Source organism: Peromyscus eremicus, chromosome 15 (assembly GCF_949786415.1).
Source record: "Peromyscus eremicus chromosome 15, PerEre_H2_v1, whole genome shotgun sequence".
Taxonomy (NCBI): domain Eukaryota; kingdom Metazoa; phylum Chordata; class Mammalia; order Rodentia; family Cricetidae; genus Peromyscus; species Peromyscus eremicus.
In genome coordinates this window covers 79,443,234-79,515,322 of record NC_081431.1, presented here as the reverse complement: position 1 = coordinate 79,515,322, position 72,089 = coordinate 79,443,234, and the positions used below count along the sequence as shown (strand labels likewise).

The 72,089-nt window shown below is 40.3% G+C and overlaps 2 long non-coding RNA genes across 3 annotated transcripts; one reads left to right on the top strand and one right to left on the bottom strand.

Annotated features, from left to right (window-relative positions):
* Positions 1 to 30,728: 30,728 nt before the first annotated feature.
* On the bottom strand, positions 30,729 to 52,319 carry LOC131925225 (uncharacterized). 2 transcript variants are annotated; one of them, XR_009383185.1, is made up of 3 exons: positions 52,190 to 52,319; positions 33,740 to 33,872; positions 30,729 to 31,773 (listed from the first exon to the last, which is right to left on the bottom strand). It is a non-coding gene; the product is annotated as an uncharacterized LOC131925225 (long non-coding RNA). The 2 variants fall into 2 exon arrangements; XR_009383186.1 differs by lacking the exon at positions 30,729 to 31,773 and adding an exon at positions 32,936 to 33,069.
* A 518-nt stretch (positions 52,320 to 52,837) lies between these two features.
* LOC131925224 (uncharacterized) lies at positions 52,838 to 53,434 on the top strand. The gene is made up of 2 exons (XR_009383184.1): positions 52,838 to 53,208; positions 53,330 to 53,434. It is a non-coding gene; the product is annotated as an uncharacterized LOC131925224 (long non-coding RNA).
* The last annotated feature ends 18,655 nt before the right edge of the window (positions 53,435 to 72,089 follow it).

Here is a 72,089-nt window from a genome sequence, read left to right as displayed (position 1 = left end):
GACAGAGACACAGAGAGAGAGACAGACAGAGAGAGAGAGAGAGAACATGAATACATAAGGCTCCCATCTCAGCACCAAGGCTCCCTTGTTTGAAATTCACAAAGTTTTACCTGCAGTTAGCTCTTCTCCATGTCAGAGCTTACATTATTTTTGTATAAATCTAACCATCCTAAAATTACTTTAAGTAAAAATTATAAGGTTGGTCTTTCCTTAAGAGAAGACAATTTCAGAGTCTCTACTTCCGCAGAGCAATAGGACTTAGTAATAGACTAACCTGCCTAAATACCAGTAACTACCAGAAAGCTATTCGTTTTACTCCATCACATTCCCCCCCTCAATTACTCTATGCAAAATTGTTGCATGTGAATATGACTCAAACAGCAGCGCAGATCACCTCAAAATATTGCTTAGACTTAAATTTTGGTAAAAATTATGATACTGATAATATCTGTGTTAGTTAGGGTTTTATTGGTGTGATGAGACACCATGACCATGGTAATTCTTATAAAGGAAAGTTTTTAATTGAGGCTTGCTTACAGTTCAGAAGTTTAGCTCATAAAGCATGGTGGTACATAGGCAGAGATGGTGCTGGAGGAGGAGCTAAGAGTTCTACATCCTGAACCATAGGAAGCAAGCAGAGAGAATAAGCCTCTGGGCCTGGCTTGAGCTTCTGAAACCTCAAAGTCCAACCCCAATGACACACTTCCTTCAATAAGGCCACACCTCCTCCACAAAGTCCACACCTGCTAATGGTGCTACTCCCTTATGAGCCTTTGGGGTCATTTTTATTCAAACTATCACAATATCTAAATTAACATGTAATGAATGCTTGCTAAATGAGAATCAACTCTGGGGTGAACATACTTATACTGGGAGATTCTATGACTATGGGTGGTGATGTGTGACATTGTTCCCTGTGAAGCTGAGACCAATAATGAGTAATTTTACCAAATGCAGTGTTTTGTTTTGGTAAATGGAAGCTGAATATAAACTTCAGTGTGTATTAGTTACTTTTCTCATTGCTATGATAAAATACCTGAAAAAAGCAATTTGAGAAGAAAGTGTGTAAGGGCACAGTGCATCATGGTGGGGTAGGCACAGTGGCAGGAGTGTGAGGCAGCGGGTCACATTGTGTCCACAATCGAGAAGCAAGGAGAGATGATTGCCAGGGTTCAGCTTACTTTCTCCTTTTTAATAAGTCCAGACAGCAGACAATGAGCTGATGCTCCCACAATTAAGATAAGTCTTCCCATCTTAATTAACCAAATCTCTAAACTTTCTTACCATTGTGCTTGGTTTTAGTGTCAACTTGCCATACATTTGAATCACCTAAGTAGGGAGCCTCAGCTGAGGAACAGTCCAGACTGCCCTCATGGATGAGGGCAGCCCCCCTCCCAGCCATGGGTGACACCCTCTGGAAGCAGTCTAGAACAAGGGACATGGTAGAAGGAAGACCATGCCTCCTGTTGCTAACTGTGTCTTCCTCTTGCTGCATAGGTGTTTTACTCTGTTGCTCTTACTGCTTTTTCCTTCACTAGTGTCAAACCCAGAATTTCCAAGCTTCCATCATGGACTAAGGACCCATAGGAACCTTCCAGGTCACTGGTGCCAGATTGGGACTACTGAGGCACCCAAACTATGGACCAAGCAACCAACAGGTTCAAGGTTCTCAGGTGTGATTTAGCTGTTGCTGGTATTTTAAGATAAACTGCCTATAAATCAAAGTATATATATATATATATGTATATATATATGTATGTGTGTGTGTGTGTGTGTATTATATATGTTTATCCCATTTGTTCTGCTCCTCTAGAGCACTCTGACTAATATACTCACACCCATGCCTAGAGACTTGTCTCTTCACTGATTCTGTCATTTTGGCAATCAATAATACACAGGGTATTCATGAATTAACCTCCAACATCCTTCACCTATCTCTTGAGTCAACCATAAATTTTTCTTTCCACAAAGATTTGCAAGCACATGATTGACCTTATCAACCAAGAGTGTGGTTTAGGAATCTTGGGCTACCTCCTATCTCTAGTGCTCAGACTGCTGAACTATGTAAATCACTCTGTTCTTAGGTGACATCATTCTTCAGAGCAACAGAGACACCTCCTGTCCTAACTTCATCAGGACCATTCTGAAGTTCAACTGGAATGAAAATGATTTTATAATTTCAAGGAGTTACACTGACCCGAGGTGTTCTTCTTAAATAAAATAAATGAGCAAAGATAAAAGACTTGGTAATTTATTTCTGACCTCTGCTTTCCAGCTATGTGTAATGATTATTAAGGATCCACCCATCTCCAAGTTGCTACATTCTTTACTGTAGTTATAAAAGAGTATAGGTTAAGAATAAAGTCACAATTCATTTGCTGTAAAGAAATGAATTTCATTATTCTAGTCAATTATTCCAGATGAGTGTTCTACTAAATGTCCACAGTTGTGCTGGGGAGATGCTCAGTAAGTAAAGTACTTGTCATGTAACTATGAAAATCTGAGTTCCAATCTCCAGAACCAACATAAAACTGGACACAATAGCAGGACCTATGCTTCTAGGAGGAGGTAGAGACAGGAAAATCCCTAGAAGATACATACATATATATATATTCATTCTGTAAATTCTGTTCCTCTAGAGAACCTTGACTAATACAGATTTTGGTACAAGAAGTAATTCTAAAGCAACAAAGTATAAGGATAATTTTTTTAAGTATCTGGAATAGGATTTCAAATTTACCAACATCTACAGTTACTGAAGCCTCTTCTGGAAGCTAGGAGAGCACTGGAAGCCCATGGTGTGAACTATATTACAAACTTAAGAAGACAAATACAGCCGGGCGGTGGTGGCGCACGCCTTTAATCCCAGCACTCGGGAGGCAGAGCCAGGCGGATCTCTGTGAGTTCGAGGCCAGCCTGGGCTACCAAGTGAGTTCCAGGAGAGGCGCAAAGCTACACAGAGAAACCCTGTCTCGAAAAACCAAAAAAAAAAAAAAAAAAAAAGAAGACAAATACATTTGATTATCTTCATTTATCAGTTGTTGGAGTCAACAGATTTGGTGACACTGTATGTAAAACATTTGATTGTTTGTGAAAAATAAGGAAAATGATACTGGTTGATTGTTTCTAGTATCTCTGGATAAATTGACAAAGGAAAAGAATGAGCTTCATGATACAATTAATAACTTCTAGCATCTCAGCACATGGTGAAGAGCAGCAATGAACTCAGTGATAAAACTGACCAGCTCCAGACGTACACAAACAGTCTAAGGACCTCTAAGTATGCTTCCAAAACAATCTTCTCTCCACCAGCCACAGAGCTCAAGTTGCAGGAAATCAAACTGAAGCCTTCATTACAATGTTTGGCTGAATTATAACAAAAATTCAAGTTCTAGCCTCAGAGGGTGTAGGCAGTAAAATAAGGGCATTAATTGTTTTTAAAGTGTGGGGGGAGATTCTATGACTATGGGTGGTGATGTGTGGGAGGACATTGTTCCCTATGGAGCTGAGAATTTTGAACCCTGAGATTCTCAAGTTTTTATCTCACTGGAGGAAGTAGTCTCTCAACCTTCAGCAGAAGGTGTGCTCCCTGCTCCACATCTGGAAATATTACCCTTTCTGTCTTTGAGGAAATTAACACTTCATTGTCTGCTAAAACATCAGTGATTTTCTTTGATGTAGATGCCAGGCAAAACAATACTGATGTCCCTCAGGGTCCACCAGTAGTTACCTCTACACCTATAACCAGACTTAAGGCTAAACAGGCTTCCTACAGGGAAAGACAGAGCATGTGCATAGTTTAGGGAACTAGTAAGGTGAGGGGACTGAAGTTCCCAGGAACTAGAAATTCAGTATATGTGGAATCAAAAAACAGAGGCTAATTTGTAAAATGGTTCTAGAAGCAAAGCAGAGGACCAGATAGAGTAGGGTTATTGTTATGCTAGCAATTTAGTCTGAATCCTGAACTCAGCTATAAGTTACTGAGGTAAGTGAGCTGCTATTAACTAAAGAATGGAGTGATCCAATTTGCATTGTGGTGTGTGTGTGTGTGTGTGTGTGTGTGTGTGTGTGTGTGTGTGTGTGTGTTTGTGTGTATGTGTGTGTACATGTACATGTACATGCACACCTATGTGTACATGTGAATGCTGATGTGTGTGTCACAGAGCTTGTGTGGATGTCATCAGACAACCTTGGGAATTGGTCCTAGCCTTCCCCCTTGTTTGAGACAGGTTATTTTTATTGCTGTTAATCGCAGCCCTCAAAGCCTCTGGGAATTTCCTTGCCTCTACCTCTCATCTCTGGAAGCATTAGCATTACAGATGTATATGCCCATGGCTGTCCTTACTGGAGCTTTGGAGATTTAAGCTCAAGTCCCCATGCTTGCACAGCAATCAATTTACACACAGAGCCATCTCCCTATCCCTGAATATCTATGCACTGAGGGAGAATATGCATCCTGGAAGACCAATTGGAGACTGCTACAGCAGTCTAAACCATTGACTTTATTAATTTTGGAGGTGGCTGTCCCTTTCTAGTAAGACTGAGTTTTGATAAACTAATAAAAAATTCCTAAATTTGAACAACATCCAACAATGACAAAAATTATGCAAATCTGTCATGTGTCAGTGTGTACTAAGCACCCAGGTAGCTGTCCTCCTGTCACAGGATCTCCTTCACTTGGAGTTCATGTCCACTCTGTATCAACATGTGCATATAAACTCTAGGCAGCACAGAGAACCCGAAGAATTTTCAGTGGCCTTTCATCATTAATCTAAGTTCATGGGATTGAGAATTACCAAAGAGACTAGCAGATCTGTGAGGGATTATTTACATTAGGCTAATTGAGGTAGAAAGAGCCACCCTAGCTATGGGCAACACCATGCCATGAGATCCTGCCCTGGACTGACTACAAAGAGGGAAGTGATCTGAGCACCAGAACTCATCTCTATCTGCTTCCTGACTGCAAATGTCAGCAACCTGACCAGCTGCCTCACATTCCTGCAGCCATGCCATTCCTACCAGAAGGACTGAATCCCCCGGAACTCTGAATCGAAGCAGACCCTTCTTTAAGTTGTGGGGCATACATAAGCTACAAAGATGATGCCAAGAGGAAGTTAGCTTAGGTTATTTACACTGAGAGTAGATACAAGGATGGCGTGGAGAAGAAGTTAGCTTGGGTTGTTTGTATGGAGATTAGAGACAAATGGTGTCTAAGGAAGTGGCTCACGTTGTTTATGCTGAGATAAGATACTAAGATCAGGAGGTGATGTCAGTGCATAAACAACTCGTAAACAAAACAATGAATATAGGGTGACCTTTAAAATAATTGGTCAGTTCTTTCACCCCCTCCTAGAGTTCTGAGGTTTTTGCTATAAAAGAGGCTTACTGCCTAACAGTAAATGAGTTCTTGCTTGACTTGATTTCCCACTGTGCTGTATCTGATTGTCTTGATTGTCTCCAGGTAAGAGGAAGGCTGGGAAACAGACCAGTGGCACACTTACCTTTCCTCAGTTCCAGGTCACCTCTTCACAGGTGACCTAAGTTCCCAATGGGGCAGGACCCCACATTACATTACATTTGTCAAGTGTTTATTCACAGCAAGACAAGTGACTAATACACTGGCTTTAAGTCTTCCTCAAGGAAGTCACCTAACAACTTTGTTCATATTTCACTGAAACAAAACAAACAAAAACTCCCTTGTGCCATGCCTTACTCAAGGGATCAGGACTGTAACCGTGCTCTAAGGAAAAAGCTTGTAGATGAGCACTGTGCACACTATTGTTCTTTTCCAGTATCTGGTTTGCATCATTTTCTTCACCAACGAAGACAAGTTTGTTCAGATACCTCACCACATCTGTGCTTCAGGATAAGCTGTTTCCGGTTCATTTGGTTCTGGCACAGGCATGCCAGACACTGAAGGCAAATGACAAGCCAGCAAAGGCCACTGGGAGGCTTCCAGGCAAGTGATTCTGCATTCTTTAACCAAGGCTTAGGGAGAGATGCATTTTTATGCCCTACTGGGCATTGCTGAATTTGTATGTAAAACTGTGATGCTTTGCAGCAATCTTGCAGCTCTAATAGAAAAAGTCTGAGAGAAAGTAGCTCCGTTAGTGACAGCACAGAGAAACTCCAGGAGAGATATTAGTTAACTGAGTTAACTAACCCTGGGTATTTCATATGGAAGGGTTTTTACTATCTGACAGTAAAAATTAGTTTTGTTTTTTTTTTTTATTTAGTTTTTCGAGATAGGGTTTCTCTGTGTAGCTTTGCGCCTTTCCTGGAACTCACTTGGTAGCCCAGGCTGGTCTCGAACTCACAGAGATCCGCCTGGCTCTGCCTCCCGAGTGCTGGGATTAAAGGCATGTGCCACCACCACCCGGCAGTAAAAATTAGTTTAAGGGTTGTGAAGATGACTCAGCAGGTCCCAGCACTTGTTATGTAAGCATGAGGACCTGAGTTCAGATCCCAGCACCCAATTTATTTTCACTTCCCTGGGATTCTTCCAGAGAACAAGAGCCTACATTTCTCTGGAGAAAAATTCCACATCCCATGATGTTCTACTATCTCAATGTGCATTTCTTTCAGAAAGGCTGACCCATACGGAGGTACAGGAATTCATCAGAAAATGAATCTCTAAGGTTATCATAAGGAGTTGGTATAAATTTGGTGAGATTGGCAGCCACAATGTTTCTGTTGCATTTGCATTTTACGTGCATCTTCTTAAGGATTTAGCACATTGGACTCCAGTAGTTTATTTTCTTAGCCATCTCCTAACGAGATGATAAACTGTATGGGATCCCAGACCAGGGATTGAGTCTTAGAATTGTCAGTATCTAGCAGAGCACTCAGAAGCTGACAAACATCTTATAAATTATTGTCTAATATACAAATTGAAATATTTCACATTTTATTATATGCTTTTATTATTACCTCTTGACGCAGATAACGTAAAAGGGTAAAATGCAATAATTTACCTGTCATTTGTTGTCTTTCAACATCCTTTTTTGTCTTTTTTTTGTTGCGCTAATTCAAATATCCGGGGATTTTTCACTCTTCACATCTCTTCTCAATTTATTTCCCTTCCCACTTTGGCTCCACTCCCCCGTCCTCTCTTCATTCTTCTTTAATCTCCTGGACCAAATAGTCCATTAGTAGGACAAATGTTCCAGGTGCTTAAAATTAAGTGAGTGATTTTTCTTTTTTTTTTTTTTATTGGAGGAAAGGGTGTTTCTCAAAATCCAATTAACCTGCTCATTTAAAAGGCTCCTGCATCAGAAGAGATATATTTCAATTTCAATTTTTTTAAATTAATCTTTTAGTTCAACTCTATCATGCCTAAATAACTCCTGAGACAATCTTTCTCTTATCCTCGCATTGGTTGTATCTGAAGTACCCATGAGTTATACTCTTAATTAATACTTTAATATATACGGATATGACTATCACTTTCTTCTCTGTGCGTGTGTACATAATATATGTACATATGTATTATATGTGTGTATAAATGTTTGTATGTGTGCTTTGAGTGTGCAGTTCATGCATGTATGTATCAAGTGTGTTTAAAATAGGTTCTGGAGTTCCCAGATTCAGCTAGCCTGGATGACTTGCAAGATACAGGGATATGCCTATCTCTGCTCCCCTGCACCCCCAGTGCTGAGGTCACAGGCATTCACAGCTATGTCTCAGTTTTCATAGATGTTGGGGATCAAAATCAGGTCCTCGAGTTTGCACTCTGCCTGCTGAACCATCTGCTCATCCAGGGCTACCACTTTCTCATAGCATGAATAACGGTTGAACACAGCTCTTTAGGATATATCATTAACTCATTTCCAAAAGCCAGACTACTTCTAGATACTATGGAACCTGCCAAGGGAGAAAATCAACCAATATCCTTACTGAGCTATAACATCTATGAATTGAACCAATGGCCAGAATAGCAAGGTATCTTCAAGGGCCCAATAGTGACATTTATATCCTGGGGACAATAACAACCATCTAATTGTTCTTAAGGTCCACCCCAGTAATTCCTACCTGATACTATAAATCTAGCCAATGAATTGTGGCTAGTAAGGTCATGGACACTATAGGAGAGCCCACTACTGCCATATTCTTAAACCAGTATAATGTCCAACTGTATTCTAAATATAAATCCTTATTCCCACAGATAAGTGTAGCTCTAAACTCTCAGCAAAGAAGTTTATTTTTGCAGCAGATGGAGAACATTACAGAAATCCACAAGAGATCAAAATGAAGAGAACAACTGACATTGGAGTTCCCAGTCACAACGGATATATCTGCAACACACATTCTACTCCTCAGGCTCAGGAATATCAAGGGAGGAGGGTGGATTCTAAGATCCAAAGGACCAGGAGATCCATGGTGAGATAGTCTCTGCTGTGTGTGACAGGGAGCTGCACCGTGAAACTTTAACAATATGATCACCTGATTGGACCCATACAATGACAATGCCTGCGGATCCCAATAGGACAGGGACAACCTCACAAGACCCTACTGTTGTGTCTTCTGTACAGTGGCTGCACCTCAATCTACTGCTATTTCAGCCAGCAATTGTGACTCCACAATTACCAGCCTGCTTCTCTGGCAGCAGCACAGCTGCTCAGGCCACAGCCTGACAGGAATTCTGTTCCCTCAAGCAGAGGCTCTGCTGTTGCTGCTAAAGGTAACTTTAACTCAATCTATCATTCTATTTATAAATAATAGTAAATAAGACTTGAGATTCAAAGGCTGGAGTGGAAACCTGCTAGCTCAGAGAGGCTGAGTGGCTGAGTGGCAACTAGCAAACCTCTCCTTGCTGGCATCTCCCAAAGAAAGCAAGACCTTCTGCTCTGCCAAGCAAAAAAAAAAAAAAAAAAAAGAAAGAAAAAAGAAAAAAGCCAAAGCCATGCCACTCCAAATCCCTCCCCACTACTTTTGGTGCATCACTCTATCTCTTTCCAATGCCCTCTGATGTTCTATGATTATTTTCTGACAACAACTAGTTGCTAACTCATCCTCCTGACCCAAGATTAATTTTATTTAATTAACACAAATGCAAACTCAGGGCTCACAGTGTGATTTAATATCCCCCAACACCCTACCCACAGATAAATAGCTACAGGCAATTAGAGACACCAAGAGAGGGAGAATAAGTTTTCTCCAGGAAAGATACATTTTCTAATCCCAAGTGATTAACCGTAAACACATATACACACAAGCAACATTGAAGGTACTCAGCAAGTTGTATGTATCTGTGAGTGTGTGTATAACAACAATAATTGAAAAAGAAGTCATAAATTTGAGATGAAGGGGGCATAAGAACTGTTGAAGGGGAAAGAAAGTTATAGTTACTGGTTTAGTGGTTTTTGTTTTTCAAACAGAATATCATGCATCCAAGGATGGCCTTGGACTCACAGTGTAGCTGAGGATGACCATGAATTTCCGATCTTCCTGCCTGAACCCAAGTGTTGGAATTATAGGTATGGACCACCACTCCCGATTTATGTGGTCTGGGGTGAAATACATGTGTTTGTGCATGGGAAACAAGCACTCAACTGAGTTACATTTCCAGACTTATTCTCTTATGTTGACTGAAGGTATTATGTGAGTTCATATATAAGACACATTGTTATTCCTTGCCTATAACTGAAGGATGAATAGTGAACTTAATCTTCTGTAAATATCATTTAAGTAGGATCCTTCCATAGTAGCAACTGAGTGACTGATTTTACTAAATGTTTTCACTCTTCACTTAGAACTGTGGGTGTTTGTTGGATAGTTAAAACAGAACAAAAGTTTGGAATTTTTGTCTTCATTTTGAATCTGTCTCCTTTGCCATCTCATATTTTGAGTGAGAGTCCTGTTCAACTACCTGTGCAGACATGTTAACTATTTAAAGAGTTGTATTAGTCACCTTTTTGTTGTTGTGATAAAATACCATAATCAAAGCAACTCAGAAGATATAGTCGATTTGGGCTCACAGTTCCAGAGGGATAGGGGGGCCATCATGACAGTAAGAAGCAGGCATGGTGGCAGTATCAGGAAGCGGAGAGCTCACATCTTCAAATGCAAGCATGAAACATAGAAATCAAACTGGAAGTAGGTGAGTTTTTTAATATCAAACACACTCTCAGTGATATACTTCCTCCAGCAAAGTTATACTGCCTAAACCTCCCACCAAAAGCAACACTGGAGACCAAGTATTTAATTGACAGGAACTATGGGGGGCATGTCTCATTCAAATCACTAAAGAAGTGTCCTTATAAAACCGGCAAACCACCCCCTTTAAGGCCAAAGATACTAATAATTAATTAAGTAAGTAAGTAAGTAAGTAAGATTTTTTAAAATTTACACAGAGATCATAGTCAACAAATTATCAACTGCTAACTTTTACAACATCATGTTCCAGACCCCATGAGTGGCACATAGATGTCTCTAGTCATTTCCTTCAACTTGACGGAAGACCCAGATGTTGACCTAATTACCTCTTCACAAATCCTTCTTTCCCTGAGTCATTTTATCATGTGGTCACCTTGGATTCCCTGAGTAGTAGGCCTGACCAGAAAACATTCTGGGACAAGAACAGAAATTAATCCGAGAAAGTGGCAATTTTTCCCACATGTTTTTTATAAATTTTTTATTAAATTTGTCTGTATGTGCGAGCATATTTGTGAAGGTGTGCACACATTGTGCTGGTGCCTGTGCCTATTCATGCATACAGAGACCACAGAGGGTGGCAGGTATCTTCCTCTCCAACTATTTATTCCCTTGAGGCAGACTGTTTCCCTGAACCTGGAACTAGAGTTTCTTCAGCTGAGCTGGAAACCAGTGAGCTCTAGAAATATTGCCTCTGTTTTTCCTAGAAACAAGTTACAAGTATATGCTGGACACCTGGCTTTTTACATGAGCCCTGGAATCCAACTCCCAGTACTCAAGATTGTGTAACACATCCTTTTAGTTGCTGAGCCATCTCTCCAGAACCTCAAGAAGGTTTTGCAAAATGTGTTATAAGATTTGCAAAAATCATTACGAGGTAATGATGAGCCAGGCCACATGAGCAGCAGGGTCTGTTATACAAGTCCAGGCCCTGGCTTTCCTTTCTACCCGGTATAACCTGGAACTACTAGGAGTGTCAGGAGCGATGCAACCTAGTCTTGGATCAGCATATGAATACCTGTCCAACAGGTGTCTGTGACCCAAAGAACGTGGAGATGATCTCTCACTTGGCAAGGACCATGGACCACTGGGCAGTGCAGGACTTTCCTGAATTCATGCAGTTTACAGGCTCCTTTCTCTCTCATTTTATTGTTGATTCCTTTGGTGGTTTTTAGTTTCACTTTGTCAATCACTCATGCAACAGCTGTAATTTTACCTGGAAATTCTGTTCTTTCTCGAATATTTTCCCCTAGAATCAGCAGGGGGCTAACACTTCTCAAATTTCTTATCTGGAATTACTAACTAAAACTACTAATCCTTGGAACTTTTCTGACTCACTAGAGGCTGTTAAAATTAATGAGTCTTGCTTTCATAATTGTCCTAAGGAAAAGGTAGATAGAACTACCTTGTAGAGAAAGAGACTCATAGAATGGTAGTGGCACAACGTAATAGGTACATATGAGAAAGCAACACTTGGAGCATTAACCATGTTCTAGAAAGGAAAGTAAGAAATGCATAGACAGAATAGGCAAAAAGCCTCAGGAATATGCATAGTGCTCACTGTTGAGATTAAGTTCCCTGGACACCATGCATGTAGAATCAATGGTAAGATCTGGTATGATCCAATGAGAAAAAAATGCAACGTAAAATATGGGATGGGTAGATCCACCTTTACCATACCCAGGAGCTTATATTGGTGGAAGAAGTATGATATGGTGGGAATGAAGAAGAGTGCCTTATCAAAATCTGCCTTTTATACAGAGATTGAAACATGGAACCCTCTTGTAGTGAAGGGAACTGTATAAAAGCATATCTTGCAGACATGAAAGAGTTGCTTGGGTTTGAATATTCTTGTCCTTAAAGCATTATACCCATGTCTATTACTTTTTAACTTAGAAACCACAAGTAGCTGCCAACTGACATAAGTGATGCAAGATCAGGATGTACCTAACTCGGTATTAAGTTAAGCCTGCAGAAATGTTGAACTCTATGTCAGAATAAGGTTATATAGAGGGTGGGAAAGAGTATTTGAGGAAGCATAAAGAGGAACAACAGGGACTTTTATAATGACTACAATGCATTTCTTAAAATATGATGTACTTCTTAAAAGTTAAAAATAGGAGCCAATAATAAAGGAGCCCGGTGGTGGTGGCCCATGACTTTAATCCCAGTACTCGGGAGGCTGAGCCTCTTGGATCCTTGTGAGTTCAAGGCCAGCCTGCTCTACAGAGCGAGATCCAGGATAGGCACCAAAATCACACAGGGAAACCCTGTCTCGAAAAACAAAAGCAAAATAAAACAAAACAAAAAAAGTGCAAGCAAAGATGTAGCATGAATTCTAACTGGTCTTAAAAATAAAAACCCCAAGTCAGATATCAGGGTAAAAGCTGAAAGATCATAGAAGCAGAGCAGCCAGCCACTAGAAGGACTTCTTACCTCTAGGAATCCTCAGCGTGAAAGGGCCAAGCTCCTGTCTCCACCCTGCCTTATCACTTTTCCCTGCTCAGCCATGCCACTTCCTGTTTCCTCCTCCCAAGTGCTGGGATTAAAGGTGTGTGCCACCACTGCCTGGACTCTAGTTGTTATCTAGTGGCTAGCTCCTCCCTCTGATCTTCAGACAAGCTTTATTTGTTAGAGCACAAACAAAATATCACCACATAAAGATGACTCGAGCTGTTCAGGGCTGCTTGAGTGAAATCTACCTGGGAGCACCTGGAAGACAAGGCTGAGGATGGTGGTTCCTTGCTTGTTTCCCAATAGAGGCATACTGACTAAACCCCTTTCACACTTTACCATAGCCTTTATTGTTTGGTCTTTTGGAAAATAGCTGACTACTGTGACTACTGTGGTCTATTGGAACCCAGAGTCCAGCCTCTGTCTTACAACTCCAGGAAAACCTAATAGTAAACTTAAGTTCAGTCTCTAATCTTTGTATATGTTTTTTTTACAAGGTCATACATTTGGAAAATCTCATAAATCAAGTTTCATAAAATCTGGATTCATCCCTTTATTAATTATAGGCTAGACACTTATTTGAAAGAACAACAGTATGTAGAATTAGAAATTGCTTGGGTTTTTGGGAAGGTCTTTTACAAACACATGGATCTTTAACAAGACGCTGATATCGCTGACTGTTTCCTTCACCAGAAAATAGAAATAATTACTTATGGGATGATTTGGGGAATCACCTTACACAAACATGATCCAACATCAAGATGAAAAGAGATCAGTCCTCTATAGAAATAAGTTGACTTACTCTTCTATAACCTGCTCCTGCCAAAGGCCTTAGCTCCATTAAAAAGAATATTTGGGAGAGGGACACTCCCAGAGATGAAAAGTACAGGAATCATGCCCCACTTGGTGTCTCTTCCTGTTGTTGTGATAAAATAACCTGTAAAAGCAACTTAATGGACAAAAAAAATTATTTCAGCTCACAGTTCATGGATGCAGTCCATATGACATAGAATCGCAGCACTAGGAGCTTGAGGGAGCTGATCACTTCACATCCACAGTCAGCAGGATAGTGTGCAACTGGAATTCTATGTTTTGTACTCTCCAGGATCCTTTGCCCAGAGGATGGTCCCCAGCTACAATTAACATGAATAATGTCACATCAACTAATGTAATCAAGATAATCCCTCACAGGCCTGTCTCTTACATTCTAGATTCTATGAAATTAACAATTATCATTAACACACAACATTACCACCACCATCATCACCATCAGTTCCTGGCTACCATCTTTCTGTTGTCATAATCAAACTCTCTCTATATGCCTTACCAGTCTACACTAAAGCCTGTTATATAGATGTTGGGGGGGGGGCGGAAATGGGTTCATTTAAAGCCTCCTGAGAAGCTGGAAGAAACTCTTTGTCCTTAGTCTTTATTCCAAGAACATCCTCAGGAAACGTGGAACTTCTATTAAAAAAAAAATGGAGATGGAATAGTACAGAGAACCATGTAGGATGTCCAGGTTCTGGGTGAGGTCTTCTTCCTCCAGAGGTATGCCTTTGTCCTTCTTAACTGGTGGTGTTCTGTATGCATGGTCCAGAGAATGGTCTAGGATAGCCATAATTTCAGTTTCCAATGAGTGGGTTTATTAACTATATCAGAAGTAAAAGAACAAAGAAAGTAGCAGATAGATTGAATCAACAGATAATAATCCACCATCAAATCAGGAGTTTAAAACATGCAACAGAGACAAATGGAGCAGCCTTATTAAAAGCTTGCAAAGGCATCTTCAAATCTGTATCTTACAAACATCCAGCAGGAATTGACTGGGAGGTTGAGGCAGTCAACTGGAGTTCCTCATTAAGGTTTCCCTCAGTGGATGAGTTCTTGAATTCCTGTTCTCTGGCAGGTATATTTTTTTTTTTTAATATCACAGACTAAGCAATAACAACATCTGCTCTAAACAGTTTACAGTCTAGAACTTCTCAAGGACACCCAAACTGCTTGGTCTTTTTTTTTTTTCTTCTCTTTTCCTTTCTCCCTGGAAGAGTTAGGGAGGCATCTTATCCCAGAAAAAGGAGTTTTGGAGAACATTCAAAATAAGCATTCAGGTTTGGGGGACTGAGAGGAGAGGATGGGGAAAACTGTAGTCAGGATGTAATATATGAGAGAAGAATAGATTTTAAAAAATTAAAAATATATATGTAAGCATTCTGGAACCTGGAACAAGAGTGGCCTCCTAGCCCCTAAAGTCCACTTTTAATAAAATTAAACAACACACAACACTTTACCAATTTGTATATTACAGGTGGGAACTGTGCAATGGACTCCCATCTCCTTTAGCTGGTTAACTAGAACTGTAACTAGAGTTTCAGGACTTAACCAGCTCAGCTGGCCCCAATATTCTGGTTTACTGTTCCAATATGCCTGTTAAAGAGACAAGCCCGGGCAAAAAAGCAGGGAAAGGGTTCAATCAATGTGAATTAGGAAGAGGAGCAGATAAATGGGCTCAGTGACCCTAGTTCATCTCTAAGGAACTAATATAAGCTTTAACTTTAAGCTGAGGAGGGATCAGAGCCAGAGGCATGAGGTATGGTAATTAAACAGTTCTGGTGAAGAGTGATCAGATTGAAACTTATCTCCATTGTAATTCTACAAGGTGGCCCAGAGAATTTGTTACTGACATTGTAATTCATGAGATAACTGATAAATACAAAATAAGTACTCACGAAAGCTGAGAAGATGGCTCAATTTGTAAAGTAAGCATGGAGACCGGAGTTTGGATCCCTAGACTCATGTATGAAGCTGGACATAATGCTTTAATCTGAGTTGGGGGAGACAGAGACAAGAGGATAACCAGGGCATCTTATAAGCCAGTATAGTCAAGCTGGTGAGATCCACAATGTTCCAAATGAGACATGTCTCAATATTAAGGTGGGCAGTGTTAGGTGGAAGATGTCTAAATTCAGCCTATGGCCTCCCCGTTCACAAGTGTGCACACACATAAATAATAACACAGCACACACATGGGGTTATAGTCGCTGCAGGTACAGGACAGTGACTTATCTTTGTGCTTCCAGATTTGAGCAAGGATGAACTAAATGCGTGTCACAGAAGCTAAGGAAGGGTATCCTTTTAACAAAAATCATCAGGGAGGACAGAAAGGAAAAGGAAAGTAGGGGTGGGGAAGAGATATTTTCATATGAACCCTAGTTTTCTGATTTACAGTTAAATGTAGAAGCATTATGAACCTGGAGACTTAAGATAGTCTATTGTCTGAATGATGCAGCAAGGCACCATGGAATAAAATCCCTAAACTGAAATAATCTACGATATCATCATCAGTAGGTTCTTGCCACCATGAGGTCGGAATGACTGAGGGTATTCTGTTGAGCCATGCCTTTGTTTTTGCTCTCAAGCTGACCATCAACCTCAAAGTATTTCCTTTATATCAAAAGAAAAAAATCTTGAAAAATGTTATATAATGAGCTTCTAGCTGCCCTTCTCTGTCTTTCAGACATGCCCCCACCAACACACACCTGCCATCCCTCCCTGGACAGAGGATTGATAAAGCAGTCCAGAGCCCTAAGACTCCTCCCCCCATAGCTGTGAGCAACTAAAAACAACCTTGAATTATAACTTTAATCTTATCCAGGCCTTAGAACTTCTAACACAGGATGGAGCTTGCCCTGCCCCTGAAAATCTATATAAATCAGAAACTCCCTTTGTCCTGTGGAACCCAAAGTTCCCCCTCCCTTCAAGACCCTACTGTACTGTCTACAGTTTGGTATCCTAACTCTTCAAATCCTTATCATGGTTGCCTATGACCCTGAGCCTGAGGAACCCTAATATTTTCCCTTGTTGGGGATTCATCATGGTTGCCTGTGGCCATGAACCTACAACTGTCCTAAATAATACTCTTCTGAAGGGCATTTTTAAATTAGCTTTTTCCTCTGTGAACCTGTCATTATGTTTTCATAGCTAAGAAAAAAATACATTGCTATTGGTATATGCATAGTTGGTATCTGTGTCCTATGATAATATGAAACCAGTGGAAAATGAGCATTAATGTGGTAGATTCTGAGAATCAGGCTTTGTTCTCTCTTACAGTTCCAAACTTACTTCAAAATGCATGTAATGCTATCAGCTAATTAAGGTAGGTTAAAGATACATTACAACTGGTGAAAGGCTGCTTAAGGTTTACAATGTGCTCATCAATTGTTGTCCTTGGCAAACATCTCACCTAAAGGATATTCCATAAAATTCCCAAGATATGACATCAAGAGCAAAGAGTTCCTGGACCACCTTCCAGACTGCCAGCTTCAAAGAGCTTGTCCCATCTCTTGGAACAGATCAGGATTTTGCATAACAAAAGAATAATTGAATTAGTAATGCAACAGTACATGACATAGATCACCATTTTGTACCAAGAGCATTTAAGTCTTGAATAATGAATGGATTTCCTCTGGGGTAATTTATGGTCCTGGCACTCAGCAAGGCAAGCTCAGTAGGTAAGCCAATGCACCCTACCTCCAACCCAAGAGAGCTCAGCGAATGCCCTCAGCTCATTTAAATCTCTTTCTTTGTGACTTCGAATTAGGGTGGATAGCAAGGTGGCAGGTGTGAAAAAGGGGGATGTTTTTGTTTCATTATGTTTTATTTTTTCCCCATGCTTTGTGGCATCTGGCCACAAGAGTAAAAGAGAGGTTTACAATAGCAGCTTAATATTGAGTGAGCAGCTGCCAAAGAACCATAGCTTCTCATAACTTGTGACCTCTATTGAATTTGAGTCATTACCTCTGGTCACGTTGCAGAACACAAACCACTAATAGCAAGTGTTCCCAATAGGTTAGTTGTCCAGAGCCGATATGTAGAAGAATAGACTCCACTCACTTTCAGATATTGAAAAACCCTGTCCTTGCTCATCTATAAAATGTGTGTTTCTAAACAGTGTATAACAAAGATCCCCTTTGCATATTGTAAGAAAAATATCCTGAAGAATTGCTATTGACCTCACATCTGTACAGCAGCATCATGGAAGAGTAAAGCAGCAAAGGGGCGGGGTGGTGGTGGTGGTGATGGTGCAGTTGAGAAAGAAAAAGGATGAATGGACACAAGCAAGGCAGTCTAGGAGAAAGTCTGAAACTCCAGCAAATCTGTGTTTGTATCAATGATTACAGAAAATATACTAAACAGGAGAATCATGGGCATGGCTGACTGGAGAGATTGCTCAGTGGTTAGGAGCACGTGCTGCTCTCTCAAAGGACCTGAGTTCTGTTCTCAGCACCTACCTCTGGAACCTCACAACCACCTGGAACTCTAGCTCCAATGCCATTTTCTGGCCCCCAACCAGCACTGCATTCAAGTGTACTGACCCACACACAGACAAACATTAAAAACTAATAAAATGATTTTTTAAAAATAATCTGGAGCATGACTCACAAGAGCAATAATGGCTGCTGTGGATCCATTTTTAGGTCCTGCACTTAACGTTCTTATTCACTCTCACCATCACTCCAGGGGTTAGTACTGTGCTTGTCTCTGTTTTCTAGTTAAGAGACAGAGAAGCAGAAAAGTAAACTAACTGGAGGAAAGCTGGCAACTAAATTCATTATTTTTCTTATTGCTGTAAAAATTACCTGACAAGGAAAAAATTAAAGGAGAAAGGGGTTATCTATTGTGGCCCACAGTGTCAGGGAATACATTCCATTGTGGGGGGAAAGCATTGCAGTATGAGCATGCAGCAGCTGCTCACATTATATCCACATCCGGGACACACACACACACACACACACACACACACACACACACACACACACACAAACACATCACTTCTACAGCAAAACTCTACCTCCAAAAGATTCCACAGCCTTCTTAACCAGCACCATGAGCTGGGGGCCAAGAATTCAAATATATGAACCGTTAGGGAACAATTCACATTCAAACCACAAAACAAGTGTCTACCTTGAAAAGTAAGCCCATTTTGGTTTTATTCAAAAGGATCAAATATTTATTTATATTTAGCCAAATGAAACAATGTCAGGCAAAAAATAATTTAAGGCAGGCCTAAACTGAGGCCCTTTCGATACCTTTACTATGCTTGTCAACAGCAATTCAAAGCAAAGGAAACACAGGAATTCAGGATCCTCACTGTCAAGCAAGAGAAACAAAGTTAGACACCAATAATCAAACTTAAACTTTAACTTTGGTGCCACATGGATGATGTATTAAAATAGGTCGCTCAGGTAACCTGATCCTGGGTAACCAAAGCAGGAAATGACTTAACTGGAAAAATAGGCATTGTATTGATCAGAGTGATTATCATCTAAGTCTTATGGGACTGAAGAGAAGGCTCAGTGGTTAAGAGCACTGGTTGCTCTTCCAGAGGACCCAGGTTCAATTCTCAGCACACACATGGCAGCTCACAGCTATCTGTAACTTCACAGACATGGCAGCTCACAACTGTCTGTAACTTCAGTTCCAGAGATCCGACACCTCACACAGACATACATGCAAAACAACACAATAAAAAGAAATAAAAATTAAAACATTTATAAAGTAAGTACTACAATAGTATTAAATCATAGTGGCTAAATTTGAAATTGGCTGAGGCTTGGATATAGCTAAATAAAAATTTCTTAAATAACAAGTACTTATTTAAAATTTTTTACGATTTTGTTTGATTTTTAGACATGATCTCATGTAATCAATACTAAGCTTGAACCCCCTTGGGAGCAGAGGATGACCTTGATTTCCTGATCCTTCTGCCTCTACCTCCCTTGTGATAGAAGCACAGGTGTGTTCCCCCAGACCTGGTTAATTTGCTGCTAGAGATGGAACCCTGCCTTTATACATTTTAACCGAATACATCCAGAGCCCAACAAAGCTCTTACATTTTTTTTTTAGGAAAAATCTCTACACATTCTGCTAATGATTCTTGTGTTTTAGAACCAGAGTTTAAAGATGGACCTGAGCAGAAGCAGTTTCCTTCAGTCATTGGCATCTGGAGCATGAAACTGTACATAACTTAACTCCCACAGAACCAAAGCAGTCTGTAAATAGGTATGAATCCCAACAAGCAACCCTCCTTCTTACTGCCCACCTACTTCTTATTTGCCACGCCCCCCTCCTGCCTACCCACACCCCAGCTGCCAAAGAACTACAGAGCACTTATGTCCATAAACACACTGTTTTGATTTCCTTGTATTCCAAAGACATTAGGAAACAGAAATTGGTGAATGAAAATGGATTTATTTACACTTGGATCAAACCCTATCTGTGGGCATCTTAGACTTTATAGAAAGTTAGAAAAAAAGGCTAGAATACCTTCAAGCTTTAATAGTGAAACAGGTTAACTGTTATATATATACATACATATATACACACACACATATATATATAAAACTTTGTGTATGTGTGTATATACACATGTATAAATATGTATATATATTATTATTGAAAATTTTTATGTTTGTATATAGTGAAATAAATAAATACAGTCAAAGTTACTCCCCATTCCTCACTCCAGTTCTCCAAGATTCTCTAACATCTTTCTAAGTCCCTCTGCCAAATTTATGTATTATCTTTTCTATATACATAGCCTAGGTTCTTTGATCCTGGAACAAAGAATTGGCCCAGGGCTACATGGAGAGTGATAAAAAAATTAGAGAGTGTGTTAAGGGGGAAAGGAACTCTGAAGTGTGGAAGTGGCCAGAGAGCTGGGAAAGGTCAGAAGCTACAACACCATTCAAAGGGGAGAATGGTGAAGATCTCTGTGGGTCATTTACACACTCACCTTCTCCCCATCTAAAGATCAAGGGATTTTCTCATTCAAGTTCTGTCCTTTACTTGTAGCTCAGGCTGGGAGGAGTCTCCAAGCCTCAGTCAAAATGTTTCTTTCACATGATAATCAGGTGCTTCTGTCTCCTGGCACTACTCTTCTGACCTAGTTTGGGTTGAGAAGTTAGGAAGTTCCCCCTCTGCCTCCCAGCCACACTGCTTACTACTCAGTGTAGATGAGGTAGCAGCGGTAATCAATATTATGACTCCGGTGGATCAGTAATAGTTCACTGAAATCAGAACAAATCAATTTGCCAGCACTTAGAGTTTGAAATGAAATCTCAAAGTGTCATAATGGCCTTCACTAATGGCAAAGGTACAGTTCATTCAGACTAGTTTCACCCAGATATCATGATGAGGAACAGACAAAGATAAATCAGCATATTTAGCTCAAGGAACATAACACAAAGTATCTGTTGAATAGTTAGCATTGAGTAAAGGATAGATCTCAAACAAATGTAGATTTGCATGACTTAGAAAAAGCTACTAAGGAGGACAAAATTGGAAATATTGCTAACGAGAACTAAGAACTAAGAAGAAAGACAACACAAAATGAGGAACCTGCAGGATGGCTTAGCAGGTACAGTTTCTTGTCCTGAAAGCCTGTTGGCCTGAAATGGGGCCGAAGCAGACTAGTGTAGGCTATAGCCTCAGATTTGAACCTTGAAGCTTGGTTGATTTTAGAACTCCGAACTTTGTTTGTGTGTGTGTGTGTGTGTGTGTGTGTGTGTGTGTGTGTGTGTGTTTGAGAGAGACAGAGACAGAGACAGAGAGAGAGACAGAGACAGAGAGAGACAGAAAGAAAGACAGAGACAGAAACAGAGAGACAGAGACAGAGAGAGGCAGAGAGAGAGACAGAGAGTCCACGTGCAAGTGCACATGCACATGTATGCATATGTTTTAGATGTCTTCAATTGTTCTCAATATTATGTCAATGCAAATGTGTGAGTATGCATTATACATCTGTGTATATGTGTATATGTGGTACGTGTGTGTGTGTGTGTGTGTGTGTGTGTGTGTGTGTGTGTGTGTTTGTGTGTGTATGTGTGTGTTTGTGTGAGGTCTATGACCAAGCCTGTGTGCTGAGGGTAGAGGAGAACACTGGTTGTCCTGTCCAACTATTTTTGGTTTCCTGTCCTTCAGGCAGGGTCTCTCACTGAACCTGGAACTAGCCTGCCAGACAGCAAGCCTCAGTGATCTTCCTGGCTCTACTCCCCCTAGCTCTGTGGTACAGTTAGGTATGCAGCCACTTCTATTCTTAAGTGGGTACTAGGAATTTTACCTCAGGTCCTCATGTCCACTCAGCAGGAACACTTACCCACTGGGCCATCTGCTCACCCCACCTTATTTTTTGAAATAAGGTTTCTTGCTGTCTTGAGAGCACCAATTTGTCTAGATTGGCTGTCTAGGGAGTCCCAAAGATGTGTCTACCTCTCCCTCCCAATGCTGGCATTGCAGGTGCATGCCACACCCTATGCTTTACAGTGTGTCTCATCTTAGCTCTTCATGTTTGTTCAGCAAGCACTTTACCAACTCATCCATCTTCTCAGCCCAGGACTTTCCAGTTGTAAGAAAAGGTAATGAGTGTATGAAGCATCAAGTCCTTAGTGTAAGACTGCATCAAAAACTCAAACACAATGATGTTTCTTGAGGGAGTATATGAATATTCACAATGACTATGTTGGAGTCAATAAATAACTTCACATCTGTTCAGATCGTATTTGCTTCCAAATCAGTTCACTCAGGCTCAGGCCTCACTAACAAATCAGTTAAGAGATTTTGGATATTTTTGGATAGAAGGAAAAAAAAAGAATTAGTAAGTACAGTGGGAGGGACTAGTTAATCCTGTCTAGGAATATAAAAGATTTCACCTTCTGCAAACTCCCTCTTGCATTTATGTCTGCATCTGTTCATTTGAATTGTAAATTAAATCCTCATTCTTCACTTCTACCTTTCTGAGCATGTGGAATGGTTTGGAACAGATTAGGTGTGTTGGTTTGAATGACAAATGTCCCCTATGGGATAACATATTTTAACACGTGGTCTCCAATTGGTGGTGATGTTTGCGAGATTATGAAACCTTTAAGAGGTGGAGCCTTGTTAGAGGAAGTATAGGACTGGGGGCAGGCTTGGAAAGTTTATAGCCTCGCTTCACTTCCAGTTTACTTCTTGTGGTTTGTGAGTATTCGGAGATGTGATCTCTTAGCATCCTGCTCCAGCCACTTGCTGCCACGCCTCCTCCACCACTATGGACACACCCTCTGGGAAGAAAAATTAAAATGAACTTTCCCATAAGTTGCTTTTGGTCATGTGGTTTTATCACAGTACCAAAAAATAACTAAGATATTGGGTATATTAGATGATAGATGGACAGAGAGATAGATGATAGATACATAAATAGATAGAAGATAGATAGATAGATAGATAGATAGATAGATAGATAGATAGATAGATGTGATAGATAATGAGTAGACACATGTAAGAATGGGTAGATGGAAGAATAGACAGATAACAGTGGTTACATGGATGATAAATGACAAATATTCATTAGTCCTCCAAGAGCATACATGTTTCAGTGGAAATCACAGGCCCCTAGAAATTTGGATATAGCATGCTGGGAGGCAACCAACTGCTACTCAGTTGTTCTTTTGAAAATGTTATTTTTCATGTCTAAAGTTTTGAAACTTTTTCTTAGAGCAACTTGTTCTCCAGTTTGTAAAGGCCTCATTTATGTTTCTTTTATTTATTTATTTATTTGTTTTTTTCGAGACAGGTTTTTTCTGTGTAGCTTTATGCCTTTCCTGGAACTCTCTTTGTAGACCAGGCTGGCCTTGAACTCACAGAGATCTTCCTGCCTCAGCCTCCCAAGTGCTGGGATTAAAGGCATGCACCACCACTTCCTGGTGCTTTTCTATATTTATTAATATAAACACGAGTATTTTCATGTGAATAGTGGAACTATGAATTTTTTTTACTTTCTATTCTTTGAAACATTTTTTCCTGTTTATTTGTTTTGTTTTTAATGAACATGAATTTATAAATACATGTGAAAAGTATGTGGAACCTTCCTGAGCATTGAAATTACTCAAGTTATGTATTTTTTTCCACCACTGTTTTCTTAGGATTTATTGGTGCTCTAACTTTTTTTTAGATATTTCATATTTTCAATAAAATGACTGATAGTTTATAAATCCCTTACAAGATGCTTAGCTTAAACCTTAACATAGTTTCTAACACAGTTATTCATCCAAGCTAGAATGCATCTGGCTATCGTAAGCTAGTTTAATGGAATTACTCAAACTCCTGCCTATAGGTCCCAATTTCAAAGCTACACATACCACTCCAATGATTTTGTTGGTTTCATCTTTTTGTTTCACCCAATTTACTTATTTTGAGACAAGATTCATATCCCAGGCTGGTCTCAAGCTCACTACATAGCCCAGGATGACTTTGAACTTCTGACCCCGCTATCTCCATCTCCTGAGCACAATACAACAGGCCTGTTTGGTGCATGTTTTCAACCACAGCACTCCAGAGGCAGAGGAAGACAGATTTCTGTGAATTTGAGGCCAACCTGGTCTACATTACAAGTTCTAGGCAGCCAGAACTACACATTCTGAACTGTTATTATACTTCAGAAGCTTCAGTATTGGCTATAGCTCAGGAGCTACATTTTGGGGTCTGTGCAAAGTCCTGGATTATCCCCATAGTAATTCAAGAAAGAAACATAACAGAAGTGTACACAAGGGGCTGTGAGATTTCTCAGTGTGTAAAGGAGCTTGCACAAAAGTCTATTACCTAAACTCAAACCCCAGAACTCACACTGAAACTTCCAAAAGCTATCCTCTGATGTTCCCATTCATGTCATAGCATATGTATTTCTACATGCATGTGCACATGCCCACACACACTAATTAGTAAATAAATAATGATAAGAAATACAAATAAAGCACCTGTAAACATGGAGAAACAATTGTTCTGATTAAAAAGCAGTGGGGAAATTTTAGACATGAAAAATAGTATTTTCAAAAGAACATTTGAGTACTGATTGGCCACATCTTAACATACCATTTACAAATCCCCAGTTCTTGTGATTTCTATTGAAACTTGCATAATTCACACATAGCCCTTGAGAACCAATGAATATGTGTCTATCCCTGGCCACACTGATTGATCTATGTAGCCATTAAATCTACAATGCTCAGAATAAAGCTGGAAACATTGTGTAGGCATGGAACCTACAATGCTAAGATTTCTTTGAGTATTTGTGGAACACAAATATTTCCAAATCATTCAAGATGATGAAGTGTGAAGCTTAAAACCACTACTCTACTACAATGTCTGAACATAAGTTTGTCAATGAAGAATGAAATCAGGCCATGTGCGTGCTATAACTAAAGCTTGCTTACAGATACTGTTAACTTCCTTTTCATCTTTATGATGAAACTGAGTTTTCTTAAGTTTTCAAAATACAATATTAATACTGGTAATAATAAATTGAGATGTTGTTGTGTAACACTGTTCCTGGGGAGATGTAAACAAATGTCTACTCACCCCAGATAGGAAACTTACAACATAACAAAGTGCAACTCAGTGAACCAGAGTTTTGTTGGGGTTATTGACAGGTACAGGTGAGCATTTACTTTCAGGAGCAGGAAAGGGTGAAAGCCACCAAAGGCCACCCCAGCATGGGTGACAGCTAACACAAAAAAAGCACTGCACAGCCTCCTGACAGCACAAGAGGTCAGAGGGTACCTTTTTCTGGGGGCTCTGTTGTCTAAGCCTCTTGTATGCAGTCAGGATTGACTGTGAGCTTTCTAGGCAGTTTAGCTGGTCTCTGCTTCTGCCAGGCAGCTGGACATGTCTGAGAGTTTTCTTTGCAATTTGTTCTTGCAGAAGAATTGGTTCCCAGCACCCACATGTGCAGCTCACAACCATTTGTAACTCCATTTGTGGGTATCTGATATCTATGAGTTCTGCAGGCACCAGACACTCAAATGGCACATCAATATGTGCACACACAAAATACTCACAACCATAAAAACTAAATAAATCAATCTAAAATGTTTTTAAAATGATGAGCCCCCACTACATTGTTATTCAGATGAATAGTAATTTCATGAGTAGAAATGTTTTAGAAAAATGTCTTATAACCAATGAAATGTAATTTAAAACATGGTTTTGATAGTAAAAAAGCAACTCATCATGAATTCCCATAACAGTGGGAGCCCAGCTCATCCTAATGGAAAAGATATGTAAAAGATGGAGGACAGGGGGCTGGAGAGATGGCTCAGAGGTTAAAAGATGGAGGACAGTGGCCAATCTATTTTGTCCACTTGACTCTTCTGGGAAGAAGGAACCTCAAGGAACTGCCTCCATAAGATGAGCCTACAGGCTGCCTAGTGGGCCTTTTCTTAATGGCAGGCTGATGTAGGAAACCTTGATCCACTGTGGACATTGCAAGCCCTAGGCAAGTGGGCATATGCTATAGATAGCCGAGCAAGCCAGGACAATCAAGCCAGTGAGCAGCTTTCCCTCATGGCCATGGGTTCAGTTTCTGACTCCAGAGTCCTGCCCTGAGCTATTGCTCTTGCTTACTTACTTGATGAACTATTATCTGTCCACTTAAATGAACCCTTTTATTCTAAGTTGCTTTTGGTCATGTGTTTATCACAGGAACGGAAAGCAAACAGAACAGAAATTGGTACTATGAGTATGAGTGATGAACAATGATAAAACAATGGCTTTACTCTTGAGAAAAAAATATTTAAGTTATTAACAATCTTTAATAATTGAAAAAATATATAAATATAGGTTTAAGAATTATGTATTACTATTAAAAAACAGTCTATCGCATAACTTCCAAACAAGTGACATATGTCAATCTTCCCCCTACCTCAAGACTCTGTGAATATCACAAAAGAGAGACAGAAAGAACATAAAAGCGAAAGCCTTGGGAGGAATGCTGTGACGTTTTGCGAGATGCTGCCTTTTGGATATCACACGGCTGTTGCACACGAACTCCCAGCAGCTGTGGTTACCTGCACAAGAACTGCTCAAGATCAAGCCAGTTAAAAAATGGAGCATAGCAAAGGGGGAGGCTGCCAGGGCCTCATCCTAGCTGAGGACCTTTTGACTCTTGGTGACTGCTGGAGGAGGGAATGATACTCTGCTTTGGGCCCCATACCTTGCACAACTGGGCAGTACTAATCGGACTCAGTGGACTATAACAACTACAACTACAAATTAAAAAACATAATAAAACAAGATGAATTGGAGAGGAAGATGTATAGGAGGAGGAACAGGAGGTACAGGGAATAATGCAAGAAGGATATGATCAAAATACATTGCATATATGAAATTTTCAAGGAAAAAATTAATACTTTTCCATGAGAAAAATAAAAATCTTACAATAATTATAAAATAATAACTAGAAAGGAAATGAAGTAAAAAAATAAAATGGGATTATCAAGTATGTAAGAAATGTCAGAAGCAAGTATATTTTTACTTGACATAATATTAAATGAATTAACTGGTTAAAAGGTAGATATAGTCTTACATTTTAACATATCAGAATTAATATTATGATTCCAAAGCAAAGAAATGGAGAAAATGTGAACACAAATATTAAAACAATGTCATCTAATACTTATTATGAAAAAAATAGTTTTTAAATGAAACTTGATGGGGTTGAGACAAATGTTCAGTGGTAAATCATGTTCCTAATGTATGAGACCCTAAATTCAATCCTCAACACTGAAAAAAAAAACCAAAAAAGAAGTATAAAAAAGAGAAATAATATTGACTGAGGAAAAGTCAATGGCAAGCAGATATAATAACATGACTATGTGCTATGTGATTATGTAGACCTAAATTCTGTAATGTATCAAAGGACAATGTGATTGAAACAATATGTAATTCACAGAAACAATGGGAATTTCCACACATTCATATATACACACACACCACAAAATATCTTGTCCTCAACATTATGACAGAATACATGATTACATAGCTCAGCAAGTACTATCTAGTGAATATCTTTATAGCTTTTGTACTATTTATTAAAACTCTATTTTTCTGCTGGGCAGTGGTGGTGCATGCACGCTGTTAATTCCAACACTCAGGAGGCAGAACCAGGTAGATCTCTGTGCGTTAGAAGCCAGCCTGGTCTACAAAGCAAGAACCAGGACAGGCATGAAAACTACACAGAGAAACTTTGTGTCGAAAAACAAAACAAACAAACAAACAAAAAACCAAAAAACAAAACAAAACTCTACTTTTCAGATGATGGCTGAGGAAGACTCTGATCTACGAGTGTAGAAGAAAGTCACTAGGAGCCTGAAGTACATTGAAACAAATACAGAGACCCACAACTAGACAAGGACAGAGAATTAGGGACTTTGCAGCACTCAGTCCTAATTGGGATGTTTCCTTCAAACCCCTCCCCTCAGGGCTCAGGAGACTTTGTAGAATAGGAGACAGAGATATTGGGAGAGCTACTAAGGATGGGAGATACCAAGGAAACAAGGCCTTCTAGACATAACAGAGCTGATGTACATATGAACTCAGAGATGGCAACAGCATGCACAGGGTCTACACTGGCCTAAGCCAGATGGGGTCCCAGCATTGAGAAGGGAAGTGGACACAAGCCCCCATTCCTAACCTAGAAGTTGTCTCCAACTAGAAGCTACTGCCAATTGATAACTGTCCACAAAGGAAAAATTCATTTTCTCCAGTGGAATCTCACTAGGTATACAAACTAAATTTAATTGCAGGCCCCATACTCAGCAGTAGATGGCCAACACAAAACCAAGTCAATAGTACTCTCTGGAGGTTTTTATTTGGCAGCAGTGGGAGGGGAAGGAGACTTCATAATGTTTTCGTTTTTTGTTTGTTTGTTTGTTTGTTTTCCCCTGTGGGTCTTTTGCTTGTATATTATGTTTCCTAATATTTTTTATAGATTATGTTTTCTGAGTGTTTATGGGATTTCTGTGTACTTGAATTTGTGTGACTCTAAGTCTACATGTCTTTCTTGTGCTTTTTCTTTTCTGTTCATTTGTTTTCTCCTATTCATGTTTGTTTGTTTTTATTATAATTATTATCATTAATCCCTGTTTGTTTTTTAATGAGAGAGAACAAGAAAGAGTGTAGATGTGGGTGAGTGGGAAGGTGGGGAGAATCTGGGAGGAGTTGAGTAGGGGGAACTATAATCAGAATATTATGTGAAAAAGAATCTATTTTCAATTAAAAAAATCATATATTTGTCCAAAGTATATGAAACAGTGGACTACACCACAGAGGCTGTTTTAATATACTTTTAGCAGAATAAGTCTTATCTCTGGCCACAAGCTAATAAAATTTAAAATTAACACATAGTAGAACTACAAATATTCCCAAGTTGATACAATTTGAAAATAATTTATAGTATCCTTAATTTAAAAATAATTCAAGGTGGCTTAAAATATTCTCAAGTTTATAAAATGTGAAAGCATGCTGCCACTTAAGCCCAGAGTTAAAGTTGGAATCAAGAAAATGTATGAAGTTGGATATAATAATAGCAGCTGGATTTTACAATGTCAGAATGTATACTGAGAGGGGAAACAGCAGGGCTAAATATGTTTGTGAGAAATCATAGGAATGAATAGGTGAAGAGGTGTTTGTGTCAAGGAACTTGATAAACCTCAAGCAAGAATTTAAAGAAATTAGAAAATAAATTAAGAAAGATATCACAAATTCTCAATTTAGAGAATAAAACAGCATGGTTACAATATCTCTGAGAGACAGTACTAAATCCACAGCTCAAAAGACACCAACAACAGTAAGAGTGGAAAAACAGGGAGGGATGGGGAGAGAGGGGGAAAAGACAGAAAGGGGGGAAGGGAGGGAAGGGGAGAGAGAGAGAGAGAGAGAGAGAGAGAGAGAGAGAGAGAGAAGGAGAAATTATTAACTCAGAAGACACTAAAAGAGAAAGAGAGAGAGACAGACATGAAGACATGGAGACACAGAGAGAAAATGATAATAAAAACCCCTAAAGGTCATATTTCAATGATTAAAAATATTTGTAAAGTATTTTAGAAATAGACTGCACACCAAGAAGCTTTTAAACATTAGTCAATGTTTAAGATCAAGAAATACTAGCTACTAAAATTGACATGCAGAAAGGAATCCAGAGCTGGAGAGACAGCTCCACAGTTTAGAACAAGTACTGCTCTTGCAGAGGACCCGGGTTCATTCCTCCACACCTCAGACAGCTCACAACCTCCTGCAACTCCTGTTCCAGGGGAGTGGATGCCCTCTTCTTGACCCTTCAGGCACCACACTCTTATGCACTTACCCACATACACATGCATATGTGTAATTAAAAATAAAATAGATCTTTAAGAAGAAACACTAGCTTCCAAACGGAAGTGAAGAAAGCGATACAGGGTAGATAGAAAAAGTGTTATTAAAAACACAAGAGCATAGCCGGGCGGTGGTGGCGCACGCCTTTAATCCCAGCACTTGGGAGGCAGAGCCAGGCGGATCTCTGTGAGTTCGAGGCCAGCCTGGACTACCAAGTGAGTTCCAGGAAAGGTGCAAAGCTACACAGAGAAACCCTGTCTCGAAAAACCAAAAAAAAAAAAAAAAAAAAAAAAAAAACAAAAACAAAAACACAAGAGCACTTCTGGGTAAGAAGACAAGCTAGACCTCGCCTCTGTGTTATCTGGTAAAGGATCTATTCGTTTCTTTTTATTATTATTATTTTGTGATAAAACACCACGTCCAAAGTAATTTACAGAAACTTGATTTGGGCTTACTGTTCCAGAGGACTAAGAGTCCATCACGGCAGAGACACAGCCACAAACAGCCAGCACAGTGGCTGGAACAGGCAGCTGAAAGATCGCAATTTCAACTGCAAACACAAAGCAGAGAGCAAAGTGCAAGCGAGGAGAGGCTAAAAGCTCTCAAATCCTGCCATTAATGACTGACTTCTTCCAGCAGGAGGGCTTCACCTCCTAAAGATTCCACAACCTCCCAACCAGTGCTACCAACCAGGGACCAAGTGATCAAATACCCGAGCCTAGGGGAAACACTTCTCATTCAAGTTACCAAGGATAATCAGGTTGATTCCAAAGAGAGGAAGAGCTTGGAAGAGCACCAAGGGAATGAAAGGATACTGAAAACTGCACGGAGGAAAAGGACAGGAAGGAAGAGGGACTCGGCCTCAGCATTGTGGCTCACTGCCAGAGAGAATCGTCACACTTCACTGTCTGTTGCTGTGATAAAAAACACCAACCAAAACAACCAGGGAAGGAGAACTTTATTAGGTTTATACGTTCCAATAAGAACCCAGCATTGAAGGAAGATAGAGCAGGAATTCAAGAAAGAACAGAGGCAGGACTGTGGAGAAAAGCCGTTTACTGGCTCATTCCTCAGCTTACTTGCTTTCCTTCTTTTCCTTCCTTCATTCCTTCTTCCCTTCCTTCCTTCCTTCCTTCTTTTTCTTCCTTCCTGTAATTTTAAATTTTAAATTATATCTTTAAAATTACATTGCTGTACAGAAGACTTAGCAGTGTACTTTGACCCAGTTCTTTGCCCTTTGCCTTTTCAAGGTTCTCAATGCAAGCCTAAGATTTTTGACCCAGGACATTGCCTCTCCAGTGACGGCAGATCTCACCATATCTGTAATTGTAGTTGGTCCTGATAGCTTCCACCGGCTTAGCCGGAGCACCTTCGTCTTCCGAAGACAAGAGTGGTGCATGTCTTCCTGTGGACCAGCCTGGCCTTCCCTTGATGATGCAGGGGGGCAATCCCAGCTTGAGACACACAGCAGGCAGCAAGACCACTTGCTCAAGGGGGTCTTCGGCATGGGGGATTTCCACTGGCTGAGCCTTCTTGTTCTCCACCAGAGTAGTGACCATATTGACTCCTGCTCCAAGGTTAGGTGGTTTCTTACTGAGGACGCCCCCTTTGCCACCAGCCCTCTTCTTAGCATGGGTCAGCACTCTTGGCTTCTTATCCTCATCTCTGGTCCATACTTGTGGCCAAGCTTAGGCATCTAGGTAGCTGTTTGCTATTCCAGGGCCTGGGGGAATTGGTTAATGGCGCCAGGTACTTGGAGCCACTTACAGAGGATGACCCTTTGCCACTGCAGCCTTATAGGGTGGGATCATTTGACAAAGCAAGTGAGGTTCCTTTTGGGATGATGTCCTATCCAACGCTAAAGTTGTGAGGACTTTTTACAAACAGATAATTCACCATGTTTTTGGCCTCCTGTTTCTTCATGACAGAGGAGTTAAGGATCACCTTCTTCCCCTTGGCCTTCTTTCCTTCGGACATCTTGCCATGCTGTAGGAGAGGGAAATAAAAAGGAATTGCGGGTGATATATAAGAGCCAGGGAGTTCCCGAGAACCTGAACCTACTTTTCTTTTTCTTTTCTTTTTTTTTTTTCCCCCGAGACAGGGTTTCTCTGTGTAGCTTTGCGCCTTTCCTGGAACTCACTTGGTAGCCCAGGCTGGCCTCGAACTCACAGAGATCTGCCTGGCTCTGCCTCCTGAGTGCTGGGATTAAAGGCGTGCGCCACCATCGCCCGGCCTGAACCTACTTTTCTTATTCAACCCAGGACCATCTGCCCAGGGTGGATAATGTCTACAACAGGCTGAGTCTCGCCACCGAAATCGTTAATCAAGAAAGTGTCCCATAGACAAGCCCACATATCAATCTGATGGAGGAGTTCTTCAACTGAGATTCCCTCTTTCCACATGATTCTAATTTGTGTCAAGTTGACAAAACCTAACCAGCACCATTGACCCCCTGTCAATTTGACACATGGACACATTATGACTAAATCCTAACTGTCCTTTCTGGTTTATCCCCAAGATCTCATGTTAAAAGTATAATACAAAACAGACTGTAATTTTTAAAATACTACAAGCTTTCTTTCAAAAAATAGTTAAAATTTTAATCTCTTTAAAATATCCAAAACTATCTTAAATGTGGGCTCCTGAAAATCCAAAATAAATTGCACACTCTCTTGTTCCAAAAGAGAAAAGCCATGGTACAGTTATAATTGGATCAAAGCGAAACAAAATTCCAATGGTTAATCAAATCCTATAGCACAATGTCCAAGACTCACTCACGATCTACTGAGCTAAAAAGGGTTTGGGCAACTCCATTTCTCTGGCTCCCCCATTCACAGCACACACCTTGTCTCAGTCTCAGGCCAGCTCCACTCCACATCTGTTACTCTTTTTGATCATCACCCAATGTCTTTCCCTCATTGCTCAGTTCTTTCATCCATCTTGGCTTCCCTGAATGCACACAGCAGCTCCTTTTCACATCCTATCACAGTAACTTCTACCTGGACAAAGGTCTTTTCCTACACCATATATTTATCTTGGTCTTGCTGGGCAAGCTACTACTTTCACATATTAAAATAACTTTCCTTTGTGCAGTCCTAGTTGCACAGTTCAAAGAAAGAACAAGCCTGTGATTATTTCATGCCTGACACATCTATTCCATGCAAGTTGTATGATCTCAGAGGTTCATTTGTCATGTTGTGGACGAATACAAAGGTGTGGTCAGTGTGCTGACACTTTGATAGATCCTAGCAGCCAGACTTCTTCCTGGAGGCTATGTTTTAACTGAAGCATATGACTGAATTAATCCACAGGTTATACCAGTTTTCCTTTGACACTTGGGTATAAATACAGCAAGACAGACTTAAAAACAACCTTCCCCTGAGACTAGGTACTCTCTGACAGTGGCTCCACTCTGTATTTTCTGGTATCCAGAAGGAAGGAGACTTCAGAGAAGGTTCTACTCATGATCATGGGCTGAGTACATGCCCCACACTGGGCGCCTATCCTGAATAGGGTCTTAATAGGGTCTTAATAATAAATTCTTCATTACTTTTCTACTAAGTTTCAAGTTCATTAATAATCTATTATTTTATCTAGTCACTTAATTCTCTAAGCCTTTATCTTTTTGAAAATGCAAATTGAATACCTTAAATATAATAATGTCTGTGAAAGTAAATCATTCCAAGATATGGTAAAGATATGGAAGTGCCCACACAGCCCCACATTGCTTAATTGATTCCATATTAAATCATGCTGACATTGAAGAATAGCTATCCAAACACCAAGCCAGTTCATCAGATGGAAACTTTCTCCATGGCATAAGTTTAATTTCATTTTTAACCTAAGTGAAAATTTGTCAGTCTACTTTCCCTCCTTGAACTTCTCACACCTAAGTTTGAGTTTCAGACATGCGATCCCTCTTCCAGGGCCAGTCCTTAGATGGGCTGCTTACAGGAACAAAGGCTTTCTCTTCTTGAATGGAGCTGTCCTTGTGTTAAATCCCAGGAGGTTTTCATGCATAAGGTCAGAATACTTTAGTGAGTGCCAGGTCACAAAAGGAGATGCTTCCTATTGTGACAGATTTCCTGAAAAGAAGAAGAAACAATGAAGAATCTAATAGAGAATGGGTCAGACAGGGCTTTTCCTGGGGCTCGTTCTTGATGTTTTTCATCTGTTCCAGCAGAACATTCTTTTTTAAAGTTGTTTTTATTACATTTATTTATTTGTGTAAGTGAGTGTGTGTGTGTGTGTATGTGTGTGTGTGTGTGTGTGTGGTGTCTGCAGGTGTGTGTGTGTGTGTGTGTTTGTGTGTGTGTATGTGTGATGTATGAAGGTGTCAGTATATGGTGTATGCAGATGTGTTTGTGTATATGGGTAGTGTATGCAGGTGTGTGTGTATGTAGTGTATGCAAGTGTGTGTGTGGTATATGGAAGTTGTGTGGGGGGGTGTATTCAGGTGTGTGTGTATATGGATAGTGTATGCAGGGGTGTGTGTGTGTGTGTGTGTGTGTGTGTGTGTGTGTGTGTGTTATGTGCAGATACTTAAAATCAAAGCCAGAGGTCAGAGTTGAGCATCTTCCCCCTATCACCCTCCAGTCTCTCTCTTACTGAAGCTCAGCTCACTCCTTTGGCTTGAGTGGCCAGCAGCAAGTTCCAGGGATCCACCAGGCTCTGTCCCACCCAGCCCTGAGTTAAAGACTTTTCCTGTGGCTCCCAGTGTCTACATGGGTACTTAGGGATCTGAAATCAGATCTTTATGCTTAAGTATCAAGTACTTTACCCTTTGAGCCATCCTCTCAACTCCCTTTTTAAAAGTACATACAGGATATAGTAAATTCAAATGTCCTTTGTTGTAATCAGAAACGTTGAGTTGACTATTACCATCTAGTCTTTTACTCAGTTTGATACTTTCATAAATAAATAAGACCTATCAATGTATTTCATTCACACTCACACACACACAGACAAACAGACAGACAGAAACACACACACACACACACACACACACACACACAAACCCTCAGTCGGCTCAAATAATCACATTAACCCACATGATAGAGTGTATGACTGTAGACTGTTCAACAGCCTTGTTTGAATCCCACTTTCATGGTACTCTCCTGCAACAGCCATCTCTCTGGGATGACGATGAGAAATGAAACATACCCAGTGAGGAGTTGCTGCTACCTCACTAGCAGCTTCAATTTTTGGCAAAGACAACCCATGCTCTAATCACGACTGCAGTTGTCCTGCTTTCAGAGCAAGGTTTGACTTGTCCTATCTCTGCCTTGGGTACCAGTTAAGGCTGATGAGTAGGAGTAGGTTTCCTAAACACAGAAGAAGGAATAAATAAACCTGTCAGGGACAGAAAAAAAAATATAATCTATTAGTGGGTTTTATCGTTCTATTTGTCACAGAGAATAACAGATATATTATTGTGCACAGCACTTAGAATTCAGAGGCCATCATTACACAGTGACAAATGATGTTTCTATAATTTACCATTTGTCTTTTTTTTCACATAGTTAAAAAACCATCATTACGAAAAATCATGACAACTTGCCAATTAAACAGATCCACTCACCCACAGATGAAACATGCATCTTTTCATTTTGCAAATTAACTTGGGATGGGAGGGAAGGTTGGGAATGAAATGTATGGTTATGCATTGGGAAACTTGAATAGGTCCATAATAAACAACCCCCCGCCCCCGCCTGGTGCAAGCCAACTTCACTTACAAAACACCAGAACCTTTCTGTTTTCTTCTTCATAACAAGCTCACTTGTAAGGCTAATTAATTTCCTCTTTCTTTACTTTTATTTTATCAGAGGACAACTGCTCTAATACACATAAAAGGGGCATATTAATCTTATACTGTATGCAGAGGTAGTTGGATTGTAAATGTGAATAAAACCAGTAATTGTGTGATGGTGAAATTGGGAAGGAGAGAGAGAGAGAGAGAGAGAGTGTTTTGTTGTGGGAGGGAGCCGTAGAGAGAGATGAGCCTGGGGAGGTGGCTCAGTGGGTAAAGCGCATCTGCACAGCATGAGGACCTGAGTTCAAGTCACCAGAAATGATGTAAAAAGTCAGACGTGGAAGCAGTGTAGTGGGGATGAAGGGTTGGAACAGGCAGATCCTGGAGCTGATTGGCTGGCTGGCCTAGCCCAGTTCACGAGAGCTAGGTTCAGTGAGATGCTTATCTCAAAACAAATGGTGAAGAATGATGGAGGAAGATTTAGATATCAACCTCTGGCCTCTATATGCACACACATGTGATACATCTTCTAGCCTACAGCATATACATGTGCACATGCAAAACAAGAAAGGAAGGGAGGGAGGGATGGAGGGAGGGAGGGAGGAAGGGAGGGAGGGAGGAAAGAAGGAAGGAAGGAAGGAAGAAGAAGAAAAGAACATTCCACAGTGTGACAACAGATAGCAAATTTGGAGTGCACAAAGACCTGAGAAAAGGCCTGGTCAGAGGCCAGATGACAACCAGCCCTGAGGAGAAGAAGATGACAAGTTCAGTGGTGACTTCAGGAACCAAGAGGTTGAAGGTGCAGTTCATCTTTGTTCAAGTGTTTACAAGGAGTTGTGAAGAAGCCAATATACCAGTCTTTCTTGTGGAAGTTATCAGGTCCAAAGGAAACTCCATTTCCCCAAGTTATGGCAGTTAGAAAAAAGCCAGAAATCCTCTAGAATTTGTGAAGCTAGTTCCCCTCTACCAAAAGAGCCATTTCCCTTATCACTGGCAGAAAGGACAAATGGTTGTTTGTGGTGCCTGTTAGCATAGCAAAGCACATGCTGGCCTCCAGGCTCCCTCAGTACCACAGGTGCCTGTTACACATTTCAGAGTCCATGCTGCCTCTCCTCAGCTCTTCTCCCCTCCCACCTAGTCTAAACTTCCTCCAGCTCAGGAGCTTCCCTTCCCCCAGCTTCACATTCTCCTTATAACCCTGCTATTTCAGCTCTGCTCTCTCTCAGTCTTCTCTTTTTTGCCTGCCCTCTCTTTCTCTTTGTCTTCATCTCTCACTCTTCCTCTCCATCTCTCTTCTCATGACCCAGTTCAGTCAGCTGGCCATGTTCAGTTGACTTCTTTCTCTCTCTGCTCTAGATTTTCCCAGATGCCTGTCTATTCTCTCCCCCATATCTATAAAAAAATCCCCTTAACCAACTATGCAGTGCTCATGTCATCAGTTTGTTCAGAGACTTCAATCCTTTTCTTAGCATACAGCTCTTAATTTGGAAGGAACCATCCCTTGCATCATATAAAATATAGCAAAGACCATTTGCTAAAGATCTCTGGTTACAGCTTGAGAGGGATTTCAGAGGAGAATTCCTTTTTGGTAAGAGAGTTATTCAGGCACCAGAACTAGAGACAGACAGCATGGTCAGATCTCTAAGAAAGAGCTCATGAGGCAGAATAGTTGATACCTTCTTATAGGTCTCAGGGAAAGGTGGGGTTTCACACTACCTGCTTGAAGTTTATAGTGCCTGTTGGTGGTCAGGATATCCCTAAGTCTGAGGTGCTGGATAGAGGATTGGAATATTTGCATTTTGAAGAAGAGAGTAAATAATTTTGTTTTATGTGAGTTAGAAGATGGGAGAAAGTGGGTAGAAGGGGCACATTTGGCATTATATGCATAGGGACTGTGCCACCAAAAGGCTGGGCTTGTAAACTTCCTTGGGAAACTGGAATTAGGGTGCGTATCATTCTCCTGGAATTCAGACACTTGAATTAATCTATTAGAGAGTTTCAGTAAGAGCAAAAGAGTCACAGTCAGGCTTTTGGTGGGAGGCCTGGCATCTCCTTTACAGCAACAATGACAGTAGAGGCTACTGCAGGTGAACATGGCCTCAACTGCCCCTAGCCCCAAACCTAGCAATTTGTCCATTTCTACCTCTTCCTCCTCCTCCTTCTTCTTTTTGTGGGTGTGTGTATAAAGTCTTACATATATAGCCTGGCTGGCCTGGAACTCATAGAGATCCATCTATAAGGTCTAATTCATAGAGCTATTGTGGGGCATTATGAAGTAAATCCTACCTCCAAGGTGGATTCTCAGCTTCCAATTTTTGTTGTGAGCTGAGGTGGGAGGGAGATTTATTTTCTTCATGTGTTTGTATGGCAGAATGTCCAAACTGGTGCCCAGCCTCTTGGAAAAGGATGTGATCTACAGATAGCATCCCAACGTGGGTGTTAGCAGAAATGTGTCCTTGCCATCTGTTAGAATACAAGATGTGCCAGCTACGGTTATCATAAAGGGCTAATTAATTTGAGAATGGACAAAGTCCAGAAAAGAAGAATCTTTGTTTGCAAACAATTGTGTTACAGCCAATGCTTTAACAATAATAAAATCCAGATTTCCCCAAATCCTTTTTATATTTTGCAACAATGGGATTGTCATGTGAGGCAAAATGTCTTCAACATGGATGAATCTGGAAACTGACACTTAAGAAAATGCCTCAGCACACAGTACTGTAGAGTTCCCACTAATCACATGACACCTTTCACAGAGCTGTTTGAACCTCCTCTGGGAAACTTACATAATGCAGATTAGATTTGAAACTTGGCAAACTTGGCCCAAACACACACATTTGTTTCCTTGTAATTTGTTCGAATGCATCATCAGCACAATCAGAATCCCTGTGCAGTTGCTACTGGACTAGTTAATTAGCAAGCACAGATAAATATGAAAAGAGAAAATAAATTTGCTGTTTAGAATAATTTTGTCAGTTTGAGGCAAATATTTAGTAAAATAAGTTTTTCCATTTCTAAGTAAGGAGGGGGTGATACATGATTTGAATGATGTATAATCCTAATATATATATATATATATATATATATATATATATATATATATATATATCCAAGTGTGAAGGGAATAAAAGGGTACTATCAACTTCACATTTAGTAGGTGTACTGTTTAGTTTTAATTGTTAACTTTACACAAACTAGAATCACCAGGGTAAAATGTAGGTATATCTATGGGGAGATTGTCTTGATTGATAATTGATGCAGGAAGACCCACTCTATGTTGGGCAGCACTATTGCATGAGCAGCTGGTCCTGGGATGAGGAGGAGTGAAGAAAATTCTCTGCAAGCAAGTGGTGGCATTGATGCATTCCCTCCTCTCTGCTCTTGAATGTAGATATGTTGTGAGTAGCTGCCTGAATTACGGCCTTAACTTTGTTGTGTTGATGGACAATAACACAGAAGAGGAAGCCACAAAATCTTTCCTCTTTTGTGCAATTTGTCCTAACAGCAGAAACCAGATAAGAATAGTGGTATGACATAGATAGAAAATTGAGAGGATATGTACACAAAGTTGGGGTGAGACCCTAGGAGTTCCTTCTTGTTATGACCAAACCCCTGACCAGAAAAAATGCAGAGGAGCAAGGGTATATTCTAGCTCAGAGTTTAATAGGGGTTACAGCCCAGCATGGCAGAAAGAACCCAGCAGCAGTTGTTCACATTATGTCTGTAGTCAGGAAGCAGTATTTTAACAAGGATGGGGCTGGGCTATATAACCTAACCAAATGTTCCACTCCCAGTGATTCATCTTCTCCAGCGAGGTGCCACCTCTTAAAGGTTCACCAGCTTTCTGAAACAGTACCACCAGCTGGGTCCCAAGTACTCAACAGCGTGAGCTGATGAGGAAAAATTTACAGTCCAACATAAATTGTCTAAACAGCAAGAGTGTCATTTACTAGGGTATATCTCTCTCTTTCTGAAATTCCTGGGACAAATAGTGAAGTTGGATGGATGGAGACAGTCTTCATCCTCCATCTGGAAAAGGAAGTCTGTGGGCACAGGTGGGCATCTTCATTCTCACCTGACACCGAGTCAAGCCCTTTTTCTTTGTACCACACTCTGACTTGTCTTTACCCAGGTCTCGAGCTCTGCTATAACTTTGAATGCCCATATCTTTTGTGACCCCTCTTCTTTTCTCATTTTATGTCTTGCAACTGCAGGAGTGAAGCCTCAGGCTCTTGAAAATTTGATGTGGGCTCTCTCTAGTCTGTCTGTATGGAGTTCCTTGGGGTGATTTATTCCCTATTTGAATCCTACATGTCTAACTTTACTTCCCAGGACACTTGCATGGCTAAGTTTGCAAATATTCAAGCCAGGGAACAGAAATAAGATTAGTCCCAAATGTCTCACATTTAAATCAAATCACAGGAAGCCTAAATACGCCCCTGTTATTCCTGTGACACCATGAGGATGATCAGATGTAAATAGCTGTGTTTAAAATAATTGCATATAGAGTCTTGGCAGATGACCCAGTGGATAAGGTGTTTGCTGATCAAGCAAAGTGACCTGAGTGAAAATTCCTGGTATGGACATAAAAGCTCAACATGGCAGTATGTTCTTGCAGCATGATATGCAGCAAAGACAGGAGAGTTCCTGTCACAGGAAGCCCCAAGGCCAGCTAACCTGGTACATGCAAAGGCAAACACTAAGAAGGTCCTTTCAAACAAGGTGGAAGTGAGGACCACATCCAATGTTGTCTTCTGACCTCCACTCTCATGCCATGGCATGAATACAACTGCACTGACACACAAAAACACACACATACGTACACATCATTGTAGCTGAAGTTTTCTCTGGTTCTGCCCAGCCCCGCAGACCCCACAGACGCTTATAAAATAATCACTGAGGAGCTTATATTAATTAAAACTGCTCGGACATTAGCTCAGGCCTTCCACTGACTAGCTCTTCCATTTGAACTCAGCCTGTTTCTGTTAATCTATATGTTGCCACATGTTCCATGGCTTTACCTGTGTGCTGTTACATGCTGCTCCCTAGATGGCAGGTTGGAATCTCCTGACTCAGCCTTCCTCTCCCCAGAATTCTCCTTGTCTGCCAATCCTGCCTGGCTAATGGCCAATCAGTATTTTATTAAACCAATGTACAAAAGCATTATCCCACAGCACATCATACACAAGATAAGACTATAAAATAATTGTATATGGAATTTGTCATTTTATCAATAAAAATAAAAAACAGGTGAAAGATTTAAATATGATTCATGAAGGAAAATTTCAATTGCTCCCATCCACATCTTCACATTGAGAGCTGAGGGTGGGGAAAGGTTGAGTCACATTGTCTATGACTGTAGCAGGAGGTCACTGGACTAGAAAGACACACAGCTCACAAAAGCAGCCAGTGAGGCTACCTAATGAGCCCCTGGAGGAGATCAATTTGCAATCTAACAGGGCGTGATTTTAAAGATATACAGAAGGGGGAATTACAGAGTCTTTGTGATTGTGGATTCTGAACTCTCTCAAACACAGGGATTAGTATCCATTCATTTTCTCCCTCATTACACTGGTCCTTATCATACCTGATATTTGTATTACATTTCCAAATCCAGGCAGAGTGGGTCAGTTTATGCTTCTGTACAAGCATCCCCTAAGATTCAATAAGTTCCTCCATGAAACATACATTTCTCCCTCACACAAATACCAGCACAGATCAGCCAAGAGCAGTGCTTCAGGCTAATGGAGCTTAGCTTGTGGAATATAAGGAATCATAGGGAATCAAACACTGGATTATAAGCTTCCATCTAGATGTTGCACAATACACTTCTAACAAAATGCCATTTGTCAATGTTAGACACATGGTCAGCTGTCATGTCAAATGGAGAAGAAATAACACCACAACTCCAAACAGTAACACATTTGGAAACAGACTTTTTATACTCAAATTGGAGTGTTAGACATTCTGAAAAGTAGTGAACCAATAAGTGGGTTCCAAGAGCTGCTGGATACAGCAAGATGCTTGTCATTGTGGACTGGGAACATAAAGGAGTTAAATCAGAAAAGGCCTTAGCTTTTGCAACCTGCCCTCATCTGGGAAATGTCACCCAACTATAGCTGGGGATTAGACTATTCCGCTTACAGATCAATGTTAAGAACATATTTACTCTGGTGAGACTTTTCCTTGGGAAATATGAACAAATACTTGTCAATTCTATTAATATACATTAATATACATAGTCTATATAAATTCTATTTAATTCTATAATTCTTTTCTATTAATATACACATAGACTCTTTAGTGAACCAATGAGTTTATTAGAGTTACTAACAAGAGCACAGGTAGAAAGGCACCGCATCTACAGAAAGCCCACCTCAGCATGAGAGGCAACTGACTGAAGCTGCATCCCTGGAATTCCCTTAATAACATGTAGACACCTCCACCCAGTGAGCCCTAAATGTGGCAAGGAATCTTGTGACTCCTGTAGCTCTCTGAACTCCCTCAACTTCCTAAGTTCCCTTGGCTTCCAGAGTTTTCCCAGGTGGCTCCCTCCTGTTTTAACTAGAAGAAATAGCTACTCAACACACTCTTTAGTAACTATGTGTTAAATGATGTTGTTAAACCTGTGAACCCAATTCAGCAGTTCTTCTCCTCTATGGTGGTCCAGAAAGTGGCTAGACCAAGGCAGGACACATAGCACACAGTATGTAAGCATTTGACAGCTTAAAATTGATAGACAGATAGATAGATGATAGATAGGTAGATGACAGATGATAGATTGATAAATGATATATGGATGATTTATAGATAGACTAATAAAAGATGATTGATAGACAATATATAAAAGATAAATAGGTAGATAGACAGATAGATGATAGATAGATGATACAAAAATATATTGATAGATACATAACCTATCATATAGATTGATAGAAGCATATATATGGATAGATGACAAATGGATAAATGATAAATAAATATATGATAAATAGATATATGGATAGATTTCAACCACAGTGGATGTGAGCTGAGCCCCTCATGTGTCATCACAGCATGTACATTTATCTATCAAGAGCACATCACTCACTTGTCCCACTCGGCCTAGCCACACAGAGTGAGTTGGAAGCCCTCTGAATAGAAATGACATTTGGCTGAGCCCATTTGAGGACAGTCATTAATATTGCTAACGGGCCCATGTGTTAAATTTGGCCCAACAACGCCACCAGATGGATCCTCCCAGGCAACCTGGAGGCTTTCTAATGATGCCTCTAGGCCAAGAACAGTGCATCTGCTTCTATTCAAACAGCCTGGCCACTTGGCTAGAAACAGAGCATCATGGCAAGTACTATGTCCTAGGGAGGCTTCATTTCATGAAAAATGGATGTAGCTGGGGGCTGAGTCCTGTAGCCAGATCTGGCCTACAGATGGTGTACTTCTTCTAATGATAGGGGAAGCTATTTGAAGGGTAATCTAGACCAGCTTCTGAGTTAACTAAATTCAACAAGGTTTTGTACATAGTCATATGTCCACCTTGTTTCTAGCATTGTGTGGTGGCTGATCTTGACTATTAACTCGATGAGATTTAGAATCACCAGGAAAACAAACATCCGGTTTCTAGACTGTGCTCCCTAAAGTGGGAATTCCCACACTGAGAGTAGTTTCATCCCATTGACTGAGGACCCAGACTAAATAAAAAGAAGAAAGTGAACTGCTCTGCATCATTTGCCTCTCTGCTTCTTGACTGTGGATACTATGTGATCAGACATTTCACTCACCTGCTGCCACGACCTCTCCACCAAGATGGACTGTACCCTCAGACTGTGGGCCAAAATTAAAGCTCCTTCATTCTTTAAGTTTATTTTGTTGAGTATTTTGTCTTGGCAACTAGAGAAATAACTCATATATCTTGAGATAAGGAAAATGAGCCATCAGAGATTCAGAACAATGATGAAACAAGGTTCCCTTTGGCAAGAGTGTGATAACAGAATATGACTGCATGAAATGAGAGAAGGATGTAGACCCTACACTGTCACTCAAGATTAAGATCTTCTAATAATTTCCTAAGGAATTCAAAGGCATTGTTCCTTATAACATCTGCAACCCATCATCCTGTTCCTCAGATGAGGACACCAAAGCTGAAAGGTTATATGACTTCCTTCGTGGTCCAGCAGTTGACAGAGTCAAGATCAGAACCTTTGATTTTGATGACCTTGTTGCTTGATTCTCCATAAAACAAAGAGCTGAGTTCTGAAGGCAGGTTTAGAATATGACTAATGAATATGAAGCATTACTACAGAGCATGACCAACAGCTGACAACTTTCTTAGCCCCTCCAGATGATAACTCATTTAGCCCTTCATAGCAACTAATAGTTGCTAATACAGCATTTGTTTGCAAATAAGGACACATGCATAAAAAATATGAGTAAGCAATTAGCCAAGAGTTACACAAGTAAACAAAGGAGGTGTGAGAATCTGAAGTCTGTGAAGGTCTTTCTTCCTTGCCTGCTATACTGCATTAAATAGGATGAGATGATATTGGGTCACAGGATTTTTTCCCAACAGAATGGACAGGCCTTTGTTTGAAGATGTCACTGATTTTTACATTCTGGCTAAAGTCTGAAATTTTTCAACTCTTCCCTGCTCTTTGCTCTCAAATTCTGGAGAAGGAAATCTTAAAAGCTTAGATGTGAACAAAGTTACATAGATAAATGGAGATGAGAGAGATGTGAAAGACAGAAATAAAAATGATAAATGGAGGGAGAGATAGATGATAGAATAGATAGATAGATAGATAGATAGATAGATAGATAGATAGATAGATAGATAATAGATGAATAGACAGATATAGATAGATGGATGATAGATAATAGATAGATGATAGTTTGATAGGTATATATAGATAGATAGATGATAGACAGACAGATAGGCAAATTATAGATACATAGTTAGAAGATAGATGATTGATAGATACATAGATAGATATAGATAGAGAGTAGATAGATGATAGACAGCTAGATACATACATAGATATAGATAGATAGATAGATAGATGATAAAGATATATATATATAAAGAGAGAGAGAGAAATTTAAATAACTGTGTAGACTGATGAACATACAGACATACAAAAGAAAGAAACAAAAAATATTTTCAGATATAGAATAAAACTTTTGTGAAAATTGAAGTATTTGGTAGTTTTAGTCAGAGTATCTGAATATACATATATATAACCATGTATAATATCTACATATAGAAATACATAGATCAATACATAGATACAGATCATTGATATCAAGACTTTAAAAACTGCTCAAAGGAACAAGGGACCCCACAGGTGAGAGGGTCAATTGTTCTACTCCCAATTCTACACCTCAGAGAAGTGGCAAGCACTCACATAGCTAGTCTACATGAGCCTTTATGTCTCCCAACTTTATTGATAATTGCACTATGCAAGTTTGATACAGAAATAGCAGTGTTGTTCATCTCAAGAAACATCTAATTTGGACAGATCTCCTCCTCCCGACCCCTGTGGGCAGAAGATGAGAAGACCTGAGCTGGAAGCTGCATACATGGTAGCCTTTAGGAATTCTGACGTGATTCCTAAGACGGTGAGACTTCTCCAACACGGAAGGAATTAATTTCTCTTTACCTTCGACAAATAGCTTGGAGTTAGATTTAATTTAATTTGGAATAAAGAAAGAAACAAAAAATATTTTCAGATATAGAATAAAACTTTTGTGAAAATTGAAGTATTTTGTAGTTTTAGTCAGAGTATCTGAACAATAATCCCCTTCCATTTCTAATGTGCTCAGACTCCTCAGTAGAAAAGAGAAAGGAAGACAATAATAAAGCCACAGAGAGTTTCGGTGTTGGATAAAAAAAAAAAAAGAGAGGAATATCAACTGTTTTCCCAAGCAATGGGATCAGATGTTTTGCTTCTGAGGAGCGTGTTGTATGTCTAATTTTTCCATTAAGACTTTCACAGCAGAGAACAAATCATCACTTCAGCATTGAGCACTGAGGAGGTGCACTTGCTTGGTTGAAGGAGAGGAAAATGAATATGTGTACTTAACACTTTTATGATTATACTTTTTGGTGATGAGATGAGGGTAACTATGGCTTCACAATGGCTTTAAGGCAATTGGTTCCACTGAGAGAAGACGGCACGTCGAAATGCAAAGTGCAGGAAAGCAGGGGATGCTTCCCCAGTAATTGGAATCCAGGCAACAATACCAGGGCATTACTGAATGCTTGCCACTTCTTAAGAAGAAGGTCTCTGTGCTTTATCCGACCTTGGTCTCAACAATTCTCTCTCATATAAACCCTCCTCATTCTCGCTAATTGGACTCCCAGAGATCCACCTGGGGCCTAGTCATGGATCTCTGCCTCCAGGTCCATCAGTAGTTGGATGAGGTTTCTAGCACGACAATTAGGGTGTTTGGCCATCCCAACACCAGAGTAGGTCAGTTCGGATTGTCGCTCGACCATTGCCAGCAGTCTGTTCATGAAATATGAACCAATGGCTGAGGGGTCACCAACTGGATCAGGCCCTCTGAGTGGGTGAGACAGTTGATTGGCCTGATCTGTTTGGGAGGCATCCAGGCAGTGGGACCGGGTCCTGTGCTCATTGCATGAATTGGCTGTTTGAAACCTGGGGCCTATGCAGGGTCCCTTGGCTCAGCATGGGAGGAGGGGACTGGACCTACCTGGACTGAGTCCACCAGGTTGATCTCAGTCTGTGGGGAAGGCTTTGCCCTGGAGGAGATTGGAATGGGGGGCGGGCTGGGGGGAAGGTGAGGGGGGCGGGAGGGGGGAGAACAAGGGAATCTGTGGCTGATATGTAGAACTGAATTGTATTGCAAAATAAAAATTTAAAAAAAAAAAAAAAAAAAAAAAAAAAGAAGAAGGTCTTCTTTCTTTCTGGAAAAAAACCTCACTTACTGTGGAGCATCATGACCTTACCCAAGAGGAAAGAGGGAAATTAAAAATGATCTCACCTGAGTGCATTTGCCTTTGAGTCAACCATGTGCTAAAGTCTGTGCAACTCCTGGCTGCAGTTTCTCTCACCATCCCCTCTTCTTATAAAATCACAACGTTTTCCAGGTGAGGGCTGTGTTTTAGGGGTAACATTGCATCCAATTTTCATTTTGTGGATGGGGAAATAAAAATATAATAAAGTAAAACAGTGACTGGCAAGATGGCTGAGCAGATAAAGGTGCTTGCCAACAAGCCTGACAGACAGCCTGAATTCAAACTCCAGGAGCCGTATGGAGGATGCAGGGACAGACTACTGCAAACTGTTCTTTCATGCGCCATGGCTTGCATGAATCCACACATGTATGCAAGTGCATGCAAAATATACACATGCTTGACCCCCCAGATTCAGATACACACAAATACAGACAGACACACACACATATACGTACATACACATGCACACACAAATTATACATGATGTAAATGACTTGCCTGTGAATGTATAGTTAACTTATGGTTGTTCTTATTCTCGTATGGCGAGAAAGGAGAGAGTAGAGGGATATTAACACACATCAAGTCAGAAAGGACTTCAAGAACTAGGGATCAACTTTTCTAGGGGTGTGTCAAGTAGAACTCGGCAAAACGACCATTGATAAAAAGTTATTGCAGGAGTAAGAATATCTACTAGGGCTGGGTGAGGGCTCAGTTAGTAAAGTGCCTTCTGCACAAGTCTAAGGGCCTGAGTGTACCCCCAGAACCTGTATTAAACAAACAACAACAACACAACAAAGCCACATGTGCTAGCATGCACTTGCAATCCCAGTGCTGGAGAGGCAGACAGGAGGGTTCTTAGACTTTACTGACCAGCCGATGTAGCCAAATTGGTGAGCTCTAGATTCAGTGAGAGACCTTGTATCAAACAATAAGTGGTGAATAATTGAGAAAGACACCTGACGTCAACTTCTGGTCTCTGTATACATGCATAAACACACACACACACACACACACACACACACACACACACACACACATGTGCATATGGGTGCACATACACATGCACATACACGAACAAACAAAGATCTATTGATGATCTTTTCAGTTCCTTTATTAATTTAAAAACATACACAAACAGTTTAAAACTAGCTTGAACTAACTGTTCATGGGACTAAAACGCCTGGACTTCAGAGTGATTTCAAGTGGAATGTAACTGCTATCCAAATGGCAGCCAGTGCCTTTGCTCCAGCTGTAACTTCATCTCTCTGTGGTGGTCTCCCCTTTGTGGCATGTAGTACCATCCATGATGCAAGTAGGAAGACCACCCATATTCCTACATTCATGTCATCCCAGTTCAGCTTTGCCAACTTCAGTAAAAATAGTGCCTGCCATCCAGAGCTCAAACAATAATTACAGGGAAGAGCACTGATTTGTTGTTTAGAACATAAACTGTTCCAGTCTCCTTGGTGTTGTGATAAAAACACTCTGACCAAAAGCAAGTTGGAAGAGGGAAGGGTTTATTTGGCAAAGACTTCCAGGTTGCAGTCCATCACTGAGGGAAGTCAGGGCAGGAACTCTGAGGCTGGCACAATGGAGGAACACTGCCTATCAGTTTGCTCTCAGATTAATGCTTAGCCAGGTTTCTCACAGAGCCCAGAACCACCTGCCCAAGGGATGGTGCTACCTACAGCAGGCTGAGCCTTCCACATCAATTACACATCAAGACAATTCTTCACAGATACGCCTTCAGGTCAGTCTGACCTGGTCAATCCTTCAACTTAGACTCCCTTCCCAGATGGCTCTAGGCTATGGCAAGGTGACAGTTAACGCTAACTGTGATATTAACCTTGACACAAGAAGCCACTTGGCATGATTGTCTAGATTTGGCTTATAAATGAATCCCATATCTGAAAAGCTACAAAGGGGTTTGGAGAACTCACTGACTGTGAGGTATAAAAACAGAGCTTCTTGGAGGGAAGAGAATATACAGTAGGAAGAAAGACTAAAAAAAAAATACATAAAACACCCTGAGTCATTTTTAATGACCCCAAAATCCACACACAATTTGTTATGCTTAATCTCCCTTGTCAATTTGATGGGATTTAGAATCACCACGGAAAGAAATCTCAAGCCATATTTCTTAGCAGTTATCTAGATTAGGTTTGCTGAGGTACAAAGACTCATCCTAAATATGCACAGCATTATCCCAATAGCTGGAGTTCTGGACTGAATAAAAATGAGAAAGTCTAACCAACTACCAGCTCTCGCCTCTCCCTGCTTATTCACTGTGGATACAATTTGCCCAGATGCTCTGAATGCAGACCATGATGGAGTGCACCCTTAAACCTGAGCTAAAATAAATAAATCCTTCCTTAAGTGACCTTTGCCTAGTATTTTTTCATGCAGTGAGGCACATAACCAGTACATCTCTCTTCTTGAGTGTTGGATTTCATATCACAAGTTACAAGTATTTATACATAATTACAATTATGCTCAACACTCCCCGGGGGACCATAGCCCAAATTCAGTAGCAGAAGCTACATGTTGATTTCATATCATGAGTACTTTTCATCCTCCAGACAAATGGAGTTGAACCTCTGTGCCTGTTGAAAAACTACTTCAGTCTATGAAAAGAATACATGATCAATTTCACCATCTAAAAAATGCAGGTTGTAAAATGGAAAATAATACAAGAGTTCCAAATTCTTGAATTTAGGAAGAAAAACATGTAGGATATTCTTGACATATAGCATGTGCATACAATCCTGCCAAGAATGATAGCATCTCTCTACTTTACAGGGTAACAGTGTCTTGGTCAGTCAATATACCCAGATATCTACCACATTGGGAGATCATTTTCTAGAGACACAATCATGGTGATATTTAGATTTATTTAGAAAACATATTTCTATGAGGAAAAGTTATGTTTCTTTGTAACTATCACTACTCTAGAACACCAGTCAGCTTCAAGTTCAAGGGTATTATATTCTTATAAACTGTGTGTGCACTCTTGTGCACATGTATATGTAAGCATGTGTGCTATATAGTGCCCCATAGGTTCATGTGTTTGAACACTTTGTTCCAGCTGGTGCCACTGTTTGGGAAGGTTTTGGACCCTGTAAGAGGAAAATAATCTCACTAGAGATTTCCTTGCCTTCCTCCCCCTTCATTCTCTGCTTCCTGCATGTAGATGCAAGTTGACAGGCAGACTCCTGCTCCAGCCACCATGCCTGCCCTACATGCTGCCATCTTGTCTTCCTTGATGGATTGTCTCCCTCTGTAACTTCAAGACAAATAAACTCTTCCCCTTAAGTTGCTTTAATCAGATATTTTAATCACAGTAACAAGAAAGGAACTAAACTGTGTGTGTGTGTGTGTGTGTGTGTTTGTGTGTGTGTGTGTGTGTTTGTGTGTGTGTGTGTGTTTGTGTGTGTGTGTATGTGTGTGTATATGTGGTGTTCATGCATGTGGAGGCCAGAGGTCCATGTTAGTTTTCTTTTTAGTTGCTCTCTATATTATTTTTTGAGACAGATTCTCTCACTGCACCTGGAATGTGGTGGTATTGTGTTTCCCAATATATCGTGCACCCTAATAAACTTATCTGGAATCAGAGGACAGAACAGCCACTAGATATAGAGGCCAGAAAATGGTGGCATACATACTTTTGATTGTAGCATTCTGGAGGCAGAGACCCATCTGGATCTCTGTGAATTCAAAGCCACACTGGAAACAGCCAGGCATGTTGACTCATGCCTTTAATCCCAGGAAGTAATGGCAGGAAGCAGAAAGGTATATAGGGTGTGAGGCCCAGGAACTAGGCCTCAGTTAAGCTTTTAGGATTTTGAGGAGCAGTTCAGCTGAGATCCATTAGGATGAGGACTCAGAGGTTTCCAGTCTGAGGAAACAGGATCAGCTGAGGAAATGGCAAGGTGAGGTGGCTGTGGCTTGTTCTGCTTCTCTGATCTTCCAGCATTCACCCCAATACCTGGCTCCAGGTTTGTTTTTATTAATAAGACCCTTTAAGATTTGTGCAATACTGGAGCTCTTCAAGTAAGTTTGACTACTGAGTCAGTGATCTCCATCCAGAACACACGTCCCTGTGTTGGAAGATGGTCCAAGAATGGAGCTGTGTGACAAGATTTCTGAGTTCTTGTGAGAAAACTCTAAGAAACCAAAACAAGAGTCTTGTTATCTGAGTTTCTTCAAAAACATGGAATTGTTCTTGGATTATGCTTTCATGTCCCTTCCAGGTGTGGTGGATAGGAGTGAGTTTACTTTTGATTATTCATTATAACTGGCTATTGTTATTTACTCATATACCACTATAGAAAAACGTGTTTTTGCTGCATGCACCCTGCCCTTGTGATGGTACACTTTACTTGTTACTCTTGTGATGGTACACTTTACTTGTTACCCTTGTGATGGTATACTTTACTAGTTACCCTTGTGATGGTACACTGACTCTAACCCTAAGAAATCACTTCCATAGCAATAAGCTTTGATGCTAGTCTGGAGTGAATATACTGATGCACTTTCAAGGAGATTTATGACAGATGCTAGTGTTAACAGCCAGGGTTTCTCTCTGAAACTTAACTTCATCAGAATAAGGCTTCCTATCCTACGCTTTTGTCCATCCCTTGGGTTTACAGGCACAGCAATGTGCCGGGCCCATTTGCTTCATCTCCAAGAATTCTCAAGGGCTAACCCTGTTTCACATTCCACATGGGACCAACTGAGGCACTTAATGTTGCTGCATCTTTGTCAACCCACTGAGTGCCTTCAACCACAACTGCAGATGCTGAAAGCCATCTCACAATGATCTACCTCACTGTCTGCTTCTCAGGGAACATGCCCTACGCCAGGTAGTAGCAAAAGTAGTTCAGAGCTGAATTTGGTATGCATCCTGCAGACTGGTAGACAATAAGAACCTGGCACATGGACAGGAGAAGAGCGTGTACAGTCATTGGCACATAGTGACAGGATAATTGTTACAACACACCCCAGTAGTTGACTGGGGTAGCACAGAGAAAGAGAAAACACTGATCCATGTAACACATCAGATGACACTTAGTATGTGACTATCAGCAGGTATGAGAACTTCAACACTAGATGGGTCCTGTTATGAAGAGGGTGCATGATGTAGATGCATGAGAAAATGTTGAAGGTGATTAATATTGAAGATAAAATGTAGCGAATCTTCTTTAGGACGTGTAAAGAGATTCTTGGCCAGATATGGTGGTATACATGTGTGATGCCAACACTTTGGAGGCTAAGGCAGATATAATATAAATTTGAGAACAATCTGGTACAGAGAGAGACAGAGACAGAGACAGAGACAGAGAGACAGAGACAGAGAGAATTTCAGTTGCTATAATACAGTAGTAAAGCTGAGTCTGTGGCTCAAGCTTTAACAATGATGGTAAAAGAACTCAAAAGGAGATTGAATTTCCTACCTTATTAGATCTGCTCAGGCAAAGCCAGAGGATGAAACAATTAATAGCTACTAAATTCCAACAAGGTCCATTATGGTCAAGAAAAGCAGACCAATAAGATATTCACATATACACCATTGTGTTTATGTGCGTTTCCAAATAGGACACACTCACATTCGTATAGGCGAATGTATTTGTGTACGTGTTAATAGGGGCAGGGTTTATTACCATGGACTTACTTACACAACTGTGGAAGATGCAGTGCAAGTCTGGAATCCTGAGGCAGCCTGCTAGAAGCAAATTCTTTGGAAAGACTCAAAGCTGCTCTTCTCAGTTGGAAATATTTGTTGTTCTTCTCCTTCAGAAAAAAAAAAAAAACCCTCAGATCTGTTCTTAACACCCTGATCTGATTTCAGTCATACCACCTTATGATTTAGCATATTCCCCTAAAGTTAGCTGTATATAGGCCTTAGTCATGTTCATGAAATACCTGCACAGCATATCTTATATGATATAAATGGCTGCATGACTGTGGGCATAGCCATGGCATAGTCAACTTGTAAAATGAATCCTCTCAGGTGTGCTGAAAGCAAGGACTTCACAAAGTCCAGACTACTAGCCATTGCATTTCTTTTCCTATAATTTGAGTGGAAAAGTCAGGCTCAAATTAACTGAGTCCCTGCTTAGGGTCCCACAATATTATAATCAATGAGTTGTCTATGACAAGACCACAGAGGTGGGATTTGTGGAGACAGCTAAAAAAAAAAAAAAAAAAGAGTCATGGTATGGATATGGATGGAACCAAGGAGTGGAAAAGGGACTCCACACTGTCATTCTAAGCTCCCTTTATGAACCTAGACCTCTTATTATGACATCTCTGGGTTCCAGACCACAGGTTTGAAGACTCTGAGCCCCTTAATGACCCTACAGATCTGGTACCTGCACATGTTGGCTCCAGATTTGAAGATTCTGATGCTCATCTACTAGGGAATATAAATCTACCAGGTTGCCACACAGAATCCCACTAAGTCCATGTAGCAGCTGTTGCTAGTCCACTTCTCAGTCATCTTGCCAAGAAGACTGCAGACAAGGATGGGAGCCAATATCTCACCCTGGCCATCAGAAGGTTGTTCTTACACAACAAGGGCAAAAATGAACATGTGAACAGTGGTTAATATTACCAGTTTGATAAGATCTAGAATCACTATGGGAACAAACTCTGGACATGTCTGTGAGGACATTTCTAGATTTGATTCACTGAGGTGAGAAGGCCTATCATAAATATGAATGGTACCACTCAATAGGCTGAGGTCCTGGTCTTAACTAAAAAGGTGAAAATTAGCTAAATACTGACATTTATTTATCTGTGTTTCCTGACTGCAGATGAAGTGTGACCAGTTGTCTCATAGTCCCAACACCCTGACTTCCCTGCCACAATGGACTGGGTACTCATGAAATATCAGCTGAAATAAACTCTTCCTTTATTAAGTTGCTTGATTTGACTGATATTTTACCTGAGCATCAGGACAAGTAGCTAATACAATGTGCTTTCCAAAAGGGATCACAATGGTATCTCTACATATAATTTCCCCTGTATTGATTTACATAAAAACAATCACAGAAGCAGTGCTCCAAGAGAGTCATGGAGGACAAGGATCAAGGGTAAAGATCCCACTGTTCTTTTAGACCCTTCCTTCTAGCTTTAGGAGCACAGTCCTTCATGCCTGAACAATCATATTACAGACAGTAGATTGATGTAAGTGAAATATATATATATACATATATTTACATATATATACAATTAGATATCAGATATAAATAATATATGATAAAAGGCCTAGGTTCACAAAGGGAGCTCAGAATGACAGTGTGGAGTCCCTGAAAATCAGTGAGGTCTGCACAGTCATCACCAACACTGAGGGGAATCTGGAAGGCACAAAGTGGGAGAGAAACATGCTATTTATATTTCTTCCATGTAGACTCCTAAACAGCATTTGTACTTGCTTCTTATCAACCATTGGTCCTGAGCCTAACTCACTGTGCCTATGACCCCTCCTTCTGGCTTTAGGAGCACAGTCCTTCATGCCTGAAAAATCATATTATAATTTCCTTTCCACACTGTAATCCATTTGGATAGTGTCTGATCCAAGCACAATTGATCAATAACTAACCCTCATGGATTCAAATGTGTGTCAGTCAGTTTCCTATCACTGTAATAAATAAGAAGTACTCATTTTATAACGAAAAAAGGTTTGGTTTTTCTCCTGCCTTTAGAACTTCCAGTAAGTGACCTAGTAGATTCATTGCTTTTAGTCCTTTATGTGTGCATGTGTGGATTAGGAGTGATAGCAATGGCAGGGGAATGAAGACTACCAAGAATGCTCACCTCAGACTCAAGAAGCAAATGGCCAGAAAATAGCAACATTTCATTATCCCCTTAAACAGAAAGCCCATAGTGATATAAAGATCTCCTACTATACTAAAGCTCTATAAGGTTACATTAACACTAGTTTTGGGTGCTTTACAGCATAGACGTATGTAAACACTGAAGAAGAATCCCTCTTTTTCCTGACAGTGTTCAACCTGCATGCCAGTTGCTATTATTTATATATAGCATTTGCATACATAGTTATCTTCACAATGAGTGGTACAGGACTGATAGATAGGTGATATGAAGAAAGATAATAAGATAATGGTAGAGATATATGCTAGAGATAGAGACTATATATAGTTGGTTGGATAAATAGAGAAATAGGCAGATTGTAGAGAGAGATAATAAACAGTAGAAGATAGATGCTAGATAGACAATAGATTGTTGGGTAGACAGTAGATTGATGTAAGTGAAATATACATATACAATTAGATAGATATCAGATATAAATAATATATGATAAATAGGTAGACAGAAAATAAAGAGATAGATATATACCAGTAGAAAGTCTGTCTTCCAATTCATCTCTATCATCTTTTTATACAACTCTCCAAGTTTTAACACCAGCACTTACATTCCTACCTCCACAAAGAGATTCTGCTTTATCTTAAGTTTGAAAGGATGATGGCTTGCAGGTGATGAGAAAAAAAAAGATGACTCATGAATAACTTCTAGGTGAAACAGCCACATGAAAGATGCTGAGACATGACAGTGTTATACCAACTGTCCATCCCATACCAATTCTTCTTCACACTTTCTCTGGTGTACAATAATTCCCAACACCAAAAGAGTCATAAGGGATCAAAGAAAAATTGGAATTGTCTATCATGTGCAACTGCTTCTCTCAAAATACTTCTTGTCAGAAGGCATGAAGAGAAATTTAAGCAGAATGCTGAGCCTCTAGGTCTATGTCATAGGTTGAGTTTCCTAGGTACCAGCCTCAAGAGGAATGATTTGTGTGTGGAAAATGAGCTGAAGACAGCTTTCAAGTTCAAAGATCAAAGTACATAGACCTGAGCAGAATGGGAAACCAAAATACAATCGGCATAGCAAAGATCTTGGAAAGTCAACCCTTTGGACTCTATTGAGACAGAGAATTCTTCAGAATTGTCTCATTCTGGACAAAGGAGACAAATGTGTTTACTCTGAATCAACCTGCTATTAGATGTACCTTTTGAGAAGGGGACATGACTTTGGCCAAGGTGGCTTTGGCAGTGAAGGCCATTGTTCAAAAAGAAAGTGCACAAGAAACTGCAAGAGCAAGTGAAATATCTGAAGTTATATTTGAGGGTTTAAATTTATTGTCTTTATTGTCATATCCTGTCATCCTTTATTTTCATCTCTATCACAAGCCCTCTCTCTATAACCATCCAGGAAATAGTGAAGATATTCTAAAGAGGCATGCCTGCCCCTTCTTTTGGCTGTAAGACTATTGAAACAACCAATCCACCCCAAAATGAAATTTCCCCTGGAGTCTCATGCTTCGAGAAGGCAAAGGCTGTGGCCCCGGTGCCAGCTAGAAGGAGTTTGTCTTCCAGGAAGAGATTTTACATAGTGTTGACAACCTGTCAGACCACCTTGTAGAAGAGCTGGAAACAAGACAGTGATCAGTCGGTGATGAGCAGGACTACACCTTGACCAGGACTGCTAAACTATATACACCTCTTGATTTCATATAAACTTAAAACCACATTTTTGGACACAAAGATGGATTTGGGGAATCACTGGACCCATCTGTCTCCCTTTCCAATGTGGCTCCATTGAATCTCCTTTCTCTATTCACTATTCCTTATTTCTTTAATTGGCCTGTTGAGATGGTGGCAGTACCTGGTTTGTGAGGTTAGGTTAGGGCCCAGGTTCTAAAGCACTAGCTCTAGTAACAGCTGTAGACTCACTATGTCACTTCATTTTATCAAAGCTACTAGTGGCCAATCAGTTTGCTGATGTTTTTTTAAGGAAGTCTTCAGATTTGTTGATTTGCTCTGTGTTCCTTTCATTGATAATAAATATATATGGTTATGTTTATAATATCTTTCCCTTTACTTTCACTGAATCCATTTACTTTCTTCTTTCCAAATTCTCCAAAGGGACTTGTGTCTAACAAATTATGGTTTTCTTTTATAAGACAACATTCTCTAATCTAAATATTTATTTGTTAACACCACTCTTTGAACCTATACGGTACTGATGATGACAAAAAAAAAATTCACAAAGTAGTCCAAGGTTTGACAGTTTTCATTATTGGATCTGGTTTGGTTGATTTTTGTCTTTGTTTCTGTTTTTTTCAAATTTGATATAAGCTGGCATCATCTGGGAAGAGAGAACCTCAACTGAGAAAATGCCTCCATTGGATTGTCCCGTAGGCAACTCTGTGGGGAACTTTCTTCATTAATGATTGATGGGGGAAGGCCTCACTTCCACTGTGGGTGGTACTGAACCTGGGCAGGTGGACCAAGGTGGTGTAAGAAAACAGGCTGAGGAAACAATAGGGGAGAAGACCAGCAAACAGAGCCCTACACCGTCTCTGCTTCAGTCTCTGTCTCCAGGTCCTTGCCTTGGCTTCCCACAACAACATCTGTAACCCAGACATGTAAACCAAATGCAGCGTTTCCTCCCCAAATTGGATATGGCCAGTGTATTGTCATAGCAACAGACAGCAAACAAAGACTTATGACAAATTAAAGCATGATCCTGGGGTTGGAGAGACAGCTCAGAGCTTAGGAGCACTTATTGCTCTTGCAGTGGACCGGCATGTGGTATCCTGCTCCACATCAGACAGTTCACAACCACCTGTAACCCCAGTTCCAGGGTCTCCAAGTTTATCATCTAGGTTCCTTTCCACATGTGATGCACATATATTCACACAGGCACACTCACATACACGTTAATAAATAAAAGCAAATAAATTTGAATAATAAAAGTCAAACATGTCCTTCAGTTACTTGACAAGCCCAAGACACTGAAGCTCCTTTGCTTCTTAAAATCTTAGTGGCTTCTGACTTCTTTAAAACAAAGAACAGGGGAGAAACAATGGAACAATACTGTGTCTTCTATAGGGAAGTTGGCAAATGATCATACAGCCTCCTCCTGATTAACTTGGACAGCCACCACAGGTAAAGTCAACCACTTTGTAAGTACCGTTACATTGAGATGGCTGGTAAAGAAGTCACCCTGGGCAGTTCAGATGACGTGATAGCTAGGTTACTAACTGGCATCTGGCCATGTATATACCACTTCTTAAATACATTGGGATCTGGTCATGTATATAGCACTTCTTAAATACATAGCAAATTAAGGCTTTCAGTAACCACCTTCCTGCTAAGGTCTGACTGCAGCCTCCTAATAGAAACAAGTAAGGACTTTTCTAGTAGGGCCTCTTCACACCCCAGACATACAACCTCACAAGGCAAAGAAAAGTATCTATTATACACAATGACATGTGTGGCCATTAGTTATCTGGGAGTAGAAGAGAATGATACCAAAAAAGGATTGCTATTGTAGTTAGAACCCACGTATGTAGTATGTGCTTTATACTTAGGAGTTAGTGGGCAGAAGCTGGGGGGATACTCTGAGGACTCAGTGGAATCGTGATGACATTTAAGGAGGTTCTTGCTGAAGGGTTAAGAGAATGTGGTATGGAAACCTGAGTGATATCTCAGTCATTGAGCTGCTCTATTGGAGTCAGTATGGGCAGGTGCTTAGGTAGGTAGGCTCTACTTGGCTGTTAGACAACAGGAAGCAGCCTATTCTAAATGTCTGTGCAAATCCTCACAAACACCCAGGAGTCCTACCTGGCACAACTTTTACATAGGGAATTTGAACTGAACTTTCACTTTACAAGAAAAAAGTGGATTTTCTTTTTAGATTTCATAGCTTTAGGTTTTATATTAGACAGAAAACACCTGAGAAAAATAATTTTTTAACTTATGTTTATTAATATTGTATTGACTAGAGGAACTTAAAAGTATGTGCAAAAGTGCAGATAATAGATACTTTTGGCTTGTCTGACTCTTGGGGTGATTTGAACTCTTTTAAGCATCACATCAACTATCACTGATTACTATTGTAAGACACATGGATAAGAGCGGCATATTATAATGTCTAATGGCAAAGATCTAGAGGACAGTTTGTTGGGTTTTATTTCCCTCTCAGTGCTTCTTGTAGACACTGAGAGAGAAAGTCATTTTAGCTGTCTGAATTCAGTTTCCTCATTTATGAAATGAAAACAATTTATCATTGAATTGTTGTGAAGAGTAAGTCAATTTGAAAGTCTACAATCGCTTATGTCATGTCTAAAGGTCAGTGTCTAACACTTAAGAAGTGCTTTGTATGTGGCTATTGTTATTAAACTTTATCAAGTATCTATGCCCTGTCTCCAAACAAGAAGCTTTAGTTCAGTGCCACTGTGGAGTTACAACATTTTTTTGAGATATATATTATTTTCACTGTATCTTAGACTACAAATCCAGAGGATTATGAAATGTGCTACATTGATTAACTGCAAATGACATAGCAAGGTTTTGAACTATGGACTGATTTTCACATTGATGGATATTTTGATCTGTTATGTTTCCCATTTAATGCCATGATCTCGGCAAAAATGTAGAGAAATATTATACACAGCTCCTGCCCTTCTGACTCTTGAAAGTCCAGAAGTCATTCACAGCTTCCAGTAAAGTACTCATCTCACAGGACCACCAGGGAAGGTGAGAAAGGAGCAGCTGCAGAGAGTGGGCTCAGCCAGAAGAGCTGAACTGCGAATGTTAAGGAAGTAGCTGCCTTGGGTTTCTCTGAAGAGCAGTGAGCTGTCAGGTGCAGATTGTTCCAGACAAACGGCCCAGGTTAGTTCTCTTTAGGGGTCTGATATTTGACCTGAGTTTAGTTCCATTCATGCAACAAAAGACTGCAAGGATTGCCCTGGAACGTTGCTTCCCCGAAATAACCTGCAGTGGTTAGGGAACAGACATGTTCGGAACTTCTAAAGTAATGTTTACATTTTAATAATACTTCATTGAAAACAAACTGTCAAATGAACTTTGACCTCCCCTAGGATATTCAATACTGTATTCTGAATGGTTTTCTGGATGACCCAATATGTAACAAATCTATCTTTGGAAACTAAAGTAATACTGAAGTTCTCTTCCAAGCTTACCCCCTTTACAGACCTATTGTCTCCCTGCTGTCAGTGGCCTTCTGCATGCTGAACTTCCAAGTCTCCTTTTTTCCAGAAAATTGATAGGTCTCCTGAGATTGCTAACTCTACCTCTCTTGTTTTTCTCTTTTCCTCTACTTTCCTCTTTTCTTCTCTCCCTTTCTCCCACTTTCAACTTATTCGGTCTCTCACATACAGCTCTTTTACTGCATCACACTTCAGATTATGAGCATTTTTATGTATGTGACAGATAGGTCACTGAAATGGTACAAGAGGGCACACTGATTGATGGCACAACAGAACAAAGTGTGGCATGTTGTGGAACTATGAGGGCACAGTAGAACACCAGGATGACATAATAGGGCATTAGGATATTGAAAAAAGAACACAGTGATGGCACCATAGGCCACAGTAATGGCACCATAGGGAGCTGTGAGGACACCATAGGCCACAGTGATGGCACCATAGGGAACTGTGAGGGCACAATAGAACACAGTGGTGACATAATAGGAAACTGAGATTTCTAAAGAGAGCACAGCAATGACATAGCAGGCCATAGTGATGGTGCAATGGGGTGACAATATCACTCAACAGCATACAACAATGACTCAATAAGGCACAGTAGTTGAAAATGCCAAGTTTATGACAAAGTGAGGCACTGTGATGACTCAATAGGGTAGTGTGATGACTCATGAGTATACTGTAATCATATTATAGGACAAAGGAATGGCACAATAGAGCAGACTGATGGTACAATAAGGGAGAGTAACAGCACCACACAACAATGTCATGACATCATAGAACATTGTGATGGCTCTACACGGCACACTAATGACATAATAGATTGTTGTGGTGGCAAATCAGGGCACTGTGAAGATGAATGGGACACAGATACGACAAAATATGACAAAATCTTGTCACAAGAGAACATTGTAATGGCACAATAGGGCACAGTGATGGCACAAGAAGGCAGTGTGGTGGCTTAATAGGGGACAAGGATGGCACAATATGCTACAGGGATGGCACAATAAGACATGCTGACAGCCCAAGAAGGAAATGTAATAGCACAGTAGGTCACTGTAATTACACAATAGGGACATGTAGTGACTCATAGGACATAGTGATTGAACAATAGGCCACAGTGATGGTACAATAACTGCTGTGGGATGGTCTGTATGTCAAATTGCTCTGATTGGTCAATAAATAAAACACTGATTGGCCAGTGGCCAGGCAGGAAGTATAGGCAGGACTAACAGAGAGGAGAACAGAGAAAACAGGCCAGCTGCTGCCATGACAAGTAGCATGTGAAGATGCCGGTAAGCTACGAGCCACGTGGCAAGGTATAGATTTATGGAAATGGATTAATTTAAGCTATAAGAACAGTTAGCAAGAAGCCTGCCACAGCCATACAGTTTATAAGCAATATAAGTCTCTGTGTTTATTTGGTTGGGTCTGAGTGGCTGTGGGACTGGCGGGTGACAGAGATTTGTCCTGACTGTGGGCAAGCCAGAAAAACTCTAGCTACAAATAACACATAGTGATAGCTCAATATACTATGTGATAGCACAACACGACACTGTGATCCCACAATAGTGCATAGTGATGACACGAGGATACCGTAATTGTACAAGAAACCACTGCTATGGAAATAGTGAAATCAGGGATCACTCAATAGGCCAAAGCAATGACACAATAGAACACATTGATGGTACAATTGTTCACAGTGGTGGCCAAATAGGCCCAAGGAATGACACAATAGAACACTATATAATGAAACAATAGGGTGCTGGAATGAGTCACTATGACACAATAATGACACAATAGGACACAGTAAGAACCCATTAGGGTACATAAATAGGACAGTGGGCCACAGTGGTGGAACTATGTGGATTTGTGGTGGCATAGTAGGTCACTCAGCATTGGGATGACTCAGTATGGGAAAGTGATAGCACAACAGGCCAAATGATGACACAATAAGACACTGTGAAATGACGATGGAGAACTGGGCTGACACAATAAGGCAAAGTGGTGTCACAAAGATATGTGATAGCACAATAGGCTAAGTGATGGCACAATAAGACACTCTGAAATGATGATGGAGAACTGGGCTGACACAATAAGGCAAAATGGTGTCACAAAGGATATGTGATGGCACAATAGGACTCACTGATGGTACAACAGGGCATTGTGATGTCACAGTAGTTCACAGTACTGGTATAATAAGTCACTGTGATGACACAATAAGGTACTGGATGACTCAGTGGCAGACAGTAGTGGGCCAAGCACAATGGGCACTGTGAAGAATTAATAGGTCATAGGGATGTCAGAAAAGGAATAGTGATGGCACAACAGTAAGCAGTGTAAATGGCCAGGTGACACAAACTAGGATACCATGATATCACAAATGGACACAGTGCTAGAATAACATTAGTACAATATGACATTGTGGTGGCACAATAGGCCACTTTGATGGCCCAAGAGGTCATATTGAAAATATGTGCACAATGATGGGGTAGCAGAGTGAGCAGACTGATTCTACAGCATCCATAGGGTACTATGATAAGATGGCACTGTGATATTTCATAGAACACAGTGATGGCTCAATAGACTAAGGTAAATGCACAATAATAGGGCACTGTGGTGATACAGTAAGACAAAATGGTGGCACAATATGACACACTGAAGGAATAAAATGTTTTGTGATAACATAATAGGTCACTGTGATGGCACAATATGAGAAAATCACAGTAGAGTGTGGCACAGTAAGGGCACAATAGGAAACTGTGATGACTCAATAGAGAAAAGCGATGGCACAATATGGCACAGTGATGGCACAGTATTGCAAAGTAATGGCAAAGTATGACACTGTGATGAGACAACAGAGCACTGTGATGGCTGGATAAGGCTCAATAGGGAACTGCGATGACAAAATAAGACACAATGGTGACACAATAGGCACACTGAAAGCATAAGATGCTTTTGTGATGGAGTAGGATGTCACTTTGATGATTCAGTATGAGAAAAATCACAAGACAATATGACACAGTGATGTCACAATAGGATATTGAAGGTGCAAGATGAGTTTGTGATGGAACAATAGGCCACAGTGATTGCATAGGGGGAACTGTTCTGAACCAACAGAGCACAGTGATGGCAAAGTTGGACACTGTGATAAACAGGATAGGACATAATGTTGGCAAAATATGGCACAGTGGTGGCACAATATTCCTCAGTGATGACAAAATAGGATAATGCGATGCCATGATAGGTGTGCTAGATAGTTTCATGTCAATTTGACATAAGCTAATGTCATCTGAGGAGACAGAACCTCAATTAAGACAATGTCTCCATAAGATCCAGCTTTAGGCAGTCTTCTAGGGCGTTTTCTTAATGAGTGATTGATGAGAGAGGCTCCAACCCATTGTGGATGGTGCCATCCCTAAGCTGGTGGTCTTGAGTTCCACAAGAAAGCATACTGAGCAAGCCAGAATGAGCAACCAAGTAAACAGCACCTCTCCTTGGCCTCTGTGTCAGCTCCTGTCTCCAGATTCCTACCCTGTTTGAGTTCTTGTCCTGAATTTCTTCAATGATAGACTCTCATATGAAAGTGTAAACCAGATAAACCTCTCCCTTCTCAAAGTGCCTTTGGTCATGGTGTTTCATCATAGCAAAGTTGAACCTAACTAAGAAAATAGAGCACTGTGATTATTCAATAAGTCAACTTATTGCCACCATAGAACACACTGCTGGTAAAAGAGGCCATTGTGATGGCACAATAGTATTCTGTAATAACTCAATAGACAGTAATACTACATTAGGACACAGTAATGGCACAATAGTGCAGTGATGGTATAAGAGGACACTGTAATAGTGCAATAAGATGTGTGATTGTAAAATAGGCCACTGTTAGAGTTATAGTGGAACAATGATCATTTAATAGACCATAGTGATGGCACAATAGGACAGAATGAAGACACTGTGATGGACCAGTAGGCCCATGGATACCACAATAGAACAGTACAATAAAAAAATAGGGAGTCTGAATGATTCATTTGGGCACAGTGATAGAACACAGTAAGGGCCCAAATAGGTCACATAAGTAGCACAATAGGCCACAATGATAGCACAATAGGAAACTGTATTGCCCAACTAGGAAACTATGTTGGCACAATTGGGCACAGAGATAGCACAGTAGGGAACACAGATGGCACTATATGCCAAAAGGATAGTGTAAGATGGCAATAATGACATAGTATGCCACTGTGGTGACTCATTAGGACACAGTAACATAACATTAGGCCACAGTGATGGAACAGTAGCCACAGTGAAGACTCAGTAGGGTACAGTGAAGGTGTAATAGGTCACAGTGATGGCAGAGTAGGCCCCACAGGGATATCAGCATAAAATTTATAATAAAAAATGGCACTGGAATGACTTTATTAGGAACTATGACAGCATAATAGGCCAGATTGATTACACAATGGGAAACTGTAATGCTACATGAGGACACTGTATTGGCACAATTGGACACAGAGATGGCACAATAAAGATTAGAGATGTCACAATATGCCACTCTAATGACACAGTAGGGCACTGTGATAACTCACTCAGTAGAGCACAGATAAGTACAATAGGCCATGGTGATGGTAAAACAGGGACGTGTTATGATTCAATAAGACACAATGATGGCAAAATAGGATACAGATTTGGCACAAAAAGCCTAGCAGTGGCACAATAGGACATAGTGATAGCACAGTTGGCACAACAATGACTTAATAGTGCATGGTAATGGCACAATAGGCCAACTTCATGACATAATAGGGCTCAGCGATGGCTTAATAGGGCAGGATAAAGTTATGGCACAAGAATAAACTTGATGACACCATAAGACACTATGATGACTTAAATAAGAATGATGAGTTAATAGTGCATAGTGATGGCAAAACAGGCCACTGGGTTACCACAATAGGACACTGTGATAGCATAATAGAGCATATAAAGATGGCTAAAGCATAATTATGATGGTGCAATGAGCCAAAGTTATTGTGTAATGGGCCAATGTCATGACTCAATAGGGCAAAGTGATGACTTAATTGGACAAAGTGATGGTGCAACCATCCATAATTATGGCATAGCAGTGAATCTGATGACACCATAGGATACTGTGAGGACAAAATAGAATACAATGATTGCACAATAAGACAGTGACTTACAATAAAGCACTGTAATATCACAATATGGCAGTGGTTGCACATTAGCGAGCTGAGCGGTCTCAGTAGGACACAACAAAACAACAGTAGGAAGGACAGAATATGTCACAATATGGGACAATGATTACTCATTAGTGTGCTGTGGTAACTCAATAGTACACAGTGATTGCACAATAGGGTATAGCGTTTACTTTATAGGGCAAAAATGATGACACACTAGGACACAGTGATAGCACAGCAGAACAATGTGATGGCAAAAATGACACTTTGTAGCACAGTAGGCAACTGTGATGACTCAATATGGCACTGGGATTGCATAATAGGATTCAGTAATGGGATAATAGGGCACAATGATAGCAACAGGTCAATGGGAACAAACCATAGAACACTTTAAAGACAGAATTGGTCACTGTGATGTCTCAATAGGATACAGTGATAGCATAATATTATGGAATGACAAGAGAATAGAAAACAGTGATAGAATAATAGATCAGAATGATGAAAGAATATAAACCTGATGGAAGAATAAGAACCTGTGAGAGCAAATAGGACCCAGTGATGACACAATAGGACATGGTAATTTAACAATAGGACATGTGATGGCACATTGGGACACAATAATACCATAATAGGTCACTGTGGTGGCACATTAGGACACAGTGCTGGTAAAATAGCCAATGTTAATGACACAATAAAACATTATAATAACAAGATATAGCACTATAATTATTCAATAAGGCACAATGATGTCACATTAGCCTAATGTGATGGCACAATAGGGCTCTGTGATGACACAGAGATGGCACAATAAAACACAACATTGGCTCAGGATTACACTATGATGACATGAGTGTAACTGTGATGTGATGACACAGTAGGAGAGTCATGTCAGGTACAATAATGGCATAAAAGGGCACAGTGATTGTTCAGTAGGTCACTTTGATAATTTTATAAGGAACATGAATGGCAAGTAGAGCACAGTGATGACACAGTAGGACATTGTCATATTATAGTGTCTAGTAATTGCAAAGTGACACAACGTTATGATATAATTTGGCACTGTGATGGCACAATATGCTACAGTGATGGCACAACAAAGCATAGTGATAGCACAATTGGACAAAGAGATAACAATAACAAAATAGGATAATGTGATGGTAAGATATATCACTATAACGTCACAATACATAACTGTAATGGCTCAATAGAGCATGATGGTGGTATAAAGGACACTGTGATGGCACAATAGACACATGATGGCAAAACAAGGCACAATTTTCATGGCACAATTAGACATGGTGATGACACTGTACGTGAGAACACAATAGGACACACTAATGATACAAGAAGGACTGCAATTGCACAGTAGATTACTGTTATTACTCAGTGGAGCTCATGGACATCATATAGGGCAAAACATATGGAACAATATGGCCCAATTATGGCACAATGTGTCATAGTGATATCACAGAAGCCATGGTGATGGTATGATAGGACACAGTCATATCACAATAGGAAAATATTATGGCACATTAGGGCACAGAGTTAGAACAGTTGGGCCTATATGCAACACAATAGGCCACAGAGATAGCACAATATGAACTATAGCACAAAACACAACTGTCAAGACTCAATAGAGAGTAGTGATGGCACAGTAGGCTTTAGTGACAGAAAACTAGTGAACAGTGTTGACCCAAAAGGACACAGAGATAGTATAATAGGTCATAGTGATGGCACATTAGAGCATAGTGGTGACACACACTAGGCCACAGTGATGGCACAAAGGGCACATTGGTAGAGTAATAGGGCATAATATTGGCTCAATAGATAAGCAATGACACAATAGGGAGTTTGGTGACAAAAGAGAGTACAATATTGGTACTAAATGGCAAAGTTATAACACAGCACATCACTGAGATGGCACTATAGAACACTGTGATGGAATACAAGGGCAATGTTATAACTCAATACAGTGGAATGATGATTCAATACGGCATAGTAATGACTCAGTAGGGCATATTAATGGTAAAACAGACCACCTACAGCACAACAGTGAACTGTAATGACATGATGGGACATAGTGATGACACAATAGGACACATTATTGGAAAAATAGACCACCTATAGCACAACAGTGAACTGTGATGATGTGATGGGACATAGTGATGATTCAATAGGGAACATATGCCTTAATAGTCTAACAAGATGACAAAATAGTGATGACTCAATATGACAGAATAATGGCACAATAGGACAGAGAGATGGAAAAATCAGACATAGTGAAAGCACATTCCAGTACAAGGATGCACAAAGGAATACCATGATGACTAAAGAAGACACATGACAGAAAAATAGGGCACAGTGATAACACTATAAGGTACATGTAAGCAACAGCTGCCACAGGAGTGGCACAGCAAGGCAAAGTGACAACACTCTAGGCAACTGGAATGGCAAAATAAGACATTGACAATGATTGATTTGAACAGTCATGGCAAAATAGTGGACAGTGATGACCTACTAGAGCAGTAGTGATGGCATGGTAGAACACAGTGATGTCAATAGGCCACTTTCAACAAATAATATAACATTGTATTGACACAATAGGTCACCATGATATTCTCAATAGGGCAAAGTGATATCATAATATTACTGAATGGTAGCATAGTAGTATGTAGTCATAGAATTATGGGCCACAGTGCAGGAATAAAAGGAAACTGTGGTGGCAGAAGAGGATTCTGTGATGCCCAAAGAGGGCACAGTAATGGCACAAAAGGCCCCAGGGAAGTCAGAAAAAGACCCTATAATGACACAGTAGGGCTCCGTGATGACACAGTGGGGCACAGTGATGGCACAGTAGGTCACAGTTACAGTAAAATAGGAAAGTGTTTTGACTCAGTGCGTCACAATGATGACACAGTAGGTGTTAGTGATAGCACATTAGAACACAGTGAAGGCACAATAGGAGACACGTTTGTCACAAACAGCACAATGGTAACATAATAGGACATAATCATGGCACCTCAGGCATAGTGATGACTTAATAGGACAATGACGGTATAATATTACTGTGTGATGGCACAATAATACACATTCATAGGAATTTGGGCCACGGTAATGGCAAAAATGGAAACTGATGGCAAACGAGGACTCTGTGGTGCCAAAATAGGTCAAAGTGATAGTACAAAAAGTCACTTAATAACATAGCAGGGTGTTAGGATAACTCAATGTGGCCCAATGATGACACATAGGCCACAGTGATGTCATAATAGAACACTGATGATTCAATTGGGCATTATGCTTACTCATTATAACAGAATGATAGCACAATAGAGAGATGGCAGAATTCTGCATAGTGAAAGCACATTATGATACAAGGATGCACAAAAGGATACTGTGATGACTTAAGATGGCTTAGGGATGACACAATAGGGCATAGTAGTGGCACAAGAGGGCACAGTATGAGCAAAAGATACCATAGGGATGTAGGACAAAGTGACAGCACCAGTGCCAAACTGAATGGTACAGTATAGTATTGATGGTGACTTGCAGCACAGTGATGGAATAATAATGTACTGTGGTGACTCTTCGATGGCACATCTTTGACAGTGATGGCATAAAATGCACAATGCTGCCTTAATAGAGCATAATCTTGGTACAATATGCCAAAATTATGGCATAATGGTGAATGTGATGACAACAAATGGTGTGGTGATATTTTATTTGTGCTCTAACAAAACTTGCCTGGGGGTCAGAGGACAAATCCAGCCACTATATTAAACATAAAGGTAAGGCAGTTGTAGCACACACCTTTAATCCTAGCATTCGGGAGGTAGAGATTCATCTGGATCTCTGTGAGTTCAAGGCCACACTGAAAACAGAGCCAGGGGTGGATTTCACATACCTTTAATCCCAGGGCTAGTTAACCATAGAGGTCTGGATGTCTGTACAGACAGACAGGATGTGATAGAGCTGGGCAGAAAGAGGAAGTCAGAGGATAGGGCACAGAAAGGTATATAAGACATGAGTATACAGGAAGTAGCTCGCTTAGGCTGAGGATTTCCTAGCAGTAAGAACTTGTGGCTGCCAGGCGGTGGTGGCGCACGCCTTTAATCCCAGCACTCAGGAGGCAGAGCCAGGTGGATCTCTGTGAGTTTGAGGCCATCCTGGGCTACCAAGTGAGTTCCAGGAAAGGTGCAAAGCTACACAGAGAAACCCTGTCTCGAAAAACCAAAAAAAAAAAAAAAAACTTATGGCTGACTTGTTGTATTCCTCTGATCTTTCAGCTCTCACCCCAATATCTGGCTCTGTTGTTGTTTTTTTTTTTTAAATAATAAGACCTTTAAAGATTTGTGTTACAAATGGACACTATAATAAAAAAAATAGGAAACAATGAAGGCACAATAGGATTCAGTGATGGCACAATAGGATTCAGTGATGGGACAATAGGATTCAGTGATGGGACACTTGGACACAGTAATGGCAATAGACCATTGGGTAAGAACCATAGAACACTGTTGTGACACAAAAGGTCATGTGATGTCTCAATAGGACACAGTAATTGCACACTATTACCAAGTGATGGCACAACAGAGCAGACTGATAACATAATTAACCATAGTGATGACAGAGTCTGAAACTGTGATAACCAAATAAGACTGTGAAGGGAAACTAGGCCACTATAATGGTACAATTAGGCAAAGCATTAGCCAAATTGGGCAAACTTATGGCACAATAGGCTACAGTGGGAAGTGTTATGACTCAATAGGATGCAGTTATGGCACAGCAGGCAATAGTGATGGCACAAAAATACAAAATTAAGACACAATGGTAAATTCTATGACTGTAATGACTAAATAAGGTGGCACAATAGAAGAAAATGATGTCAAATTAGGACATAATGAAAGTATAACAGGGTATAATAATGACACAAAAAAGCACAGGGATGATGTAAGAGCATGATGATGTTATGAAAAGGCAAAATGGTGGCACAAAAAGATGTTATGATGGTACAATAGGACACCATGATGGCATAATAAGACAAGTTGATGAATCCATAGGGCACAATAATGACTCTGTGTATGATGGTAAAATAGGACCAATTCATGGCACAATAGGACATTGAGAGGGAAAAATTAGAAATGGTGATGGCACAAAAGGGCTCCATGATGGCACAATAGGAGACTGTGATAGCACATTAGGCCATAGTGATGACATAATAGGATATAGTAATGGTATAATAGGACAAAATTATAGTACAGTAGAGCACTGTGATTATACAAGATGATTCAGTAAGGAACAGTAAAGACTCATATGGCACAAAGAATGAACAATGGGCCAAAGTTATTGCACAATAGGGCCATACAATGACTTAATAGGTTACAGTGATAGCACCACAGGCCACTGTGAGGTCACCATAGGACTCATGGGTCATTAGGACACAATGATGTCACAATAGCACACAGGGAAAAACCATAGAAGAGTGTAATGACAAAATAGAGCACTATGACGTCTCAGTAGAAAAACAGTGATGAAATAATACTACTGACTTTGCAATAGTACATAGTCATAGCGTTATTAACAACAAAGATATAGAACCTGATGGAAGAAGAGAACTCCATGATGGCAAAATAGGATACAGTTATGATTTAATAGAGCACAGTGATGACTTAATAGGTCATTGTGATGTTGTAATAGAACACTGTGATGGTACAGTAGCTCAATGTGATGACTCAATAGAGAACAGTGATGACTTAACGGTTACAGTAAGTCAAAATTATAGCCTAATGGTGAACTTGGTGACTCCAAAGGACACTGTGATTACTAAATAGGACACAATGATGGCAAAATAGGACATAATGATGGTACAGTAAAGCACTGTGATTTTATAATATAGCAGAGGTTCCGCATTAGATAGTGTGTTAGCCTGATATGATACAACAATGCCACAACAGCACAAAGTAAAAGCACAACAGGGAATTTTGATGATTCGTTAGGATACTGTGATGGCAAAACAGAGCACAATGATTGCACAACAGGCCATAGTGATGGCATAGTTGGAAACTGTACATGTAATTCTGAATGGTTTTATTAAATAAGAAACACAGAGCCAAATGCAGAGTTAAAAGCCCCAGAGGTCAGAGAGCAGTAGCTAATAGCTGAGACCAAGACAGCCTTCTTACCCCTCGCTGCTGCTGCCATCCTTCCCCTGAGAAAGAGACCTACTTCCTGTGTGTTTGCCTTTTTATTGACTTTCTGTTGTGTCTTCTCATTGGTGATAAACCTAATCACATGATCTCCTCATCACTGTCTGTCTATACAGACCTCCAGGTCTCTATGATTGGTTTTGAGATTAAAGGCATGTGTCTCCAAGCTGGCTATGTCCTTGAACACACAGACTCTGCCTGACATGTGATCGGATTAAGGGTTTGTGCTACCACTGCCAGACTTCTGCTATGGCCTGCTATTAGCTCTGACCCTCAGGCAACTTTATTTACTAACATACAAATAAAATCACATTTCAACACAAATAAAATATGACCACAGGAAACTATGATGACAGAATAAATTCTGTGAAAGCAAACAGAGCACTTTCTTGTCAAAAAAAATGACACAGTTTTGGCACAATAGGGCATTGTGATGGCACACTAAAAAACGTTGATGGTACAAGCTGGCATTATAATGGAACATGTTACTAGGCTGATGGCTCAATAGGACATAATGATGACACAAAGGACACAGTGATGTCAAAATAGGTCAGAGGATATGATGACACAGTAGGACACTGTGATGACAAGATAAAATCAATGTGATGACTCAGTAGAGAATAGTGATAACATATTAAGTCAATGCAATAACACACTAGAATACTGTCATGACAAAACAGGACACAGTGAAGGCACAAAGCAAAAACCTTTGTCAGAAGACATAATTGTGGTTGTACAACAGGATGTTATCATGGTAAATAGAACACTGTGATGAGACAGTTGGACACTGTGATTACACAAGATAGAGCTATGATGACTCAAAGTACAGTGCAATGGCACAATAGGGCACTATGCTGGCAAAATAGAACATTATGATGTCAAAATAGAGAACTGTGATGACTCCATAGAGGACAGTGAAGGCATCATAGGACACAGTGATTGCACATTAGTTAGGGAGTTTGCACAATAGAGCATAGAAATGACTCAGTATGTCAAAAAGTGACAGTGATATCACAATAAGGCACTGTGATGGCACTCTATATACCACTGATAGCACAAGTTGGTGTTTTGATGGGACATGAGAGAATATGTGATGGTTCAGTAGGAAATAATGATGCCACAATAGGAATTGTAGTTGCACAATATG